The 72089-nt window shown below is 49.4% G+C and overlaps 1 protein-coding gene across 1 annotated transcript; it reads left to right on the top strand.

The window, feature by feature from the left end:
• The first annotated feature begins 9189 nt into the window (after nt 1-9189).
• Nucleotides 9190-40713, top strand: LOC147689551 (uncharacterized). Its single transcript, XM_086936562.1, has 3 exons — nt 9190-9267; nt 32494-32598; nt 40232-40713. Exons 1-3 carry the CDS (start codon nt 9192-9194, stop codon nt 40615-40617), a joined length of 567 nt encoding a protein of 188 aa, XP_086792688.1. The 5' UTR covers nt 9190-9191; the 3' UTR covers nt 40618-40713.
• Nucleotides 40714-72089: the final 31376 nt, after the last annotated feature.

Here is a 72089-nt window from a genome sequence, read left to right on the forward strand (position 1 = left end):
TCAAATTGCACGCTGTCTGAAACATGTCCTCATGTGCCTCACCCTCCCTTGCATCTGCTTCACACCTGCCACAACCCACTCTAACGTGCATACTTTTTAAAATCTCTATTTTTGTTTGTCTACAGATTGCCCCAAACCCATTTGCAAGATCAGAGCCGTTCCTCCTTCCTCTAAAGGTCTGACCCGTCCAAATGTATAATATTATCGGCCTGACTTAGACCTTGGCGGGTAGATTACTCCGTCACAACGGCGACGGATATCCTGTCCGTCGACATACAGGTCCACTAGGATATAATGGGATTTTTATTTCGGTGTTTGGGAGATCCATCACCTTTGTGACGGGCTAAGCCATCAACCAATTTCTAAATCCGGCCCTTAGTCACCTCTAGTTCACTTGGCAATCCCGCCAACCATGTGCACGATCTCACATAGCTCCCCGCTCCCACTGAGGATCCGCAATCACAGCAAATGATTTTGCCCATGACAAAGAAACTGAAGTGAGTGCAAGGGATGGTTTGCTGGGCACACAAGTCCAGCGGCCAACAATACCCAATAATACTGGACTAAGCACTAACCTTGGGTTCTAGAGCAGCGTGATGCCTGGCGTAAAGCACTTCAGCCCTAACTAGGGGTGTTAAGCGCTATTTAAATACAATTTCAATATGTATGTGCAGGAAGTGCACAGTACAAAAGACCTCTTGGCTTTCAATTAATGGACTAGAATGTTGCTCCAGCTGCAAGACTCTAGTTGACATATAGGTTACACATAAAAACTCACCAGTTCACAGCTAGATTTTTATCATGGTAGGGGGCGGGAATGTTTCTAAGTTCATTTGAAATTCTTCCACCTTTGATACACGCCCACGAATGCAGTCTGGCCTGGCTGTAAACTTCCTAGTGTACTGTTGATGCCAAGGTGGGTCTGGGGAGCTGGGAAGTGCGCTCTATAGGATTCCAACATTCCACGCCAAGACAGAGTGTTGGAGGTGGAAGACCAGGTCCATCGTGAATAAGAAAAGGCTCTAGAGATGTTTGTTGTAAACCTCAGATGGATATGAACGTCTCACTGTGAACATCTCCCTCCAGGATCACTGCGAAAGGACGTGGCTGCCCTGAATGGTGTAGGAGAGGCATCCAGGGCTCTAGAACATTCTTTCAGACTCTCTTACATCCCTAAAGATGCATTTACCTTTTAGAAAAGCTTAAAAAAACCTGGCTGTTCACTTTCCAGATAGGCACAGTATTATCTGTATTGTAACTGTTCATTGCATGGTGTTGTGGTACTCCAGCGCCTAGACGCCGACGGGCCTTTGTGCGCTTTATAACTCTTGGTCATTGGTAGGGCAGTGTCAAGAATGCTTCTGGGGTGTCCTCGACATGGCAATGGACATCTGTAAAGGGACAGAGGACCGGGTACCTGACACACGAGGTGCTGCATGTGCAGCGTGGGGTGTACATGGCGAGTACCCCATGGTCTACTGACGGCTCTTAACACCTGCAGCTCTTAATGTCTTCAGATTATTTGGGGTGATTTTTCAGTCTGTTTTGCATTTAAATGTGTTGATCTGGACTCAGTTGTTAATTTCCTTACTCCGTAGAGGTTCCAACAGTGTTCCCGCACATTGCTCCCTGTGATGTCTCTCTCATGCCTCTCCTCTTTGCTTCACACATTTCTACACACCAGAGAGAGATACTCCAGTTCCACTGAGTTGTCCTGCCTCCTCTGGGTTCTTATTCTCAGCAGTGTTTTGCTTGAATGCTTGTCTCTCATTTTGTTTTTCTCTGGTGTTGACCAAGACTTTTTAATTTTACTAAAATTAGACGTGTGATAGATAGATAGATAGACAGACAGACAGACAGATGGACGGATAACTTAAACAGTCTTTCAGACACTGGTGTGTTGTCATTCACATAATACTTCCACCCATTACATAATACAGCATGAAGCAGTGGACCAGCGAACTTCAACCACTGTCTAACTTCACCTTGAGTGACTCCATTTTCCATGTCATAAGGTGCACATCCATACACAAATCCGCGCACCCCCCACAGTGCCAAGGACTATGCTGGGCATTTGTGATTTTGGGACCCTAAAGACTTTGGCTGTTAGCCATTTTTGTTATATTGCTGATGGGCCACTGTCTCCCCCAGCAGTAAAGATTTAAAAAAAACCTTCAACAAACAAAACTAGCATTGTGAAAGCCAAAAGGCTGGTAGCTGACAGTGCAACCTCCTCCGTTATGTCCTTAAAACTATTGTTTTTCTTGAATGTTGTCCCTTTGTCCTGATGTTTTACACCCACTGCCCAGAATTTGCCTCCATTCCCGGTGGACACCCTACTTTTGGTGACCTCCAGGTCTATTCTTGAGGTCTATTCTTGAGTCTGTCCCTTGTTGTGTCGGCTGCACTGGGTTGTGCTGGACATGAATCCAGTGGCAAAGTGAGCAAGGGACTCACGTCTGAGCATACACTGCCAACTTATGGCGAACAAAGCGGTACAAAAGGGGGTGGTGATGGACGGAGTATCTGAACCAATCAAACACTCACACCCAGTCAACATATCTGTGTTTAATCCATCACCGTTCTTTAGTCCACTCTGCCACCCCAGTTCAGACATCGCCATATGCAAATCAGTCTGACCCTGTGCCTCATGGGAACAGTCCAGCCCAAACTACCAAGCCATGCCTTCCCTGGACCGGAAACAAGCTTCCTAGGACCGGTTTATGGCATTACAGCCGTCTTCAGCCATTCTTGCTTGAATCCAGTGGCAAAGTGAGCAAGGGACTCACGTCTGAGCATACCCTGCCAACTTATGGCGAACAACGCGGTACAAAAGGGGGTGGTGATGGACGGAGCATCTGAACCAATCACTCACACTCAGTCAACAGATCTGGGTTTAATCCATCACCGTTCTTTAGCCTACTCTGCCACCCCAGTTCAGACATGGCCATATGCAAATCAGTCTGACCCTGTGCCTCTGGGGAACAGATGTGAGCCCCTTGCTCTCCACACCACTGGAGTCAAGCTATCCTGGCTGAAGACGGCTGATAGCCAGAAACCAGTCCATGGATGCTTGATTCTGGTCCAGGAAAGACATGGCTTGGCAGTTCGGGCTGGACTGTTCCCATGAGGCAGAAGGTCAAGGCTGATTTGCATATGGCCATGTCTGAACTGGGGTGGTGTGGAGTGCAAAAAAATTATGGATTTGGGCCCAGATCTCTGTACTGGGGTGAATGTATGACATTGTTCTGCATTCTGTCCATCAACTGTGGTTTTTGCATCTAGCTCTTCATCAGCGGCTTCTCCCACCCACCGGAAGAGCAGCCTGGCTACACAAGATCCTTCTCCTGACTGACGGTGGCTCAGACCAATCGGGGCACTTAATATAGGTCATCCCTCACGGATGAGCGTCAGAGGCCTCGGCTATTTTTAATCTGTGTGTATTCTAGACTCTGTCTCCTACAGAAATTCACACTGGCTAATTCATTGCAAGAGGACATGAAATCTGCCCTTCTTTCCAGCCCCAGATGTCCTTTCTTTCAGCTGCGGGGGTGGGAGGTAAGAAACAGAAGACTTAGAAGTAGGCAACACCTCGGTGAACAAACGTGCAAAGCCAGCATCCTTTTCCAGTGCTTGGAACAAGGTAAAGTGTCTTTCTACACCTATAAGGAGTCAGGAAATTCATAAAATGTTAGACATTTCCAGCACTTCTTGCATAAGGTGCTGGACGGGCACCAGCAGCCATGGTTCACTGAAGGATCATTGCGCTCTAAGCCCCCCTCGGATCCCCCAAAGCAGGGGCACCGCGGACCAGGCCAGCCCTAGCAGCAGAGAGCAGCCCTTCAGGTCCATACGCTATACTCTGCTAGTGATTTTCCACCAATGCGCGGCTAAGGGTTGGCCGATGGCCACCGACCTACTACTGTTCCCTGTACAGTATGTATACAATAAAATTGCAACCCGCAGAGCTACACTCCTCCTTTCGGATAACTTACTTTTGGCTGGCTTTCTCTGCGAGAATGTACACGGATCACATCTGGCTCATAACAAAGCTCGCCAAACCCTGCCACCCGCTCATTTTCCATTTGCGCCAAATACCACGTTGGTCTTTTTAGTCCTTAAATAGTAATGAAGACTGGCCCTGATGCTCAGGTCACCTACTGAGCTCAATTTTCCCCTTTGCTCCCTGATCTCTTCTCTCTCCTTTTGCTGAAAACGTCCCTTTTACCACCAATAGAGTGTGCTTGAAGACAAACAAACGCAACATCCACAGCGCCTCCTATGAGAGACAAATATAAAAGCACACATTCTATCTCTGTTACAGGAGTTACGATCCACACAAACATTCATTTGATGTACAGCCACACAAACACCCTTTCATAGGGGTACAACCCCAGACACAAACTCTCTCAAGGATGTATCACCGTACAGGCAGCACTCTCTCTAGTAGCAGGTACAATTATATATACACACTCTGTATCTCTGGCTTAGAAGTCACAACCACACAAATTCTTATAGGAGGTACAACCACAACCACTCTCTCATAGATGGTACAGCCACACACACACTCATGGGTGGTATAACCACTAAACTTCTGAAGAAACTGTCTCAAGAAGGTACAAGGTAGACAAAAACACCACCCAAAAGCCTCTCTTATAGGAGTTACAGTCACAAACAAACACACACGCTGTTTCTCTTCTATTGAAGGTACAACCACACACACACAAATATACTCTCATACGAGATGCAAACACACCATCCAGACACACACACAACTCTTGCAGGATGTACAACTGTGTATTTGGGCTCAGGGTGCATAAGTGGCATCAAACCTTTTCAAACTGTAATTTCAGTGAGGTTGGATATTTTCATTTACCTGGAGTCACTTCAGGCCTCCTCAGGTCATTCATGAAATAAGGCATCCTGGCCAGTCACCTTGCATAGCAAGCATTTATCTCCGAATTGCCAAGATACTCGGCTCTCCTGCATTTTTCCATGCAGTAATGCAGCTTTATGGATGCTGGCTTCTGCAGAAAATAAGTGATCCAGCCTTATTGACAAAGGAGTTCCTAAATAGACGCTAAACCCCCTTGCGGGAACAGAGCTATCTCTGTACTCAGGCAGGACACCAGGCAAAGGGTGGGAGGGGACTTACCTTGGTGTAACTTTTCAGTGATGAAGAAAATGAATGGCATAAAATGGTGCCACCATTTTATCACGGCTGCTGCTTATTGGAACAATGGCATACTACTGCTAAAAGTTCAGAATTAACTTCTTAGCTAAAGGTTTGCAAAGCTACTTAGAGAGTTTACCGTAATGTTTGAGAACACTGCAAATACTTATGGGTGAGTATTCGCGCTTTATAAGATTACTGATTGATTGATTTACTACCTGTGATCCGCAAAGTGTTGAGAATGTTAAGTTAAAACCAGGACTTTCATTCCCTTTTTGATAGAATCTTTTTCAAAGTTTATAAATATGTGCATTAGAGAAAGAAACAAAATGGTACATCAGCATCTGGAGAAAAAAAATTATTTGCAGCCGCAGGAGTGTAGAGCCCCTCAAAAAGCCCTGGACCTGGGCAAGAATAACTCTTCTGTTCCACTGCCTGCAAAACATCCCCTTTCTGGTAGGCCTAGACCTTAGTGATCTTGGACAGAAAACTCGTGTATGTAGGGCTTTAGTTATATTTGTAATCGTAGAATGTTTGTAAAGTGCAAAACACATCTAAACAAGCATTTGCAATGCAATAGATCTTGCATTTGCGAGAGTTTAACCTATTGGCATTGTAATTGACAATGCCTTTTATTTAGGTTTATAAACCAACACATAAATAAAAGTCAGTGCCATTTACAATGCCAATAGCTCAAACTCTAACAACTGCGAGATATTGCATTGCAAGCTTGTTGATGGCAGGGTGCCGATTTTTATAAAATCGGCACCAGTAACAAATCTGGCCCCCTGTAAAGAAACTGGCCCCCACCGCTTCCGGCCTACCGGGGATTTGCCAGGTATCACCAGTCCGGCCGTGCAGACCTTACAATAAATAGATTATGCAAAGAAAATGAAACCGAATGACCTGACAAGTATCTTCCGGTGTTCAACACGAGGCACTGACTGGTGGGACACAGTGACACGTGATGACGCTGACCCAGCAGTATGGGTGAACAGCTGGGGCCAGGTTCTTTATTTCCATTCTGTACATGCAGATTGACGAGATAATAAACTTTAAACTGCCCTGATGCATGCTCGACAACCCTTTTAGTGATGAAACACGACTGCAGCTGCTAAATGTTGGAAGATGTCTGCTTGAGTATTGACCGCTGCCAAGAGTAGAGCATTGAAAAAAATACAAAAGCCCTTAGTATAAGGCTTCACAAGATCAGCTAATTGCCTCAGAGTCCCGGGGTGAGTCATAATTACTTGAGCCTCGAGATGCCTCCTGGATCTTGTCTGAGTAAAATTGTTGTAATATTTGTATTTCAGGTGGCTGATTTGCACCTTTTTAAAATCAGTGACTACTTCGTTTTCATCATAAAAAGGAGTGATGCTGGAGACATGTATGTGGGTGCTTGGGGCGTGGCAGCCTTGGCCCCGCCCTTGTTATTTAGGTCCGGGGCCGGGGGTGGGGCAAGGGCGGATTGGCAAGGCGGGCATTCGGGCATGGGCCGAAGGGCCGGTGCCTCAGTGCCCTCTGTGGGCCGTTTTTTTTCTCCCCTGTCCCAGTCCACAGAGAGTGGACTAGGAAAGGGGAGAAAAAAAAAACGGCCCACAGAGTGCACGGAGACAGAGACTGAGAAAATGAAAGCAGCTTTGCTGTGCGGCCAGACAGCGATTGTCAGCTGTGGGCTCTCCTTCACCCCTATCCTGCCAAGCAATCAAGCTGAGGCTGGGCTGGGGAGGGGTGATTGTTTGCAATAATCGGCCTCCCTGGGGGCCAGGTGTTTCTCAGGCCTTTGAGCCATTTGCACCTCGGCCCCCGGGCGCCCATGCAGCCCAGAAACGGTATTAGTCTTAGCACCTCGCCCACAGCCCTTCACATTCAGGGCATAGTGGGCGAGGAAGAATGGGTCTTGCTGTGGGGGCCTGGTGATGTTTGGAATTTTTTTGTTTTATTTATTTATTTATGCGATTTTATATAGCGTAGACTTTACCCGAAGGTGTCTGAGCGCTTCACACATGGAACAGCAATAATACATGAGGAGAAAAATTACAAGTGCACAAATTACAAAAGCAAACGTTAAGTTACATGAATCAAAAGTGACAATAGTGAGCAACCAAAATACAGGAGGAGCAAACGATACATTACAGGAGGAAAAAGAGATATGTGTGCAGGTTACAAAAGCGTACAAAGTACAAGTAGAGGTATAATACTGCAATTAATGGCAGACACTCCAGCACAAGAACAAACGTTACGTAGGCAATGGTGGCACTTGTGCAAGTATCTAAAGCAAACAAAAGTGAGAGGTAGCAAACAGTGTGTTACAAGAGAAAAGTGACGTGTGCAAGTTACAAAAGGGTACCATAGACAGGTACAAGGGTAATACTACAGTAAATGGTAAATACTCAAACTGCCAGAACACACTGGGAAGGCACTTCCCATGCACCAGCTTCACCTCAGCCTCCCCCTTGGCTACCTTGGATGACCCAGAAAGCTGTGTTTTGTGCTCCCCTGCCAGGACATTTCCCCAAGGCCTGGAGGGTTGATTAATTTACTAATTGCAGGGGCCTTACCTCTGTTCATGTGCTCCTGAGCTGAAGGTCTGGGGAGGGCTAAGTAGGTTAGTAATAGCAGGGGCTTTGCTGCTTTTCATGTGCTCCTGTGCTGAAGGTCTGGGGAGGACTGAGTAGGTTAGTAATAGCAGGGGCTTTGCTGCTCTTCAGGTGCTCCTGTGGCGGAGGGCTGGAATAATTTTGTGACAAAAAGGGGCCTTGCTATTTTTTTTAGTTGCTCAGCATGTAGGCCATCGTCACCTTGGCCCTGTGTCCTGTGCAAGAACAGTATCCTCCCACTTTCATTCCTTGTCTGTGCAAATGGTGTTTCATGAAAGGGCACGCCCCTTGAATGTGGGCCACGCCCCTTAAATATGGGCCACGCACCTTGAATGTGGGCCACTTTTTTCGTCAGTGCCCAGGCCGAATTGTGATCCCAATCCGACCCTGGGCTGGGGTGGGGCCCTTAAGGTCGGGAAGGTGGGGCCACAGAACGTGTATAATATGTGAATGTGACCCTTCGCTCAGCCATACGTTGTGCTTCAGTGAAAAGATACTCCAAGCAGACGTCGGTGGTCGCTTCTCAGCGCCATCACTCCATCTTTTGTCCTCGGCTGTGACTTGTCCGGAACTCTCAGAATCCAAGCCTTGAGGGGGCGGTTGTGCTTCCGCAGAAGGAGCCCCTCCCGGGAAAGCGTCCATTAAGACTCCGAGTTTATTTTCTTTTCTTGTTCCCGGTCCTGGGTCTTTCTTGCACCCTCATCAGTGTCTGCGCGACTAATCCCCCTTTACCAGAAGTTCCTGTTTGCGACCACTAGAGGGCGGCGCTGTGTTGTGGATCACAAATTGGAAAACGAGACTTTCAGATCGCCGCTCTGCTCTGCGCGCTGAGCCGGAAGAGCATTTCACGCTGGAAACCAGCGCGAACGACACCCGCGGCGCGCATGTGCGCCGCCATTTTATTTGACCATCTCTGCTTCTCCTCTTGCTGCTGGGCCTGTTTATCTATCTCTCTTAATCCTCCCCATCTGATAGTTGTCCCAACTATCAAACCATCATTTAAGCCTTTTTTAATCACTGGGTGTCTTTTTTTGTGGGTATTTTGTTTCTGCCTGTGCTTTTTAAACTTTTTTTGTGACTTTTTCTACGTTGTTTTTTTTCTTGTTTTTGCTTTCCTTGTGTGACTGTCCTCCTCCTCTTGTTCCACTTCCACATTTATAGTATCTCCCATGGCAGAAGCAGGCAGCATTCTGCCATGTGGGCGCCGGCGCCGTTCTGGGGTGCAGCCTCGCCCCATTTATACTGAGGCGGAGTTGGCTGCCCTCATTTTTTGGGTTCAGCGCCACCTCCCCTCCATGTTGGCAGCAGGTGGCAAACCTGGGAGAGGATATGCCCAGCAGGAGCGTAAGCTGCTTTGGGGGAGAGTGCGTCGATGCGTGCGTGGCAGTACAGGGGTGAAGCGCACAACGGACCAGCTGATGCGCCGCTGGACTGACATTATCACTAGGGAACAGGACCTGCTCGACTTTCTTGGTGTCGAGGTTGTGGGGCTTGGTAAGTAATCATTATTTTTTGTTTTCTAAAAGTTCGATTGTTTTTCTTTTTTTTTTCTTTTTTTTCTTTTTTTCACTTAGCATGATGGCCACACACTCAAAGGTAAGTTACAGTTATGTTACGTGATGTGGTTGACTTATAAATATATATATATTTGTGAGCCTATTTATGAGGCTGTTTCCATCGCTCTTGCAGCACTCAAACCGTAAGACAGATTTATAAACCCACGCAGAGCCACTTTGCATGCTCCAAATGGCTCCAAATATATGGAGTAACGAAAGGCAGCGCAAATCGCTGCATTGCGTTACTTTGCCCTGAGAAGTCGTTCTATGGGCACGACGTGGGCAGTCCCATGGTTTGTGACCTAGTTGCTAGGACACCCCCGCGCCGCACGGCCACCAGCTGCTGCGTGCGCCTCCCTGCCCGTGTGCCCCACTGCCTCGCTGCCGTCTCGTGACCACGCCCCCTGCCTCAGAGCAGCGTGGTCCGTGCTCGCTCGTCCTGCCTGTTGTTTTTGCCGTCCTGTTTGTAATTGTTGTATTTTTTGCCCATCTGTATTGCCTGTATTTTCTGTCCGGTTTGGTAATTTGTCATCTCCTTCCTGTGTAGCCTTTTGTTGTGACCCCCGTCCTCCCTCCCCGCTTCCAGCCACCGCCGATTACCCCGCCCCTTTTTCTTCTGTACCCTCCCCGCTCTCGCCTCTCAGCTGCTCCGCCCCCCCGCGCACTTCGCCATATATGGCGACTGTTAGAACTGGCTATTTCTGGTAGGCTAAGGCTGACGCCGAAGCCAGGCAGAAACCACCATTCTAGTCAGGGCAAGGAAGTCACACGCCAAGATAACCTCTGCTCACCCCCTTGGTAGCTTGGCACAAGCAGTAAGGCTAAACTCGGAGGCAATGTGTAAAGCATTTGCGCCAGCGCACAACAGCAACAACATACTAGGCACACCACAAAAGGAACTCCACACAAGGTTATTATAAAAATAACTTTTGTATTGTAAAAACACATCAGATAAAATCACACATATACATTGTGCCAACTGGCACAGGCAATATTCACAGGGATTATGTACACAAGACAGGGCCACAAGGGCCACTGTCATATTCAGATATAGCACTTCTAGATAAAATGTAGAATATAAAATCACTTCTAGAATGAAATAGTAAAACATAAAATGGTAATCACAAAGATAACAACCAGTAACCACTGGTAACAGGAACCAGGACCTTACTAGGACCACCTGTACTAAGAAAGAAGAACCACCTAAGTATCACACAGCATTAGGGGTCTAAGAAAGAATACATTACTCATGATGCAATAAACCTACATTCAGAGGAGTAGAAAAGACAACCACCTAAGAATAACCACATTTAGGGGCATAAACCAGAACACCTTACCCATGATGCATGAACACATTCAGAGGAGTAATAAGGAGAAACACATGATGACTAAACATTCAGAGGTGTTAAGAATAGAGCACATGATGCAATAAAATACATTCAGGGGTGCAGCGCAAGAAGACACATGATGACTAAACATTCAGAGGTGCAGCGCATGGAAAGGAAGACACATAATGCATAAACATTCAGAGGTGCCTAATATAAGTCAATAGCGCAAAAACACACAGTAGGCAATTACTATTTAAAAGCATAGAAATCGCATTGCGCCTACACCACATAAGCCACTACCTGTGGCAGTCCCTAGGCCAACTGGCCTTGTTGGGGCAAGGATGCCCTGGGTCCAAAGTCAGGGCGCGCTGCCATGCAGCGCCAGTCCAAAGTACAAAAAAAGCCTAAACGTGGCAGGTGCCCACAAAGTGCTGGGCACCTGGGCATCGCAATAAAATAAACTGCGACAGGGTCCTCACTGACCCTTGGGCGCAAACTGCGCCATGCTGGAGCCACACAGGCTCTGGGACACATACACTGTGCACGTTGGAGCCACACAGGCTCTGGCCAACACTGGTCAAACGTTGGAGCCACACAGGCTCTTAAAAACACATATGGCCCCTCTGAGCCACACAGGCTCTCTCAGCGTTGGGGCGACCCACTGCCATCCGGGGCCGCCCTGACTCTCCATTTACTTCACCAAAGGTCCCCCAGAGCCTCTCAGGGCTCTAAATACAATAAAATGGGGCGAGGGAGCCTCTCCGGGCTCTGTGCACGTTGGGGCGACCCACTGCCAACCGGGGCCGCCCATGAAGCCTTCATGGCTTCCTTCTCGCACTCTGTGTAACGTTGGGGCGGCCCACTGCCATCTGGGGCCGCCCTTGAAGCCTTCGTGGCTTCTCTCTCTTGAGCGCGAGCTCGCGCTACTGCGGGGGAGGGGCGGACACCGACAACGTGTCCCGGCGCCCCTCCCCTGCTCTGCCCCACTCCAGCCCGGCCCCAGCCCAGACTCACCGGGCCTCGGGGCGGCTCCTCCGGACGGCGGCTCTTCTTCTGGCCAGCGCGGGGCTTCTCTTCCACCACGGAGCCCCGCCGGCCCGCTCCGCCGTTCTCGGCCGCTTCTCCTCTCGCCGGCCTCCTCCTCAGATGCCGCCGGGCTCCCTCAGCTCACGGGAGCCCGGCCGACCCGCCGCAGTACGTCCTCTTCTCTCCCCCGGGCAGCTTCTCTCCTCTCGGGCTGCGGGGGCGGGACTTCCGGCCGGCCGCGCTGGGATTGGCCGGCCGGCCATCCACTTCCGGGTCGCTGCGGGCAGCGCAGCGGCCCTTCTCCTTTAGGCAGGCAGGCGGGGAGGCATTTTAAAATATCGGCAATACCGGCGTGGGCAGCCGAAGTTGGATAAAAAAGTAAGAATAAGCGAGGTGGGCACTCGCCAGGCTGGCAAAGCGCTCCTCAGCGCTAGAATCAAAAATAAAGCGCTCGAAAGCGCTATGGGCAATAAAGCGCTCCCAAAGCGCTAGAACAAAAAGTACAAAGGGTCCTTCCAGAAATGCAGCTCCACCATGCTGCACAAAGGTCCAGAGAGTCCCAGGGGGCAAAGCAAAGTCCCCCCATCAGCCCAGCAAGGCAGAGGGGTCCCCCAGGAGTCCAGGAAAGTCCATCAGGTGCCCAGGGCTGGGCAGAGCCAGGGATTCCCCTGAGCTCAAGCAGCAGCAGCCCCTGGCAGATTCAAGTTGAAAACAAGAACATTTTGGAAGGGGATACAACCCCTTTTTATACAGTGCAAAACCTTTGAAGTTCTTTGAAGTCCTTTGAAGCAGGCAGTGTGAGAACCAGCTGGACTGGTTTAGAGGGAAGTCCCCTTCAGTATCAGGGACAGAGGTGTCAGTCGCCCAGCGGGAGGTGGAGCCAGCTTTGTAGTTACACAGGAACAGCCCTTCACTATCAGGTGCCATCTCCTCCCACTTCCCTGGCAGCAGATGCTGCCTTTCATCCATGGGCTGACTTCAGACAACCTCCTGGGCTCTCCAGCCCCTGTCATCCTCAAACCAGACAGTCAATCCACAAGCAGGCCCATGCACTCTGGGCCAGGCTCACCAGCCAATCACACGCTAGCAACAACCTACACAAATATGCCAACTTCCAAAAGTAGGACTTCTAGACTAGACACAGCCATGCTGCATACATCATTTTGCAGCATTCATTCTCACGAGTTCTCTCATACCAAACTCGCCCCTGCACTCCCCACGCATCAGGAACTACCATGGGCATACATATTCCCCATTCATTCCTATGAGAGGGCAGGTCACTCACCATTCATCCACAGAGAGCTCAAGCACTTTACACTGTACCACAGTGAAAAAGTGCGCAGAGGCCTAAAATCACAAATACCAGGTTCCATAAATAGGCTAGGAAAACGCAAAAAGTCTAGGGGTGAACCTGCCTAATGGGCCGGGTCCAACACAACCCCCTTCCAGCCAAAACGCAGGGTAGACCAATCACACCACTGATGGGCTTCACTGCTTTGGGCGACAAAACCACGGACACGGCCTTGCACAGCAGGGACACCGTCCAGTTTTGCGCCACTCTGAACCTACATGGTTTCCTCCAAATAATAACTCTCTGACTCAACTAGGGTACCCCACTGGTACACACTAGTCATCCACAGCCAAGACCAGGCCATAGGCCATCCAAATCACAGGTCCTAACTAATCCACAGAGTGGGGGGTAGTAACCCCTGGCACACAATAGCCATGCTCCACTCTCTCTCTCAGTGTAGCTATAACCACCACTGATCCAACAACCTAGGGACCATACCCTCAGGCTGACCAGAGGTCACGGGCAAGAATGCCCTACCCTACCTCTACTTCTGGGTTTCCGCACCCTCACAGAAAAGCACTTCACCAGAACACAATTCTCCTACCAGATCAGGACCTCACTCCATCACTGGTCTACCACCTGGAAACTATTTCACTTCTGAGGTACAAAGCACACAGCACAGTTCCTCTTCAAGCAGGTGGGGGGACACAGCACACAGCAAAGCCCCCTTTCCTCTACCTTAGTGAAAACAACAAACTGCAGGTGAGCCCCAGAACACACAGCAAGGGCAGCCCCCTCAGTCTCTTCAGCTGATCCACTTTGGTAGAGATTCCTCTTGACCTAGAAGTTTCCTAATCTCCCAACCTAAGATCTAAACCCTCAGGTTACACCGGGGTCAGAAGTAAGGACACCGTCCCTCTGCACCCCCTTCCAGTATCAGTATGTCTCAGGCTAGACAGAGCACACGCCAGCGGCGTATCAGCGACACATTTTCCTCCAGTACTCCTTCCAGGTCAGGCCACACCCCAACCTGGCTTTCCCCCCTCCTCGGGGAACGACCTCCAGAGGCCCCACAAATGGTCAAGCACTCTAGACAGTCAAATGCTCAGCGAGCCAGGACTTCTGCAACCTCCACTTAGGAGCGGTACTGCCCAACACTAGGACCGCCGGAGTTCTGGTTACAGACACTCCCCGTCCTCTAGACACAGGAAGATCCTCCTCAAATGACCTATGTACAGCTTAGGCCCCTGACCTGGCGCTCCCTTAAGGAACCCTCCAGGCCCTGAGATAGGGTTTCAGGCCAACGTGGGACACACCGTCCCACACTCACTCCGCCTCCACTGAGACAGGGCGTGAGCCCCTACACCCCTACCATACTACTGGGACCAAGCTGGGTTACACATGAACCTCTTCCCCTTTACAGGATCATCAGATACACAAGCCACTCCTTTTGGAACCACTCCCTAATGCCTCTGCAAGACATCTAGCACACCGCCAGACATCCACCTTCTTATCCAGTGCCTCTGCAGAACCTCCTGCACACCACCAGAGGTACACCTCTCATGCAAGCTCTTTAACAAAAAGAAAACTCACACCAACTCCTCCAGTTCAGCACATCACTCATTCGCACACTCCCCCCCCTCGGACTGGTAAGGCAGTTTCCACCACCCCTGATCACTCAACCTGACCACACGTGACACAGGTACCAAACTCTGGGAGCGGGGAATGGGAATTAACACACTGGACACATTAAAGCTGCCACCACTGGATCCTACCACACTGGGGAATCCAGACACACACACTACACTCAAGGAACAACCACCCTCCTGAGCTAGTCATTTCTCCTCACATTCCCTCTCTTCCATCTACCCACACAGGGACAGGATTTTGGGATTGGACACTGGACCCAGCAAGGGATTCCTAATCTATGGGAACCTCCCCCTCTACTGGCGTCCCGCCCTGTCACTTTCTCTCATCTGCCACTAAACATAAAGCGCGGAAACACATTTGAAAATGACACTCTTGAGGAAAAAAATCAAAAACAATAATCCCAAACATGTGACTATCTGAAAAAAAACAATTGCAGAGTTTTGTAATGTAGCCAGTTGTCGCTATGGCACTGCGCAAACACAAGTCCAAAATCCCACCGCTGCCACCAATGTTAGAACTGGCTATTTCTGGTAGGCTAAGGCTGACGCCGAAGCCAGGCAGAAACCACCATTCTAGTCAGGGCAAGGAAGTCACACGCCAAGATAACCTCTGCTCACCCCCTTGGTAGCTTGGCACAAGCAGTAAGGCTAAACTCGGAGGCAATGTGTAAAGCATTTGCGCCAGCGCACAACAGCAACAACATACTAGGCACACCACAGATGAGACTCCACACAAGGTTATTATAAAAATAACTTTTGTATTGTAAAAACACATCAGATAAAATCACACATATACATTGTGCCAACTGGCACAGGCAATATTCACAGGGATTATGTACACAAGACAGGGCCACAAGGGCCACTGTCATATTCAGATATAGCACTTCTAGATAAAATGTAGAATATAAAATCACTTCTAGAATGAAATAGTAAAACATAAAATGGTAATCACAAAGATAACAACCAGTAACCACTGGTAACAGGAACCAGGACCTTACTAGGACCACCTGTACTAAGAAAGAAGAACCACCTAAGTATCACACAGCATTAGGGGTCTAAGAAAGAATACATTACTCATGATGCAATAAACCTACATTCAGAGGAGTAGAAAAGACAACCACCTAAGAATAACCACATTTAGGGGCATAAACCAGAACACCTTACCCATGATGCATGAACACATTCAGAGGAGTAATAAGGAGAAACACATGATGACTAAACATTCAGAGGTGTTAAGAATAGAGCACATGATGCAATAAAATACATTCAGGGGTGCAGCGCAAGAAGACACATGATGACTAACCATTCAGAGGTGCAGCGCATGGAAAGGGAGACACATGATGCAGTAACACATTCAGAGGTGTTAAGAATAGGGCACATGATGCAATAAAATACATTCAGGGGTGCAGCGCAAGAAGACACATGATGACTAAACATTCAGAGGTGCAGCGCATGGAAAGGAAGACACATAATGCATAAACATTCAGAGGTGCCTAATATAAGTCAATAGCGCAAAAACACACAGTAGGCAATTACTATTTAAAAGCATAGAAATCGCATTGCGCCTACACCACATAAGCCACTACCTGTGGCAGTCCCTAGGCCAACTGGCCTTGTTGGGGCAAGGATGCCCTGGGTCCAAAGTCAGGGCGCGCTGCCATGCAGCGCCAGTCCAAAGTACAAAAAAAGCCTAAACGTGGCAGGTGCCCACAAAGTGCTGGGCACCTGGGCATCGCAATAAAATAAACTGCGACAGGGTCCTCACTGACCCTTGGGCGCAAACTGCGCCATGCTGGAGCCACACAGGCTCTGGGACACATACACTGTGCACGTTGGAGCCACACAGGCTCTGGCCAACACTGGTCAAACGTTGGAGCCACACAGGCTCTTAAAAACACATATGGCCCCTCTGAGCCACACAGGCTCTCTCAGCGTTGGGGCGACCCACTGCCATCCGGGGCCGCCCTGACTCTCCATTTACTTCACCAAATGTCCCCCAGAGCCTCTCAGGGCTCTAAATACAATAAAATGGTGCGAGGGAGCCTCTCCGGGCTCTGTGCACGTTGGGGCGACCCACTGCCAACCGGGGCCGCCCATGAAGCCTTCATGGCTTCCTTCTCGCACTCTGTGTAACGTTGGGGCGGCCCACTGCCATCTGGGGCCGCCCTTGAAGCCTTCGTGGCTTCTCTCTCTTGAGCGCGAGCTCGCGCTACTGCGGGGGAGGGGCGGACACCGACAACGTGTCCCGGCGCCCCTCCCCTGCTCTGCCCCACTCCAGCCCGGCCCCAGCCCAGACTCACCGGGCCTCGGGGCGGCTCCTCCGGACGGCGGCTCTTCTTCTGGCCAGCGCGGGGCTTCTCTTCCACCACGGAGCCCCGCCGGCCCGCTCCGCCGTTCTCGGCCGCTTCTCCTCTCGCCGGCCTCCTCCTCAGATGCCGCCGGGCTCCCTCAGCTCACGGGAGCCCGGCCGACCCGCCGCAGTACGTCCTCTTCTCTCCCCCGGGCAGCTTCTCTCCTCTCGGGCTGCGGGGGCGGGACTTCCGGCCGGCCGCGCTGGGATTGGCCGGCCGGCCATCCACTTCCGGGTCGCTGCGGGCAGCGCAGCGGCCCTTCTCCTTTAGGCAGGCAGGCGGGGAGGCATTTTAAAATATCGGCAATACCGGCGTGGGCAGCCGAAGTTGGATAAAAAAGTAAGAATAAGCGAGGTGGGCACTCGCCAGGCTGGCAAAGCGCTCCTCAGCGCTAGAATCAAAAATAAAGCGCTCGAAAGCGCTATGGGCAATAAAGCGCTCCCAAAGCGCTAGAACAAAAAGTACAAAGGGTCCTTCCAGAAATGCAGCTCCACCATGCTGCACAAAGGTCCAGAGAGTCCCAGGGGGCAAAGCAAAGTCCCCCCATCAGCCCAGCAAGGCAGAGGGGTCCCCCAGGAGTCCAGGAAAGTCCATCAGGTGCCCAGGGCTGGGCAGAGCCAGGGATTCCCCTGAGCTCAAGCAGCAGCAGCCCCTGGCAGATTCAAGTTGAAAACAAGAACATTTTGGAAGGGGATACAACCCCTTTTTATACAGTGCAAAACCTTTGAAGTTCTTTGAAGTCCTTTGAAGCAGGCAGTGTGAGAACCAGCTGGACTGGTTTAGAGGGAAGTCCCCTTCAGTATCAGGGACAGAGGTGTCAGTCGCCCAGCGGGAGGTGGAGCCAGCTTTGTAGTTACACAGGAACAGCCCTTCACTATCAGGTGCCATCTCCTCCCACTTCCCTGGCAGCAGATGCTGCCTTTCATCCATGGGCTGACTTCAGACAACCTCCTGGGCTCTCCAGCCCCTGTCATCCTCAAACCAGACAGTCAATCCACAAGCAGGCCCATGCACTCTGGGCCAGGCTCACCAGCCAATCACACGCTAGCAACAACCTACACAAATATGCCAACTTCCAAAAGTAGGACTTCTAGACTAGACACAGCCATGCTGCATACATCATTTTGCAGCATTCATTCTCACGAGTTCTCTCATACCAAACTCGCCCCTGCACTCCCCACGCATCAGGAACTACCATGGGCATACATATTCCCCATTCATTCCTATGAGAGGGCAGGTCACTCACCATTCATCCACAGAGAGCTCAAGCACTTTACACTGTACCACAGTGAAAAAGTGCGCAGAGGCCTAAAATCACAAATACCAGGTTCCATAAATAGGCTAGGAAAACGCAAAAAGTCTAGGGGTGAACCTGCCTAATGGGCCGGGTCCAACAGCGACCGTGCGAACGCGCAGCGGTCACGCGCAGCGGGCGCGCCGATTGTGCGCCGAAGGCGCGCCAAAGGTAAGCCCGTCTACGCCCGTCCGCGCCTGGACCGCGCCCAGTGCCAGGACCCCTGGCCCACGAGGACCCCGACCGACCCGCCTGACGTACACCGCCGCCACCCTCATCGCACTCAACACCGGCCGAATCCCTGGATGCTACCGAGCCACCCCACGACGCACCCACGGACCCTTCAGCTGCCACGCCTGCAAGTTCACCTGCATCTGGACCTGCCTCGCACCAGCACCCACCAAGACGAACACCAGCAGCACCCACCTCAAGTGCATCCTGCTCAACACCCGCTCCGTCCACAGACACGCCATCGAACTCTGGAACCTCCTCGACACCACAGCTCCAGACGTTGCCTTCCTCACGGAGACCTGGATGAACGCCTCTTCAGCTCCCGACATCGCCATCGCCATCCCAGAGGGCTACAAGATCACCCGGAGGGATCGCACCGCCAACCAGATGGGAGGAGGCATCGCCATCATCCACAGGAACACCATCCGTCTCACGACCAGCACCGACAACACCCTGACCACCGCCGAACACCTGCATTTCCAGATCCACACCGACCCGAAGACCACCCTCAGAGGCACCCTGATCTACCGACCTCCGGGACCACGCACCCAATTCAGCGAGGACATCGCCGACTTCGTCAGCCCGCATGCCCTCCCCTCCGCCGACTACATCCTCCTGGGGGACCTCAACTTCCACCTGGAGAACAACAACGACCGCAACACCAGCACCCTGCTCGACAACCTCGCCAATCTTGGACTCAAGCAGCTGGTGTCCACCCCCACCCACCTCGCCGGACACACACTCGACGCAGTCTTCTCATCCAGCACAGACATCGACTTCAGCCACGCCACAGAGCTTCAATGGACGGACCACAGCTGCGTCCACTTCACCTTCAAAAGAACGACGACCCACCACCACCAACAACAGACCGCCCGCAGAAGCTGGAACAAGATCACAGCCGACCAACTCGCCACCTCCCTGAGCCAGCACCCTCCGGCCAGCTCAGCGAACCCCAGCCAAGCCGCCGAAAACCTCACGAAGTGGATCAGCAACTTCGCGGACGAGCTCGCCCCGCTGAGGACCCCGCCCAGCAGACCCGGCAGCAAGAAAGCCCCATGGTTCACCGACGAACTCAAGAGCTCCAAGAAGAACTGCCGAGCCCTCGAGAAAGTCTTGAGAATGGAACCAACACCAGACAACATGACCACCTTCAAGCTCGCCACCCGGAAGCACCACCAGCTGATCCGCGCTGCCAAGAAAACTGCTTTCAAGGACCGGCTGGACAACAACGCCCACAACTGCAAGGAACTCTTCAACATCGTGAAAGAGCTATCCAACCCCAGCGCAGGTAACAACGACATCACCCCATCGCAAGACCTCTGCAACTCCCTCGCCTCCTACTTCCACAACAAGATCGCGGACATACACAACAGCTTCAACAACCAACCAACGCACACCACGACCGAACAACCACCCCCCACCACCACCCTCCACGCCTGGACTCCGATCAGCACCGAAGACACCATCCGCACGATGAACTCCATCCACTCCGGATCTCCGACCGACCCCTGCCCTCACCACGTCTTCAACAAGGCCGACGCTGTCATCGCACCCCACCTGCGAGTCATCATCAACACATCCTTCGACACCGCCACCTTCCCTGAGAGCTGGAAGCACGCCAAACTCAGCGCTCTACTCAAGAAACCCACAGCGGACCCCACCGAACTCAAGAATTACCGCCCCATCTCGCTCCTCCCGTTCCCAGCCAAAGTCATCGAGAAGACCGTCAACAAGCAGCTGGACGCCTTCCTGGAGACAAATGGATCCCTCGACCCCTCACAGTCTGGCTTCCGTGCCAACCACAGCACCGAGACCGCCCTCATCGCCGCCACCAATGACATCCGAGCCCTGATGGACAACGGAGAAACAGCGGCCCTCATCCTCCTAGACCTCTCCGCGGCATTCGACACCGTCTGCCACCGCACCCTAGTACAGCGCCTCAGCAACGTCGGTATCCAGGAGAAGGCTCTGGAATGGATCATCTCCTTCCTCGACGGAAGAACACAGAGAGTCCGCCTACCACCGTACAAGTCAGAGGCCACCGAAGTCATCTGCGGCGTCCCTCAAGGATCCTCGCTGAGCCCCACCCTCTTCAACGTCTACATGAGCCCCCTCGCGGCCATCGCACGCCAACACAACCTCAGCATAATCTCCTACGCCGACGACACCCAGCTGATCCTCTCCCTGACCAACGACCCCGCCGCCGCCAGAGCCAACCTGCACGAAGGGATGAAAGAGGTAGCCGAGTGGATGACGACCAGCCGCCTGAAACTGAACTCAGACAAGACGGAGGTCCTCATCCTGGGCTCTTCACCCTCCGCCTGGGACAACTCCTGGTGGCCTCCCGCCCTGGGCACCGCACCCAAACCGACAGACCACGCACAAAACCTGGGCTTCATCCTGGACTCCTCCCTCTCCATGACCAGGCAAGTCAACAACGTCTCCTCGGCGTGCTTCAACATCCTACGCATGCTACGGAAGATCTTCTGGTGGATCCCCACCGAGACCAGGAAGACCGTCACCCAGGCCCTCGTCACTAGTCGACTGGACTATGGCAACGCCCTCTACGCCGGCACCACCGCCAAGCTTCAGAAGAGACTCCAGCGGATCCAGAATGCCTCAGCCAGACTCATCCTCGACATCCCACGAACCAGCCACATCTCCGGACATCTGAGAGACCTGCACTGGCTCCCCGTCAACAAAAGAATCACCTTCCGCCTCCTCACCCATGCACACAAAGCCCTACACGACCAAGGCCCGAGCTACCTCAACAACCGAATCAACTTCTACGCTCCCAAACGCCACCTCCGATCGGCCAACCACGCCCTCGCCGCCGTCCCCCGCATCCGAAGAGCGACTTCAGGAGGAAGATCCTTCTCCTACCTGGCCGCCAAGATCTGGAACGCCCTCCCGACCGACCTGCGCCTGACCCAAGACCACCTCTCCTTCAGGAAGAAGCTGAAGACCTGGCTGTTCGAGCAGTAGCGGCACCCCCTCCCCCCAGCGCCTTGAGACCCTACGGGTAAGTAGTGCGCTCTATAAATGCCATTGATTGATTGATTGATTGACCCCGTCCCGGGTTTACAAAGACTTGTAACCCTGGGAGTGCACCAAAATCTTACACCTTCCCAGAGAAAGAGGAAAAAGCCGCCCCTTCCTGCACAAAAACAACTCTGCTTGATACTCAGGTACTCTTACACCATGGTGCAGGGGTGCCAGCGCAGGGAAAAGGACAGGAATTAAGTTATTGCCTTAAATATGATGCATTCCTGACCTTTCCCTGCCACGCTGTGCAGCCCAGCAAGGTGACTTGCCGGGCTGCACTGTGTAACTTCCCCATAAATAGGCCCAATAATGTTTGTTTCTTCTAATTGTGAAAATAAATATATTTCGCACTGGTTGAGTGTGCGTGCATGATGTGAGTAAGTGTATATAAAGATATATAATTGTTAATTTGAAATTAGAAATGTAAACGTGTGTGTTGCGTGTGTAAAATTATTTTATCTTGCTATTCATCTAATATATATATATGTGGTCAATCTATATACCTGTATAGATCATGAAAAAGGCCTGAAAGCAATCGAATGGTTTCTAGATAAACAAGCATTTACAATGCAACGTTCTCGCCTTTGCAAAAGTTAGAGCTATTGGCATTGTAAATGACAAACCGCCCGATTCATCAAACAAAATTGCGCTCGCAAAGGGCCAGATTCTGAGAATCTGGCCCTTTGCGAGTGCGATTTTTGCATTTGGGATTCAGCATCCCAAATGCAAAAATCGCTAATTGCAATCTCGCAATTTTGCGAGGAATTACATTTAAGGAATCTCTATTTGAGATTCCTTAAATGCAATTCATCATCCAAATTTTCTTTGCGAATTCGCAATTTCTGGCCGCAATTTACCGCGAGGTCAGACCTCGTGGTAAATTGCGAAAACTCAGAAAAATGCATTTAAATGCATTTTTCTGAGTTGCATGTTACACACACACATGTCCTTTGGACATGTGTGTGTGCAACACCTGTGTAAAATTTTATTTGAGGGGTGCTACAGGGTGTCCTTTGGGCACCCCTGGCACCCTTCAATTCGCTATCTTATTTGCGATTAGCAAATTGCTAATCGCAAATAAGGAATACTCCCCATTCATTCCTATGGGCCTTTTGGCCCATAGGAATGAATGGCGAGTTATTCCTTATTTGCGATTAGCAATTTGCTAATCGCAAATAAGGAATATGTAGGAATCGCATTTCTTTATGCAATTTCTACATGAATCCCGTTTTGCGAGTCCTTAATAGCGATTCGCTATGAATCGCTATTAGGGGCTCGCAAAACAGGAGAATGATAAATCAGGCTGTAATTTTGTATTTATGTGTTGGTTTTGAAAACAGATAAATAAATGGCATTGTCATTTACAATGCCAATAGCTTAATCTCTCGCAAATGTGCGACCCATTTGCAGCCCCCCCACACACACACACACAGAGCCACACACACACAGCCACACACATGGATGTGGTGGTAGTGGATCTGGTGGTGGTGGATGTGGTGGTGGAGGATGATGTGGTGGTGGAGGATGTGGTGGTGGAGGATGTGGTGGTGGATGTGGGGGTGGATGTGGTGGTGGTGAATGTGGTGGTGGTGATGGATGTGGTGGTGGATGTGGTGGGTGTGGTGCTGGTGGATGAGGTGATGGTGGATGAGGAGGTGGATGTGGTGGGTGTAGTGCATGTGGTGGTGGTGTATGTGGTGTTGGTGGTGGATGTGGTGTTGGATGTGGTGGTGGTGGATGTGGTGGTGGATGGGGTGGATGTGGTGGTGATGGATGTGGTGGTGGGTGTGGTGCATGTGGATGAGGTGGTGGTGGATGAGGAGGTGGTGGTGGATGAGGTGGTGGTGGATGGCTACAGTGTGGTTGGTAGAAACAAGTTGTGTGTTTTTGTGGGAGGCCACCAGACAGAACAAACGCAATTGTAAACCCTTTAACCATAGTTAGGAAAGAGGACAACTACCAGATCCCCGTGCTACCGAATATTCCAGAATCCCCTTTTGCACAACTACATGAAAGAAAAGATATAGCTCCTTTGAGGAAGTGCTTGCCTCACAGCTCTCTTCAACTCTGTCTTCCGGCCCCTGCTGGGGAATGACATACGTGACTCACTCACAGCTCCCCTGCACTGTTTGGGGGGAGGGGGTGCTTGTCTCACTCCCCTCTTACACTAGTTTGCTTAAAAGCACTTTTCGGTTGAAAGGCATGACTTTGATGTGCATGCCTTCGGGATACTGTTGCGCACATGAAACGCTCCTCCCATACCTCTCTTACAATCATCTTCCTTAACAGCACTATAGGGGGTTGAAATGCATGACTTGAATCTATAATCTTCCACTCATCTGCCTTCGGGATACTGTCGCGCACATGTAACGCTTTTCTCATACCTGTCTTACACTCATCTTCCTTAACAGCACCATTGGGGGATGAAATGCTTGACTCATACCTGTATTCCATTCAGCTGCCTTTACAGCGCTTATTGAGGGTTGAAATGCTTGACTCGCATCTCTCCCTTCCACTAATCTATTCTAACAACACTATTGGGGGAAAAAATGCAAGGCCCATATATGCCTTCCATTTATGTGCGTTAACAACACTGTTTAAGGATGAAATGCTTGACTCATATAGGTTTCCTACTGACGTATCTTAACAGTACTTTTCCGGGGGGTTGAAATGCTTGGTTCACGCTTCTCGTCCACGCTATTTGTTCCTGGACACCTAGCGGCGAGGAGGGAACAGCGGTGGAGGTGGTATTAGCACCAAGGTGGAGAATACTAAAATGACAAGGCTGTGGGTGGGGATGTGACATAAACACAGCAAGTTGCAGAGATAAGAAAAAAAGGAACTGCCGGAATGCCTAGTGCGCAGGGAACCGTAGAGCGCGTCTCACCGTTGGGTCTCATGTTGCAGCACAGGGCGGCCACCAGCATCAGCCTGGTCTCCATCTCGCCTCCTTGTGTTCTCCCAACACCAGTCTGCGCCTCTTGTTACTGACAGCCTCGTAAGTACGTCTCACACGGAGAACCGCCGCAGGCACGGGGGCCGCAGAAGGCTCCCGCCTTCAACCTCGAGCGCATTGGGATGATGCCGGCAGGGACAGCGCAAGTGGAGTCCCTCCTGAATGACAAACAGCACTTCTCCTCAGCCTTGCACAAAGCGCCGACCCGCTGACAACTCAGGCTGATGGGGCTGTCCAGGCGAGCGCGTGGTGGGTGGGAGCGCATGAAAGTTAAGAGGCACCTGCGCGTGCTCATCTGCTGTCCGGGGGCAAGCTCCAGGCGCGAGCTGAAAGACAAGCCGTGCGCATGCCCATGTGCTGTCGTCAACCAAGCTGATAGACACGCCGTGAAAAGCAGGCGCTGCCCGGGTGAGGAGCGAAGAAGCCCCTCCCGCCTGGCGTCGACGAGTCTTCCGTTTCAAGGCTTCTTGGTTGGTTGGCTATCAGTCAGAAACCAATCAGAAACCTATCAGAAACCAACCAATCAGAAACCTTGACTTCCTCCGGCACCAATCCCAGCGCGGCTCCTCGTCTGACGTCAGAGGAGCTGCGCTCGGGATTTCTGAGGCTCCCGAAGTTCCCGGGCTGCGGCGGTGTTTACGGTGAGGCAACTTACTTAGAATTTCCCTACAATGCCGCTGTGGGAGGCGGCGGTGATTTTAAACAGCGCTCCTTCTTGCACAGAGCTCCACAGTGCCTTCCCATGCGTAAGGGGAGAGGAGCCCGGTGAGTGGGGTTGAGGGTGGGGTTGTACGCGCGTGTGTCTGAGTGTGTATGTGCGTGCGTGTGTCTGCTTAAGGGGGGGTGCGTGTGTGTATGCAGCGTGTGTCTGTTTAAGGGGGGGTGCGTGTGTGTGTGTATGCAGTGTGTGTATGTGCGCATGCGTGAGTGTGGCTTTGTTTGAGAATGGGAAAATGAGGCACGGCGACGTGCGCGCTCACGAGGTAGAATCTCCGGCAGGAGACGCTCGTGACAGTCTGCTGTCTACATTCCCCCGAAAGTGATTACATTAGTTGTCTCCCTAGACAGCAAAAAGCTTCGCTTTTTGCTTTCGTCAAGGCGAGACCTATGCACCACAACATCTTCTTGTTCTCGAGTCAATTATACAAACAAATAAGAGGTACTTCTATGGGCTTGTGCTTCTCCCCCAGCTACGCGAACCTCTTCGTGGACTATTGGGAGAAGTACGAAACGTGGGCAGAACAAAATCGGACATGGACTGACAATATCTTAATGTGGACCAGGTATATTGATGACCTTTTTATTATTTGTCGAGGGGAGAGGACCTCGGCTGAGGATTATATCGCTAAGCTGAATAATAATACTAAAAACTTGAAGTTTACCAGCACAATCAGTGCCACTAATATCTGCTATTTGGACTTGGAAATATATATAAAAAACAACACGCTCCAAACGAAACTCTACAGAAAACCAACAGCGGGGAATGCAGTTTTGCATGCAGCTCGTTATCACCCGAAGAGTCTCGTTAGGAACGTTCCCTATGGTGAGCTGTTACGCTTAAAAAGAAACTGCTCAATGGAAAACGACTTTCAAGTAGCCAAATTTGAGGCTAAGCAAACATTCCATAACAGGGGCTATTCCAATAGCTTATTGGAACAAGCTTCATTGAAGGCATCTGCAGTCAACAGGAGGGATCTCCTGATGCCTAAAGATGTGCCAGAGGTGGGGGACGAAGTAAGAATGATCACCAAATTTAACACCAGATCTGGTGATCTTGTCCACATCCTAAGAAAAAACTGGCACATCCTAATGACTGACAATGTGCTTAAAAAACATCTAACACAGCAACCTTCAATAACTTATCAACGCTGTCAGTCATTGTCAGATCATCTGGCCCACAGTCATTATTCTAACAAAACAAAGTCAGTTACTGTGTTTAACCTAAAGGGGTTTTTCCCCTGCCTTCGCTGCAAAGCCTGCAAAGGGAGTAGAAAAATTTCAGAGTATCCTAATAGAACAGGGGAAGGCGGACCCAACAGAAAAATCATGAAATTGTTAAATTGTAACTCGGAATTCACCATCTACTGCCTTCAGTGCCCTTGTAAAAAAAGATACATAAGGAGTACCATCAACCCCACGAAGCTTAGGATCCTGGAACACATGCGGGCTATCACGAATAAAGATAGATCTTACCCAGTAGCCCGCCACTTTGCCGAATGCCATCAGAGCAATAGAGATCTGTTAAGCTTCTACTGTATAGATCACGTAAACAAACAAAAACGAGGGGGGGACAGAGAGAAGGCACTGAGAATCCTGGAGTCTAGGTACATAATCGATCTAAAAACCATGACTCCATGGGGCCTGAATAATGACGAGGAACTATGGGTCCATCTCTAGCGTAAGTGCATGGGATCATGCACTTTATACTGTAAATACGGATACTCTGGAAGTTAATCAGAAATAAAATTCATCGCTCCCTTTGAAACCCAGAAATGTCTTCTGCCCGCCATCAGTTGTAAATAGATCAATTAAAGTAAGAATGCCCATTCAGGGCTGCAAAACAGGAAAAACTAGAGGCAACCATATGAGGGTTTATTAGATCTTGTCAAGTCAAGTCAAGTAAAAGATTTATATAGCGCGCTACATACCCAGAGGGTCTCAAGGCGCTTGAAGAAGGGTAGGGAATTACTTGTCGAATATCCAAGTTTTAAGTTGCTTTCTGAATGCTAGGTGGTTCTGAGTGAGACGAAGGTGAGTGGGGAGTGAGTTCCAGGTTTTAGCTGCCAGGTAGGAGAAGGATATACCTCCCATGGTGGTTTTGTTGATGCGAGGTACGGTAGCAAGGGCTTGGTTGGAGGATCGCAGCTGGCGGGAGGGGGTGTAGAAGGGAAGTCGTGTGTTGAGGCATTCGGGTCCAAGTTCGTAAAGTGCTTTGTGTGCGTGGGTTAGGAGGCGGAAAGTAATCCTCTGAATTGACGGGGAGCCAGTGGAGGTTTTTCAGGTGACTAGAGATGTGGTCTTTACGCGGGATGTCTAGTATGAGTCTGGCTGATGCGTTCTGGATGCGTTGGAGTTTTTTCTGGAGTTTTGCAGTGGTACCGGCGTATAGGGTGTTTCCGTAGTCCAGGTGGCTTGTAACCAGTGCATGGGTGACCGTTTTTCTGGTTTCGGTGGGGATCCAGCGAAATGTTTTTTTGAGCATGCGAAGAATGTTGAAGCAAGATGATGAAACGGCGTTGACTTGTCTGTTCATAGAGAGTGAGGAGTCCAGGATGACGCCCAGGTTCCGTGCGTGGTCCGTCGAGATGGGTGCTTTTCCAAGGGCCTCTGGCCATCAAGAGTCATCCCAGGCGGAGGGGGAGGTACCTAAGATAAGGACTTCTGTTTTGTCTGAGTTCAGTTTCAGACGGCTATGCTTCATCCACTCGGCTACTTCTTTCATTCCTTCATGTAGGTTGGTTTTGGCGGTGTTAGGGTCTTTGGTGAGTGAGAGGATCAGTGGAGTGTCGTCAACGTAGGAGATGATGTTGAGCTTGTGTTGGCGTGCGATGGCCGCGAGGGGGCTCATGTATACGTTGAAGAGGGTGGGGCTGAGTGAGGATCCTTGTGGTACGCCGCAGATGACTTCAGTGGCCTCTGACTTGAATGGTGGGAGGCGGACTCTCTGGGTTCTTCCGGTGAGGAACGAGGTGATCCATTCCAGTGCTTTTCCTTGGATTCCGATGTTTCTGAGGCGTTGTAATAGGGTGCTATGACAGACTGTGTCGAAGGCTGCGGAGAGGTCGAGGAGGATGAGGGCGACTGTGTCTCCATTGTCCAGTAGAGTTCGAATGTCGTCTGTTGCTGCGATGAGGGCGGTTTCCGTGCTGTGTTTGGCTCGGAAGCCGGACTGTGAGGAGTCGAGGGATTTGTTGGTTTCGAGGAAGGCGGCGAGCTGGTTGTTGACAGCTTTCTCGATGACTTTGGCCGGGAATGGAAGGAGCGAGATGGGGCGGAAGTTTTTGAGTTCGGTGGGGTCAGCTGTGGGTTTTTTCAGAAGGGCGCTAAGTTCTGCGTGTTTCCAGCTCTCCGGGAAGGTGGCGGAGTTGAGGGAGCAGTTGATGACGTCTCGGAGGTGTGGTGCTATGATGGAGTCTGCTTTGTTGAAGATGTGGTGAGGGCATGGGTCTGTGGGGGATCCTGAGTGGATGGAGTTCATCAGGTGGATGGTGTCCTCAGTGGAGATTGGGTTCCAGTTATTAAGGATGTTCAAGGGGGGTGAAGGTCCTGCAGAAGGTTGGGTGGGTTGGTCTCCGGGTCGGTTGTCGAAGCTGTTGTGGATGTCTGCGATTTTGTTGTGGAAGAATGAAGCTAGGGAGTCGCAAAGGGTTTGAGAGGGAGTGATGTCGTTGGAGTTGGCTGAGGGGTTGGTAAATTCTTTGACGATGTTGAATAATTCCTTGCTGTTGTGGGCGTTGTTATCTAGTCGGTCTTTGAATGCGGCTTTCTTGGCAGATCGGATTAGTTGGTGGTGTATGCGGGTGGCGTTTTTGAAGGCGTCCCTGGTGCTGGTGTTTGGGTCTTTTTTTCAGGCCTTCTCAAGGGAGCGACAGAGTTTCTTCGATTTCTTAAGATCATCGTTGAACCAGGAGGCGTTTTTGCTGCCTAGTTTGATTTGATGTTTTTTCAACGGTGCTAGGATGTCGGCGCTGTTGGATAGCCATTGGGTGAGGTTAATGGCTGCTTGCTCGGGGTTTGAGGAGTGGGCAGGGGGGTTTTGAAGAAGCGATGAGGAGATCTGGTTGATAGTGATTTTGTTCCAGTTTCTTCGCAGAGTAGGTTGAGGATGGTTGTGAGTTGTGGTCTTATTGTAGATAAAGTGAACGCAGCTGTGGTCCGTCCAATGGAGAGTTGTGGTGTGACTGAAAGAGACATGTTTGCTGGAGGTGAAGATAGGGTTGAGTGTGTGACCTGCAGTGTGGGTGGGGGTAGTGACAAGTTGTTTGAGTCCGAGGTTGGCGAGATTGTCCAGAAGGGAGGTGGCGTTGCTGTCATTGCTCTTTTCCAGGTGAAAGTTGAGGTCTCCCAATAGAATGTATTCCTCGGAGGGGAGGGCGTGTGGGGTGATAAAGTCAGTGATGTTGTCGCTGAATTGTGCACGGGGTCCTGAAGGTCGGTAGAGGAGGGAGCCTCTGAGTGTGGTCTTGGGGTCGGTGTGGATCTGGAAGTGAAGGTGTTCGGCGCTGGCAAGGTTGACGTCTGAGCTGGTTGAGATGCGGATGGAGTTCTTATGGACGATAGCGATGCCTCCTCCTGTTTGGTCGGTGCGGTCCTTATGGATGATCTTGTATCCTTCCGGGATGGCAATGGTGATGTCTGGGGCTGATGAGGCGTTCATCCATTTTTCTGTTAGGAAGGCGACGTCGGGAGAAATGGTGCCTAGTAGGTTCCAGAGGTCGATGGCGTGTCTGTGGACCGAGCGGGTGTTGAGCAGGATGCATTTTAGGTGGTTGGAGTCAGATATCTGTTGTGTGTTCGTGGATGAGGAGTTGTTCTTGGTCCCGTCGAACTTGCAGGAGTTGCAAGAGAAGGGTCCATGGGTGTGTCCAGGAGCGGCTTGGACGCAGTTGGGGAGACGGCTGGGGTTTTGGGCTAAGAGGGTGGTGGCGTCGTATGTAATGCGGGTGGGGTGGGTGGTACGAGGGCCAGGGGGTCTGGCGCTGGGCGCGGTCCAGGAGCGGACGGGCGTAGACGGGCTTACCTTTGGCGCACCTTCGACGCGGCCGCAGCGCGTGGACGCTGCGCGTTGGGACATTTGTCTAACATGGAAAGTGGGGGGGCGGAGCGTGGGAGGGGCAGCAGCTGGGAGGCGGTAGCGGGGAGGAGGGGCGGGCCAGGGAACTGCAACACAAACAAAATGGAGGGTCAAAGGGAAAGTGAGGCAGGGGCAGCAAATGGATCAAAGCGCCTACTGTACAATCAAAGCTCCAGCAAGCACAGAGAGCCACAGCAAATGTCGCGCTGCAATGCAGAGCGGAGCGAGCGGCGCCGAAGGCAAATCCAGGTCAGCTTAAAGCTCTCAAAAACGAGCTACGGTGCAAGGCAAGCACAGCGCAAATACAGGAAACACACAGCGCTAATAACAATACCCAAATGCGACCAGCAGCACCCACAGTGCGTGAGACCAGGGAGTGAGGGAGGGAGCGACCGTTCAGGAGCAAGTCTGGGCGGTCTTGCTCCTGAATATAAACAATTGGGAATACATCCCCCAATCGCTAAAATTATAAGCTATACAGTTGTTAACATATACTCTGCCCTCATAATTGTCTGATTCTTTTCCTTATTATTATCATTTCAACTGGTATGTAAATAATATGATGAAATGTTTGTTGTATTCTATGTTTTTAATGAGCACTGAGCATTTTATATTTAATTGCGCTAAGTTTTTTATACCATGTGTTAAAAAGAGAATACACGCTATAAGATGGCCGCCACATTTGTGATTTTAAAAGACATTATCTATGTCAATGATGTGGGTAGTGGCCAATTGGTTTTAATACAGCACATTTTTTTCACAAACAAACTGACACTGACGAAGCTAGAGTAGCGAAACGCGTCTGTCGGGGGTGAAGGGGGGTTTGCAAATAAAAATTTCTTAACCGGATTCCAGTGTGCTCGCCTTTTTCTACTTGGATAAGTGGAAAGTGTCGTGAAGATATATATTTATGTGTATATATATATATATGTGTGTATATATATATATATATATGTGTGTATATATATATGTGTGTATATATATATGTGTGTATATATATATATATGTGTGTGTATATATGTGTGTATATATATGTGTGTGTACATATATATATATTTATATATATATATATGTATAAATAATATATACAGTAGATGTATAGATAATGATGTATCCTTGTAACAATTAAGTACATGTGCCCGCTTGTGCAAGAAGGACATTTTTTAATACCTCCACCATGCAGGGGCAACTAGTTCCAAGTGGTTATGTTAGTTTGTGACACACACCTAAATAAATTCACTTCGCTGTGGCATCAGAGAATGCGTGCAGTGGGGAGTGTCCACTGTCCACTGTCTTTCTTCTGAAAGAAGTGGGCATGCGATGTAGTAACACACCAAGGTTTATCTGTCATCTATACTATCACTTTGCTGAGTGCATCGGAGCTCAGACTTATTAACATTCATTTCATGCGGCTCTGGGCAGCAAGACAGCGTGATGTGCTGTGTCGAAGGCAGAGAGCAGGAATGCAACATTTATTCATTTATCAAGATATGTCGCGTTCCTGCTGGTGCTGCCACAGTGCCAATGCAGGCACCCTTGCGCCATGGTGCAAAGGTGCGACATACGTATCACATCACCTTGGATTGTTTGTGCAGGAAGGGGATGCCCCCTTGCACAACCGCAATCCTTACAGGCAAAGCCAACACACACAACAAACGCTTGATAAATCGAGGCCTGGGCTGGCAGGGAGTAGTGGTGCGTGGTGTCAGACTCCGCCTGACAGGCGTGTGTTTCACCGAAGAAGTGAATTCAACATCGAATGAATGATTCTGTCTGGATTCTGAATCTGATCCAGCATGAGCTAGCCAGCTGCTCGGCGCTCGCTTGGGCTGATTATTTGAGTAGTGATGCCGACTCCTCTGTACAGGCCTATGAAGCGATTAAGATAGCAGCATATCAGTGAGTTACCGTTCTTCTCTGTGCCTTAATGTAGCTCATACAGTTCCAATATCCGTGATGTGCAGTGCTGTGCAAAGAGAGACTGAGTTGGCGCATCAAAGGGGACGGAGAAGCACAGATCATTCGTTGCAATGCGTTAGTATTTCAAATTGTAGTTTAAGTTTAGGAAATTAGGAATAGTGCAATAGGCTGTGGGATTTCAAAACTGCAATGCTACTGCATGTGCCTGTTAAAATATTTTTTTAAGAGAGTAACTGTACCACTAATATATTTTTCAATCTTCTTTATTTCTTACACCAGCACCCAAGGGCAAGAGGGCATCAGAGCAGTGCGAAGAAGGGGCTGCCACCTCGAGTGCTGTGGTGGGTGTAACCAGCGCCGCAGCAGACAGTTCTGTTGGCCCCAGTAAGTCCTGTTTTTATTATCTCCCTAACTTTTACCTTTCCACATGGAAAATAATTTGACCTCATAAATTTTATTTTATACTGTCTACTTTTTTTTCAACTCCTCTATCTAATGTTTGTTAAATTATTATCCCTGCATTATCCTTTTTAGGTTTTGCCTGAGCCAGTGCATGCGTTGCTCGGCGAGACATTTGGTGTGTGGGTCTACAAAGTGCTATCACACATTTTTGGCAGGCATTGAGCGTGCGGTTACGCGCACAATGACCAGCAGAGGCGCCATATGGCTTTCCTCTCTCGTCATGGTGCGCGCACACCGCTCGCCAGCCTGCTTTTGCCTTTGTGTGAATTCCTCGCGGCACCCTTTCCTTTCGCTCTGCCCCTCACCCACCACAGTGCGCAATAACTTTCGCGGCCGCGTTACTTTCACAGCCGCGCAGCCAATGCTTGTTTATTTTGTGGGTTAGCACTGGCGCAAACATGGGGAGTACACATACAAATCTTTACTTAAAGCACAGTAGAGTGTGTCTTTAAAGATGTTGCTGCGCATGCCTACACGTGAACAAGCTACTATTAATTCTCTGGGGGTTGTGGGGCTCCTCCTTTCACCCAGTGACCTGCTCTGGATTTCAGCAGTGCCTGTGAAGATGCTATTATTTAATCCCCGGGGGCTGTGGGGCTCCTCCTTTCACCCAGTGACCTGCTCCTAATTAGCAACAATGCCGGGCGCATTTGTTTTTTAGCAAACTAAATAATGTTGCCGCGCGTGCCTACATGTTACATAATGTGTGCAATAATGATATTACCTTGAGAGAGATTTTGGTATCGCGCATCTTTGATAGCATAGTAAATAATGTTGCCGCGCGTGCCTACATGTTACATAATGTGTACAGAAATGTTGAAGTGCACTATATTATCCTGAGAGCGATTTTTGGTATCTCGTATCTCTGAGTAATTCCATATGGAGCAACCGTCCTTGCAAGACTTACATCTTAGAGACCAGCGAACCAGGCTCAGCTGTGTAACAGCATCTTCCACTGTGCCTTATTCTGCTTCACTTAGCCTCACTGTGCCTTGGCTCTTCCTTTCATCCATTTGGACCTCAGTCCAGTCAAGGGAGACAGCTGGACCGTTCCTGCGGAGGTGAGGCACCCAGTGCAGTTCTGCCCTACTTATTATGAATTCCCCGGGGGCTGTGGGGCTCCTCCTTTCACCCAGTGATCTGAAATGGCTTTCAGCAAGGCCCGTAGAGAAGCTGACCTCAGCTCCGGCTCAGTGCTAACACTGGGTTGTTTATGGCGCTTCCTGCTCCGGGTTTCCTGTTTTATAACAACCGCTTGAACAGCTTCTTTGCACTACAGACACTCGTGTCTATACATAGTGCGCATTGACCAGCTCCATATGGAGGAATCGACCTCACAAGACTAACATGCGTGGATCAGGGTCCCGGGAACAGTTGAGTAACAGCATCCCGACTATGCATTATTCCGCCTCACTCAGCCTCACAGTGTCTTTGCTCTTCCTTTCATCCATTTGAACCTCAGCCCAGGTAATGGACACAACTAGACCGTCATGGCTGGAAAGGATCCTGTGTAGGTAACCCACCCAGTGCAGTTCTACCCTGGTTACTATTCATTCCCCGGTTACGGTGGGGCTCCTCCTTTCACCCACTGACCCACTCTGGCTTTTAGCAAGTCCTGCAGAGGGGCTGACATCCACTGGGTTGTTTACAGCGCTTCCCACTCTGGGTTTACTGTTTCATAACAATATTGAATTGTAAACATCACTGGTACCGTTTCTTGGCGCTTTACACTACGTTTAATTAAACGGGAGTGTGAACAGCTTTATTACTTCCTTATCTATCCTCTGCGTCTCCTCTCCTTAGCCAGCCCTTGTAGTACACTCCTTTCAAGAGGGCTTAATTTAAGCCGGAGTCTGGCAGAACGCCCATTACATTGGGCTCCTGGCACAATATGCAGCAGAAGGAAAAAGAAGGGATACACTGGCATTCTGCTCGCGTTGTTTTGTTTCATTCATTAGTCCATATTGCTAATCTTAATTCGGTTCAGGAGCACATGTTTCACAACTATAATTTATATAGTCTTTTCAGATGATCTATGGTTGTTTTATTTGTTCACAATTTCATGGACATAGTTTGCCAAGGGATTCGTTACCATTGAAAAATTATGAATTCATTATATTATATAATATTTATGCTTTTGCGATTCAATGCCAAAAGATCCGGATGTGTTGTAATAAAATGCATAGGCAAATTTGCTTTACATTTGAATATTTGAGTTTCAAAGGAGCTTAATTTCAGCCTGAGTTTGACTGAACGCACGCCAAAATTCTAATAAAATATTATAGTTTACTCAAAAAACACACATATAAACATTAATAAACCGACACTAGACATCATGGCATTTGATTTAAAATCAACATCGCTTTAAAATATATTTATAATGTTCACGCACGCTCAACAGTGATGCTTTATCTATAACCACTGCATTGGCATAGCCAATAGGACTCGCCTTTGGAACCTTATAAGTATTTAGTTATCCAGCACAATATCCTTGGTGCAACAGCAGCAACTGTTGCATGGCTAAACACTTATAAGACCCCAAAGGCGAAACCTATTGGCTATGCTAATGCTTGTTTTCTATATTTCCAGTTTCTGTAGCTGATTTTCTCTTGTCTGTAGCTTTCTATTGCTCTTTTAGTACGCTTTCCCTCCCCCCTCTCTTATATGTCTTCTGGTACTGTAAGAGAACAGATTTTTAGTACCCTGAAGAGGATTGCAGGCCCAAGTAAGCAAATCTATTCACCACACGTTTGTTAAAAAGACTTTCTTGCTCAAAAAGTAAAAAATAGAGGGAGTGGCCGTGGCCATGCACCCCCGATGGCGCCTTATCATTTATACATTATACCTGCAGTTTCCATGACCGTGCCGGATGGCAGGAAAAGAATGAGATGCAATTCCATTTGCCAACCAAGACCATATGTTCTTCACTGGCCATTCCACCGTGCTTCACTCTCGTCATATCTCCATGATCTACAACACCCCCAAACATCCACCAAGGTATAAGAGCTAAGGATCTGCCTCAGTGCACCTCTGAGGTGCTTCTTACCCCCTTCTTACCCCCTTCACCGATCATTGCATTACCAGACCCTCCCTTCCCCCCACGCATAAAATCTACCCCTGAGGAAAGTGCAACATGAAAGCCCCCGCATAGTACTAGTGGCTCAGGCCATTGATACAGCTCCGCCAATGAATAAGGAAACACGGAAGGGTGGTCCTCACATGGACCATAGACTACACAGATAGTGAGTTGCAAGTCCCCTCTCGGAATTACTGCAATCAACCCTCGACCTCCTACATCAGCCTTAGTTTTAACCACCGCCCAGTAGGAATCATGAACTAGGACAGCCACCCCCCTACTGGTCGGGTTAAAACAAGACACAGCCAGAACCCTATATCCAAGCTTGCTTAGCAGTGTGGTTTGATTACCAGACAGATGTGTTTCCTGAATAAAAACTATATGCGGCTTAGGAGTGTGCAGCAACTCTTTTATCAGCTTACGCTTATTAATGGCTTTCATGCTTTTAATATTCTAAACAAGAATATGCAATTGTTGGCCATGACCAGTCTCTCTTGAACTAGTCATTGTTGTCTGACCCATATTTTGACGCACACACCCTCCCCTCCTCCCCCTCCCCCATGATCAGTAGGATATGCACCTTTTTGTCTAAAACATCTATATATTCTGTTGATGCCCATTTTCCCTTTCTTCTTGCCCTTAATGCTTCCACACCTTCGCTAGTGAACCCTCCCCCCCCTTACCTTGGCCTGCCACCCCCAATCACTCCCCATCCCAACATGCCCACCCCCCAACCATCCTTTGCCCAGACCCTGAGCCCAAACCACCAAACGCCCCTGATAGACCAGCACTGACCACCAGATTGGACGGCAAAACCTCACCACCTGAAATGTCACAAAACCAATTTCAATCAAAATAACAATTGTGATGCCGCAACAAATGCAAAGTATTGAATGAGACTATAGGAGGCCCAGAAGAAGACGGAGACAAACAACAGATCAAACAGAACACATAATTACTCTAAGAAGAAAGAGATACAATGAGTCGTAACTCCAGCAACTCCTATGTCCGGAAGTCATCACTTAGTGGAAGACCACAAATGTAACAGTTTGTTCCTTTGCTTTGGCATTGTCCTGACAGAAATATGTTCGTCCCTCAAATCCAATCAGATGATAGGGCAGATTCAGCAATGAGACTGTAGCTCTGCTTTCGGGAAAGCCTGAGTGAGCTCACGAAGCTGCCAGCGACGTACTGTAGTTCCATGGCAAAAATCAAACCACACAAAGAATTCTATCCTGCATGTTTTGACAGGGGAATGTGGCGAGCCACCTGGCAGATCTCCTGCTGTAAAATAAAATTCTCGATGTAAATGAGGATGGCCCGAGGGTAGCGGGCAGCCCTCCTTTTCCTGGGTTGCCGAAAAGGAAAATGATGTGTCCTTTGAAACATAGAATCCATATCACAGTTGCTTAGGGCAAGAAAAGCTTCTCTGTAGAGACGCACAATGTAGCTTTTCGGATCGTCCCCCTCGCTATCCTCTGGGATGCCCAAAACTCTGAGGTTTTTCCTCTGTGATTGATTTCCCAAATCTTCCAATTTATTAGTGAGACCATTCAACTGAAGCTCATGTTTCCGGATGGCGGTTGCACTCTCTTTCATTTTTCCTGAAGGGTAGCCAGGACCACTTACAAAACTGTTAAAGACTGTTGAGAAGGAAGGAATGAGGGAGTCTTCTGTAATGGAGGGATAGAATTTGAACTCGTAATTTCCAGTCGCTCCAGGTCCCATAACAATTCTTTCTCTCCTAGTGTCAGTGCAGGGTCAAGTTATTTTTGGGCAAATACTTTACCAACCAGATCTTCTATCTGGTGAGTTGTTAATGCCTTAAACATACCGACCACTACACTCCCAACAATTGCAGCTTCACCGGAATTCTTTCTTGGATCTGGAACCAATGGCCTCCTAGGTGCCATTAACTCCATATCTCCTGTGCCGTCATCCTCTTACTCTGCCATCTCCAAATCTGATGCACTTCAGAATAGGATAAAGGAAAAAAGGCTTAAGCTGACTCTTGCTGATTTGTATCAAGGCTTTGGGTGACCGTAGCGGCTGAATCATCAGACCAGCCCAGCTATAGTACTGGGACCCCCTGGGGGTTGCACGGTTTTGGCCCTATCACTTTAAGTACATTGTCCGGCCCAGTCAACCCATTCTGGTTTGATTGAATGGCAAGTTCTGTTTTATCCGAAAAGGATCCACAAATCACAGGAGAACTCACAAGAAAGTTAGAGGAAGTGGAGAGAGAGAGGCACCTGCAGAGTCCAATGGAGAAGCCATATTGTTGTTTAGTCCAATGGAGAAGCTATATTGTTGTTTGACCCCTGAAGGCCATTACTGATTACATCATTAGGCTTTTTGGGTGGTCTATCAATCTCAAGTGGCCTCCCGGGACTGCCAGAACCACCAATTGTACAGGTTGTATATACTGGCCTATGGTCTTCTGGGCGGTGGCTGGCTGAGAACCAACAGCAGAGTCTGGGGAGGATAGAATAATTTAGCATCATTTGTTACTCTGTCCTTCCCGCTTCCTCTAAATGTGTATTCTCTGGAGGCGGCTCCAGCAATATCAAACCAGGTGCACTAGCTTTCCCTGTATTAAAGATCTTCTCCATACTCTACACTTTCTCAGCCCTCTCCCCCATCATTGTCTTGGATGAGGAGGAAATAATTTCCCACAGTGTCAGGCGCTTTCCTGATGCAGTGTAGACTATAGGAGCGACCAATATGCCTAACAATGCTGATGGACCAACTAGGCCAAACCAGTCACTACAACTGCAATTTGAAAACTCTGTCATGGTTGAAGATGGTAATATTCACACCGCCAAACCAGAAGGGGCTGGGACCTGAGCTGACCACACTCTGTGAACCAGTCGAGCACCCCTTTGAGGACCTCCCTTGCAAGAAGACCAGAGTGGGATGAAACTTCACACCTAAATCGGCGAAGAAACTGTGCTGGTGCTACCCCCGCTGTGTGCGTCTACATCTGGCCACTCCCCTCAACATCACTGCCCATCTGATCAGGGGAAAGGGAAGAGCCACTGTGGTTACCGCTGCCTTCCTTCGACGTGGCTTTCTGTTCACTTCATTTTGGCCTTGGTGTGGCTAAAAATTACGTTAATCCTGCCTTGTGCCTGCCAGCACTGCAACATCACCACAAACAATTGAGGTACATCTCAGTGGAAGCTCGAGGAGGCTTCAATGTCTTCTCACATCGAGGCGCGGGCCGCCATCTCGCCACATTGCTTGCTTATTGACAAATTAAGCAAGACCAATTAAGGGAGGCAGATATCCCACCCATCATCATCACCTCCCTGCCCATGCTATTTTGCCACCTGTGACCTAACTGCAGCATGGTTCAATTCGGCACTGCGGTGTTGGCTGCACAATGTGTTCCTTTTTCAGTTAATGCAGAATTATGAAGGTTGCAATTCATTACAAACCGAAAACAAGGTGTTTCCCAGTGCCCACTCAGCCAACTCCTAGTAGTACTTCACTCAATCATTCTTTTCTTTTGTCTCAGCCTGCCAAAAAATTGAAAATTCCATTCTTGGTACGTGCCATATTTTTCCGCCAAAGTGATTTATATTTTATGACTTCCATGACTGATATCAAATGTTTCCCTTTAGTCATTCGTCAACCACAGTGACTAATTGAAAGTGTAGTAGGTGATGAACAGTGACACTCCACTATTCTATAGCTAAACTCCAACCTAGCTAATCCCTCTAACTTACCTTGCGGTAGTGTAACTTTTCCTACTTCCAAGCGTATGTATTTATTGAAAATAATTTGTGGTGGAGGCCAGGGTGTAATGTGGGACTAAGTGGCTGATTTAAAGATTGGCGGATGGGATACTCTGTGACAAACGTGACAAATAAAATCTATCCTGTTCCCTTCCCTGTATGGTAGTGCATTATTTTTTCCACTGTCTGCTTATGGCAGACAGGATATCCGTTGTACGTTACATGTGTGACATAGTATTTATCCATCTGCCTCTTCTAAGTTTGCAGTCCTAGTAGAATTCAAAAGGCAGTCGGAGAAAAGCAGGGCCATTGGAATTAAAAGTTGAATAACTTATCCATTAGAGCATCCCCTAAAACATGCTGCAGACTGCAGAGAGTAGCAGACCCGGCGCTAGCATGCCTCCATTACAGTTGCACATCAAGAATACTATTAATTGTGCTGCATATACGACTTACTCATTAATGAGAGGTAATTTTTGTACACAAAGTGTCTGTTTAGTTTCACTATGAAATCCTTTAAACGAAATAAATAACTGTTATTCTGGTTGTAGTCTGGCTTTATTTCTTGCATTAAGTGCTACTGTGTGATGAAATCTTGGCCCTGTGAGTGATCACATCAAAAATTCCAATGGCCTTTGGGGACCAGCAATGTTCAGCTAGTGTGCTACTATATAAACGCGTTTTTTGCATAGAGCATTACAGTTTGTGATTTTTTAATTTTTTTCCTTTCTTGATATAGCTACTCCTGCTGGTGGAGCTCGACCGTCCCGGCAGCAGTTAGCCGCCCGACAGCGGAGCCACAGGATGGAGGCCATTGCAGCAGAATATCGCCAGCTGGTGGTTTTGGAGGAGGAGAAGGAGGAGGAGGAGGAAGCCCGTGCCTACTGTCTCTCCAGCCAGCCTAGCCCACCGCCTCCGGCGCAGCCATACCAACGCCAGCACCGCCGCCACCGCCCCCAGCAGCCAGGAACCACCACTGCTGCTACCCAGAAGAACCGACCCCCCACTTCATCAACAGACCGCCTCCTCCGCTGCGCCCTACATGAGCTACAGCTGATTCATCTTGGCCAGAAGCACCTGGCACAAGAGGTGGCATACCTTCACGCCCGCCTAGATGCCCTCTAGGAAGTCCTTTTTTTGATAGACATTTTTGGTTAGCAGGACTTTTGTTTTGGGTGCAGAGGTTGGGATTTGGGAAGGGAAGTTGGGGCTAGGTTAAGACTTTGGACATTGGTGCAACATTGGGATATCAGTTTGAGGAGAGGAAAGGTTCTGTTGTAGGTGGAGAGGCTGTGTCTCCTGTTTTTAAACAATAAATGGGTTGTTTGTTTCTTGCATATCACTGACAATCGGTCTTTTGTCTGTGCACTTAGAGCTGCCGTCTGAACAGTCACAAACTGTGTGCATTAACTTTTCCTCCTATCAATCAATCAATCAGGATTTATATAGCGCAGCTATTCACCCGCGAGAGTATCCAGGTGCTGAGAGCCATCTGCTTGGGTGGAATAAGTTGAACCACCAGGTCTTGAGTCCCTTTCAAAATTTCTGAAGAGAGGTTGCGGTCCGGAGGGGAAGCCTGCTCCAGAACTTCATGGTGAGGTAAGAGGAGGAGCGTCCTCCACTATTGCTTTGGTGGATGTGGGGATGGTGAGCAAGAGTGGGGGAGGTGGATTGCAGGGGTATCTGGAGGGTTGGTGGAAGCTCAGGCGGTGTTTAATGTATGCTGGTCCTTGATATGGGCAGGGTTTTTTAGGCTTGGGTCAGCATCTTGAATGGACATCTTATGTGGACGGGGAGCCAGTCAAATATATTGAGGTGAGGGGTGATGGGGGTCCGTTTTGGTAGGTCGGGATGAGTCTTGCTTCTGAGTCCTGTATGGTCTGCGGTCTCTATAGGAGGTGCATGGTAATTCCTGCATAGAGTGCGTTGTTGTAGTCTGGTGGCTAGTGGCGAGGGCTTGAGTGACAGCATGTCTGGTGCTGCCTGGGAACCATTTGAAGAGCTTTTGGGTCATACAAAGAGTGAATAAGCAGGCAGAGGAGACGGCGTTGGTCTGGTTTATCCTGGTGAGTTTGCTGTCCAGGATAATGCAGAGGTTCCGCCATGGTCTGTTGGAGTGGGTGAGGGTCCGAGTTCAGCAGACTGCCAGGAATAGTTCCATGGGGACTAGACCTTTCCGATCTGATTATAAAGACTCTTCATATATTTATTTGCTAGGTTACTTACTTTACTTATACATAAACAATACCCGCGACCAGAGTGGGAAGAACACACACTAATCTGTCTTATTGCTTGATGAGGCTAACTTTTGCCACTTTTGCAGCACCCCTCCACTTATTAATACCAGTTAGTTATACCCTTGTCCCACTACCCTCTGTAACTATATTGACTGCTAGGGGGTATACCTATTCTTATTGCATACAACATACATTAAAAAATCTTAATCTTCAGTAGAAAGTACTAACTAAACAAGTTCACTTCACTTCTTAGTTCTCTTACCTGAATAGATGAAGCGATGGCTGCTACCTCTCTCAATCCTCCAAACCCTTATTGCTCGGTTTCCCAGGGTCTCTTCTTAATTGTGGTGGTAGTAGTGGGGTAATGCTAACATGGAAGACACCACAAGCGAGGTCACACTCACACCTAGGTGAACTTAAACTAAAGGATTATTCAGAAGGATTATCCATCACAGGCAACTAGCCTGAAAGAAAACAAGGAGTTAGTATTTTTTTTTATTATCATACCTTATCCAAGACTGAGACCAGACTACCACCATGACACAAAGACCAGATAATGCAATAACTAGCAGCAGTTACTTATGAGCCCTGGGGAGCTAGTATTTCATTTATTAACAATCAAAACTAAGCTCACAAAATCCTGGAGTCAGGAGTGCACTCAGGAGGTTAAGCATTTTGTTGCTCGAATGTGGATTTACCTTAAAAAATGAAAGACAAGAGACTTTTGGCAATCAGGAACAGTTGGTTTAATTAAATGCAGTGGCTGGGAGCATAGGCAACAGAGTTGGGGGTCTGAATGCTGTCTGAACGCACATGGGTTTCGGCTGTCAATTTATACATTACATGAAGCATCATCAATTCATTTGGGCATTCCCGTGGAGATGGAAATTTGGGACTAGTCATGGAGTTATAAATCTGGCCATTTGTTAAGCTTCGCAGGTGGGTCTCAACCTTGTGTGGGCACAATACTGGGCCAGTAGGTACGTGTCCAAATGTCTGGCATGGGAAGCACATGATTGCTGCATGTAATGTCCATGTTGTCTACTGATTGCCTGAGTGTTACTAATTTAGTGTGACATCTGAAATTTTGGTGTTTTCAGGATGTGTGCCTTTCTGGCCAAACGTTTTATTAGGGCCAGCCTCCTGAGACCATTGTGGTGTTGCTGCCTATCTGTGAGATCGATCTGGGTTTTCCTAGTCATGCCTTTGTTTAAGGGTTATGTGTCCCCCCCCCCCCCCCCCACCTGTGATCTGTCAATCATTTGCCTCAGGCCTAGGCCCTAGTGTTGTATAGTTCCTAAAAATACATAGGATCTGCAATTTTGTTGGACAGTATAAACTAAGGGCTTGGTGTCTAGACTGATTCCGGACTCCCCCATAAGATACGTTAGCCCATAGACCAGCTCGCTCACAGTGCCACCATAAGCCCCTACCCCTACCAAGGAGCGAATAGTTTCTGTCAACCATCGAACATGACAACCTTTGACCCTACAGGGATCATGGAAACAGTTTAGTCAATCATGCTCACTTAGGGCCTGATTAGGATAGTGGGCAGTCTTACGTCTCCCCGCCACTGTATCGGGATCGCTCGACAGGCTATCGGCAGTCCCGCAGTAGGCATTACAATGCAACCGCCACCACGGCGTTCGCAATGCCTATATTTTGCATAGCAGTGGGTGGTGCTGGCTGCAGCACCCACCGCTATGCAAAAAAGGGACTCTGTACATATCCCTGCACTACGTGGCAGGTACTATGTGGTGCCTGCCACATGGTGCAGGGATATGTATGGGGGCACCATAGGCATCCATCATTGTAATTATGCAAAGTAGCCCTCTAGTCCTAAGATGAAGAGTTTTGTACAGAGTATGTTAATTTTGTTATGCACGTCATGTGCAGGGGATTTCACTAAGAATCCTCATGCATACTAAGTTAGGCTGGTTTCAAGGACACCAATGGACATTTTTTCTGTACATAACTGGGTAACGGGTCAGTGCTAGAACTGTTATGAAGAACAAGGTAGGATAAATGTAGGTAAAAGGTCCCTCTGCTACTTAGGCCTAGGTTGGAGAACATAACACCCACTTCTCATCTGAAGGTCGACATGGTCAACGAATGCTAAAATAAGTCTGCTAAAAAGCATAAAAACATTGCTGTAAAATCAGTGTCTAAAAACATATTGTATGTAAAGAGGATGCTACTAATATTCAAAAGCCCTATAAGTCCACTAAAGAGTCAATATATGATTAGACGATCTAAGCACATCGAAAACCATGGTGCTCATGAGAGCAGAAGAAAAATAAAACAAATAGATGTTTCTCATTCTTCACCACTCTGTACGGAGGAGGCTGACGCTCACTGCAACAATCTGGCGAATTTCTTTGCTGAAAAAATTCAAAAGATCCTCCTGTCCCTCCCTCCTCTATCTTTAGAAGAACCTATCCTTCCTTTGTCAGATGATACAGATATTATTCTGCCTTGCCTCTCTTTCTTTTCCCCCCTCAGTACTGAACTCTTACCCTCGCTTTTCAACTCTGTAAAAAGCGGGTCTCCGCTAGACCCTGCCCCTATGAATATTCTAAAGTTAGCCTTGCCCAACATCAGTACATACATCATCCATCTAGTTAACACCTCACTTGAATCAGGAAGGGTACCCCAAGACTGGAAACTGGCAATGGTTAAGGCCCTGTTAAAAAAGCCTCATCTCGACCCCCAGGACTTTTCCAATTATCGTCCCATTTCCCTGCTCCCTGGCATTAGTAAACTTGCCGAGAAATGGGTAAATAAACAATTAGCATCCTTTCTGGAGACCCATAACCTGCTCCATCCAACCCAAACCGGGTTTCGGAAAGGACAGGGTACGGAGACGGCACTGTTGAGGGTGGTAGAGGATTCCAGGAGGATTCTGGACGCAGGTGGCAGCGCGGCCATTATCCTCCTGGACCTCAGTGCCGCCTTCGACACGGTGAACCACCGTGTCCTCCTGTCTCGTCTCAGAAAGCTGGGCGTCAAAGGCAGGGCACTCATGTGGCTGGAGTCCTTTCTTGGCGATAGATTCTTTAAGGTCTTTTCAGAAAATAGCTGCTCCCCATCAATGCCATTACAGTGTGGGGTGCCACAGGGCTCCTCCCTTAGCCCCACACTGTTTAATGTTTATATGGCGCCCCTGGCAGAAGTAGTAGCCCCCTTTGGGATCCAACTGGTAAGCTATGCTGACGACACCCAGCTAGTTGTCTCTCTCAATCAGGTGGAATCCCCCCCCTCCAGGCTTTGCCGTTGCCTGGAGGCAGTAGCAAACTGGATGGACTTGTCCCACCTGAAATTGAATGGAGGAAAAACGGAGCTGATGCTTCTAGGAAAACGAGCCACATTTAACAACTTGATACATTGGCCCTCCTGTATGGGCCCAGGACCCACTCCAAAGACCGAGATAAGGAGTCTCGGGTTCTGGTTGGATGCAGAGTTGTCATTTAAGACCCAGGCAAGGAAGACAGTGGCCACCTGCTTCGGACTGCTGAAAACAATCCGGAAAATCCTTCCTCAGTTACCCGAAGCAGCAAAGAAAACCATTGTCCAGTCCCTTGTTTTATCCAGGTTGGATTATGGAAATGCGCTCTATCTTGGAGCCCCCGTGTCGGTTATCCGGCAACTTCAGGTTGTCCAGAATTCCGCAGCACGGCTACTCACGGGCACTAGCCATCGTACATCAGCCAGACCCGCACTCTGTACCTTGCATTGGCTCCCCATAATGGAGCGAATCCATTTTAAGACACTTTGCACGGTCCATAAAACACTCTATGGGAGTGGCCCCCCATTCTAGATGACATGATCAGACCTTACAACCCTACCAGGAATCTTCGCTCGAACCAACAAAACCTGCTGATAGTTCCTAGGATCAGCAGAGCCCGCACAGGAGGCCGCCTGTTCTCGCACAATGCGGCTGGGTTGTGGAACGCTCTTCCTCCACCTCTTCGCCAAGAGCCTAACCTCCTTGTCTTCCGGAAAAAGTTAAAAACTCTTCTGTTCCCAAAAAACTAGATAATACAGATCTCCATTTTTAATCCATCTCTGTCTGGTCAGTCTTAAGCGCTGGGATGCTCCCGAGTAGCCATGCGCTATAGAAGAGCCTTTTAATAATAATCATTCCAATTTGGTGTTGTTTTGGGAAAAAGGGTGAATTGTTTCGATCGCAAGAAGAGCAAATTTTTGTGTCCTGTGTTGGAGATGCAATATCACTGTTGCTAGCCTTCGCAGACGATGGTCCCTGTAACATCTTTTGCATTAGGTCAATAGAGCAAAGGTGATCTCCGTTTCCCACAGCAGCCTCTGAGGAATCATTCGATACCTGTGAGCCTGTTGTAGAGCCGTTGTCCGTTCCACCAGGAGCTGAAGCATCCTGTGAAGGCTCTAAGAATTCCATCATCAACATGGGAATACGCTGATGACATTGACTCACGTGGGCCTTTAAGGCGTCCAGTAGTCCGACTATGTCTGGTGGCAGAACAGATGGAAGGGTCAGACAAATTTCAACATGCATTCGCAAAACAGGCAGCGGAACACAGCAAGATGCAGTCAAACCCGGCGGTTCTGAATGATAGGACCCAATGATCGCTTAGACCCTGAATCCGAGGTGGGCCCAGATGAAGCACCATGTGTTCATGACAACGCCGCACCAGCAGTGATTTTTTCCGTCTCTCAATGAACTGGGATGTCCATTGTGTAGCAGGATTATTAAAACCAGGATACCCACTACAAGTAATAGGACCAGCGTAAGCCCTCCAAAAACTCTTCCCAATAAGGAGTGTATGAATACTGGAATGACTTCGAAGATTGCTTAAAAGGTGTTCAATAGCCCAGAACCTACACGTTTAAATAGGTGCAAGGTCCCCTTCATATCAGACATGTTGAAGATACGATGAACCGTTTCCCTGAAACGGAGTGGGGAGTTCGTACTGACTAGTGCCTGTATCTCAGATGAAGACCTTGCACCTGGAGATCAAACGTCTCTCTGACTGAGGTTAAGGCCACGTCTTTCTGAAGATGCATGGCTTTCAATCTGCTCAGAGAATTAAACCAAATAAAAGAAACATCCAATGAAGGCCGTTGTGTCGCCTCCCTAACTGTGTGGGTCGGTGGAAACACGATTTTGGAAAAGGGGGTGATGATGGACAGAGTTTCTGAATGATGCAGAAAACTCTTACCCAGTCAAGAGATCAGGGCTTGATCCATCACCGTTTTTAGCTCACTGCACCATCCCAGCTCAGAACCTGGCTACATGCAAATTAGTCTGTTCCTGTCCCAGTGCATGATGGGAACAGGGCAAACCAAACTACCAAGCCAATTCTTATACTGGGAAGGAAACAAGCTTCCGGGGACCGGTTTCTGGCATTTCAGCCATCGTCGGCCCGGCTTGCTTGAATCCTGATGGTGCAATGAGCAAGGGACTCACATCTGAGTATACCCTCCCACACTTAGTGTGGACAAAATCGATTTGGGAAAAGGGGGTGGTGATGGACAGAGTTTCTGAATGATGCAGAAAACTCTTACCCAGTCAAGAGATCGGGGCTTGATCCATCACCGTTTTTTAGCTCACTGCACCATCCCAGCTCAGAACCTGGCTACATGCAAATTAATCTGTTCCTGTCCCAGTGCATGATGGGAACAGGGCAAACCAAAATACCAAGCCAATTCTTATACTGGGAAGGAAACAAGCTTCCGGGGACCGGTTTCTGGCATTTCTGCCGTCGTCGGCCCGGCTTGCTTGAATCCTGATGGTGCAATGAGCAAGGGACTCACGTCTGAGTATACCCTCCCACACTTAGTGTGGACAAAATCGATTTTGGAAAAGGGGGTGGTGATGGACAGAGTTTCTGAATGATGCAGAAAACTCTTACCCAGTCAAGAGATCAGGGCTTGATCCATCACCGTTTTTTAGCTCACTGCACCATCCCAGCTCAGAACCTGGCTACATGCAAATTAGTCTGTTCCTGTCCCAGTGCATGATGGGAACAGGGCAAACCAAACTACCAAGCCAATTCTTATACTGGGAAGGAAGCAAGCTTCCGGGGACCGTTTTCTGGCATTTCAGCCGTCGTCGGCCCGGCTTGCTTGAATCCTGATGGTGCAATGAGCAAGGGACTCACGTCTGAGTATACCCTCCCACACTTAGTGTGGACAAAATCGATTTTGGAAAAGGGGGTGGTGATGGACAGAGTTTCTGAATGATGCAGAAAACTCTTACCCAGTCAAGAGATCAGGGCTTGATCCATCACCGTTTTTTAGCTCACTGCACCATCCCAGCTCAGAACCTGGCTACATGCAAATTAGTCTGTTCCTGTCCCAGTGCAGGATGGGAACAGGGCAAACCAAACTACCAAGCCAATTCTTATACTGGGAATCACCTTTTCCAAAATCGATTTTGTCCACACTAAGTGTGGGAGGGTATACTCAGACGTGAGTCCCTTGCTCATTGCACCATCAGGATTCAAGCAAGCCGGGCCGACGACGGCTGAAATGCCAGAAACCGGTCCCCGGAAGCTTGTTTCCTTCCCAGTATAAGAATTGGCTTGGTAGTTTGGTTTGCCCTGTTCCCATCATGCACTGGGACAGGAACAGACTAATTTGCATGTAGCCAGGTTCTGAGCTGGGATGGTGCAGTGAGCTAAACAACGGTGATGGATCAAGCCCTGATCTCTTGACTGGGTAGGAGTATTCTGCATCATTCAGAAACTCTGTCCATCACCTTTTCCAAAATCGGTGGAAACACTACTTGCAAGTAACCTTGAAACTTACTGTGACAAGATATGCAATGCCTTGTACCATCCCACAGCAACCTTAATTATTCAGCATCAAATAGCTTCCATTAGAAAACCGCTTTAACACTGGATGGAATACTGCTGCTGGGTAACCCTTCAAGTGACAGGACAAGTTAGCAACCAAAGCATTACAGGCCCTGTGGAGCAAAATGCCCTTGCAAACTATGGACCCACTTAAAGCACTTTCACAGCTTTAACCGCTGAGAAAAACTTAAGTGTTCATATTCCTGCATCTAAATCTGTACGGGATGTCCCAGTACTCATGTATGTATCCTTCTCTTAGCACTTCATGTCTGCCTACCTGGTGATACTGGAGACAGTATTGAAATTGGAAAGTCGTGACTGGCAGTGTAATATAGCCATGGATTAACCATTCTGTGGAAGGTGAATCAGCCACAGTGAAAGGTAATTGGTCCAATTTTTCAATGTGCAACATGGTATACTTTGCATCTCTTTGTGCCATTATCATCTGTTTTTCTGTTAGGCGGTATGCTGAAAACAGAGTTGTGCTTTTGATGTAATGCCAGGGCACGTGCTCAGATGCAATGATTGCAGCGTTCAGCTTAGCAATAAAATGGACCGCAATTGTGATTGTCCATGTTGTATAATAGATAAATTCTGTTCTATTATATCTATTGCAGAAGACACAAGTTAGCTCAGTAAATACACCCTGGATGATAATATGGTCATACCATTGTCAGCCAATGCCTTTTCAAGGTTAAACTTATCTATTTCACGTAGTCTCTCAGCAGCCTCCTGTTGAGAGCTTTTCCATAGCGTGTTGTAAATAGTATACAAGAAATGCTTCTGACATGGCTTCTGGAGACCTAACAAAAAATCCCTAAGATCCATGTCATCTGAGAGAAGGGATAAGTGTGGTTTCACTTGGAACAGTGTCGAGGTCTTTAGACTCTAGGTACAACTCCCCAACACTGTAAGATGTCCCCACCCGAGTGTTCTGATTGTACATAGCGTTGATCAGGCCTAGGGATACTGAACCCGCCGGTGGTACCCCTGAATCTTGTCTGACACTTATCCTTCAATTGGGGGTCAGATGAATTGTAAGAACCATTGTGTAGTATGGCATGACTGTGTCCTCACTGTGTAGTGTATAGATTTTTTTGCTACTAGCAAAACTCGCCCTCACTGAGAAATTCTTCAAGTTTGAGGAGCTGACTTACTTACAGTGCCAAGGCACATCGAGGTGCAGTACATATGCCCCTAGTCTGGTGTGTTTGTATCTCAGCTGGTTTGAAGATCACAACATCTGGAACAACAATTCATACACAAATTAAATCCGCCTGTGGCAAAGGTATATTGATGATATCTTTGTGATCTGGCATGGTAAGGCACAAACATCACTGATTTTCTCAGCTTGCTAAATGGGAGGAATCCATTCCTTACACTCACTCTAACCACAGACAGGAAAACAATATCCTTTCTGGATATTACCATTATTTCCAATAATGGGAAACTCACTACGAATCTATACAGAAAACCCACAGACCCCAATAGTCGCCTACACTTCAATAGAGCCCATCCCAGAGCACTATGAGAAAACCTACCTATATGCCAATTCCTGAGAAATCGTAGCGAACTGCAGTGACCTACAAGACTACAAAAAGGAAGCAGAATCCCTTTCCAACAAGCCGAGGGAAAAAGCTTATCCGGAGCGTGCTATAAAAATGTCCCAAAACGAGCCCGTAATATTCCAAGAGAATCACTGATTGAAAATAACCCAAAGGGAGCGACAGATTCACTGATCTACGGGAGTACTTACAATTCAATGTCAGACAAGATCAAAAAGATCTTAAATAGACACTGGTGTATCCTGTTCAAGTAAATTGCAACTATCCATACCTATGTTCTCCTTTAAAAGAAACAGTAACCTACGTGACAGACTAGTCCATAGTAAATTACAGCACGGAGAAACCTAACTACAAAATACTCTATGGTGTTTACCTCAAGTGAAAGGCCATTTCCCTTGCGGTAACTGTACATCCTGTGCCCTCACTACTCATACACGTACCCTCGATTTGGGCCCGGGAAAAGCCTGGGAACAGCGATCACATACCAATTGTAACAGCAGCAATGTGGTGTGTATAATCACATGCCCTTGTGGCTTACGCTACATTGGCATGACAACCCGAAAAATACAAACATGTATATGTGAGCATAGGAGTACAATACGTTTTAAGAAACAGTCAACCAGACGGACTGCACATTCATTGAGAGCAACCATTCCGATGAAGACCTACCATGGGATCAGCTAAGCCTTTAAAAATTCTTTATGGGAGCATAGGAGTCTAGTATGATGTGAATTACACTCCATTTAATGTTGCGGAATGGATCAAGGGAATCCCATAGCATCAACTACACCCTTGTATTTATGCATGGCACTTTCACTGACCAATTAGATATTTGTACAGGTCATTCCTTCTAACAAATCGTGCACCTAACCCGTACGTTCTACACGATTGGGGTAAAAGGTGAAGGGCTTTTTCAACACTAGATTTTACTCTTTTTCATTTTAGCAAAAATAGTTGTGCCTCCCATCAATAATTGAATTAAGTGTGAGCACCCTTGCCTCACATAATCAACATATTTTTGCATTTTTACATTACCATCTCTAGCGCTGTGTACATTACATTACATATCCCATAAGGCAATGCTATCACCTCCGTGATAACCAAAGTACCCTGAACGCCAATTTGCCTTTGAAACTACACTGAGACCCATGATGCTGCGCCCCCAAATTCCTATAGGGATATGACCACAGAAATATAGCTCGCAAACAAACTAGAAATATATTTTTAGCCTAACCTCACGGAATCACGATTCACAACACTGCATTCGATTACCATGGTCACCGGGGTCACGTAGGCATAATGAAGTCACTGAGGTCACGCAACTGGAACCTCTGCACGTTGACACCGAAGCAGGTGTTATAAACAAACTCAGCTCAAAGCAAATATTACCATTGGAGGGAGTGGAAAGGACGAATTGGTTTGCCTGCAGGTTGGGACCCTTGGAGTAGTGAGGATTATCCCCAGGGTTAACATAGGATGGCTTGACAATCGCTTCTTTAACTATGCAGAAAGTGCTAATTTTCAAATCCTGGCAGTGCTCCCCGGGGCAATCTCCTTCGAACCTTTCACTTTGTTCCTGTTGCGTAACTGTAACTTTTACTTTTACATCAGAGTGTGACTACAGGGCCTTCCTACCACCCCCCTGATGAGTAATTCTTATTTACAGCTGGGGTAAGTCACACAGAAGCATTATCTTACAATTATCACAATATAACCCAGATGTAAACCTTATCTGTAAATATTTAAGCATGCAAGTCACAATGTCACTATGTTACTACACATGGTTTATGGCTCTCTACATTTTATTTTTGGGTACCGTGTAAGCAGAATCGAGCAATTAATGAGACTCTACATTAACCCGAAATACAGAAGAGTAAATCTGTGCAAATCATGCAACACGAATCTGGCACGCAGGCTGTGTACAAATGTCATATGTTATTAGAAATATACATGAGCCTGCTCCCATGGTAGTTATTATGATTAAGAGATAATGAGTGAAATGTGTAACTAATTTGGTTATTATCTTCTTTGTACTTCTGTCCACAGGGCAATGCCCCAAACAACAGCAAGTACAGCTTTTTAACTTTCAGTTTTTTTGTTTGTTGTACGCATAAACAATTCTTTGGCAATATACACTCACGATTGTAAAAACTGCAAAGCGACGCTACTGGGGGATCTCTTCTCTGGTATCATCCAGACGAATGCCTCAGACCCACAAGGACCAATAGAGTAGGGCAGAAACATGTTGGCGTATTTATATTAGGGACATAGGACCACAACATCCACATTGCCCCTTTCTTTAATTTTTATTATACCCACTCATCCTGCTAATAAACGGATACCTGGGGTGAGTTAGGGATTTTTACCTTAATGTAATAAACCCCCTAAACATTAAAAACAACTTATCTTCTAAGTGCTCCCTGGAATATAGTCGAGCCCATCCTGACCTTCAGTAGTCAGGGTAAACCCGATGATGAAGCATGCAACTACTAGAGTCGGTGAAGGTTATAAATAAAAAGTAGGTTATTCCTCTTCCTACTTCTGAGTACAGTGGAGGTACGTATACACTTTTTCCCTCTTCTTCCCTTGACCATTCACTTTCGTTGAGAGGATACCAGTTTCTGTATTAATAGTGTATAGTTTTGCCACCCTCAAAGTGTGTAAGCGAGGGAACTCGAGGTGTGTTCAAGTCCTTGATCTTGGCTAGCCCAAGACAGGAAGTCTGTTGCACTGTGTCGTTCAAATCATTTGATGTGGTATGGGGCCTGCCTAAAATAGGGCCTCAATTCCCTGAACCTGCCAATCTTTAGTCTCCCAGATAGATTTTGTTTCTATAGTGTTCCTCCAAAAGTCGAAGCCCTGTAAAGACAGTTGGGAAATGAAGGAAGCAGAGATATCAGCTAAGTGTTAGTGAGCATATTTTTCTTTGCAGGTGTAGGTGCAAGCCTATAATAATAAGAGGTCGGCTCCGAAGTGTTGAACCCAGAAATATAAGCAAACTTCTGTGCAAATGTTGTTGAAGTACCTTTCGGCGGTGTTGGGGAATGTTCTTATTGATGGTAAGTGAAAACCTTACGTGGGATACCTGCTTTATGCAAAAAATGGTGATCATGGTGTTGGTGTTAGTCGGAATTGAGATCTCTGTTTACCTCAAGTGAAAAATCAGGTCTGATTAGGTTTAACCTTTTCAGCGTAATCCAAAATGTATGTTCTGCCAAAATTTAGGAATCCTAAATTAGACTGTGAACTTTTCAGAGTCTTTGGAGGTTGGAACAGTGCACGTTTTTCTAAACAATTAGCTGGCAGGCTTTTTACTTCACTTGATAGCTAATATTCCAAAAATAGAAAATTGAGGTGTTCATTTTAGATTTCTTAAAAGTTAGATTTGTAACCAAAATTCGTGAACCCCAGAATGTTATTGTTCACCCTGTTCAAGTGTTCCAATAACTCATTGTCTGTCAGATAATTATCATCTATGTAGGACAATGCCTCCTCATCACAAATTTGAAGTAACTCTGTTACTCTTGCTGAGAACAACCCAGAGCTATTCTTATACCCTTGCGGCAGTCTACAGAATTGGCGTTTAGAGCTGAGAGCCGAGAATGCTGTCAAATATCTGCTATATTTTGACAGAAAAAAACAATCAAAATGTCTAGTGTTGTTTTGTATTTTTTCTGCAAAATGTTATTAATGTGGCACTGTGTGCATTTTGTATTGCAAATGTTTGTGTGCATGTGTTGAACGGCCTGTAGTCTAAGACTAGACGGTATTAATTGTAGGGTTTCATTATGGGAAACAAAAGAATATTGATGGAAAAGGGGCAATTTTCAATCACACCTTGGTACTCAAGTTGATCTAAGAACTCCCTGACTTGCTTCTTTGTGTCATGTTTTATTGGCTACTGCCTCTGTGGAGTAGGAGTAGATTTTAATGGGATTTCATGGTGTGGGAGCTAGCACTAACGATAAAACCTACATGTAGTGTGCACTGTTCCTAATGAACGTTATTTTCACACTTTTTTTCACAAATAATTACTCAGAGTTCATTCATAAATTTGTATATTATTATATCTTTTGCATGGTATCAATAAATCATAAAACAACAATTGACCTCATTGTCGATACATTACATCATATCGGTACTTACATATCCATCTCCATTGCTCCAATCTTTCCTGATACAAAAATTCATTCATAGATATCTAAATTCAAATGTAATAGCGTACAATAATAAATCATAATGTATGACATTTACAAATAGGTCCCGACGTAATGATCTGTAATGTACCGAAGTCCTGTTGGACTAAAATTCCTCGATAAGCCACTGTGGTTAGCAGGAGAGACAAAGACGTCAATAACTTCAGGTTATTAGTTCTAAGTGTTCAATTCAGAATCCGTGGTGGATTACTCTTACAATGTCTGACCCAGAAGTCATACCGAGGTGTACGCTTTGATGGTTTCCAACTTTAAACATAGGTGGACGTTATCTTGATAATTATGCCCTGGTACACTTAGAATCTCGGCTACTCAAAAACTGTTCCCGATGGAACACCAGGTGTATTTGCCGCATTGTAGTCCCGCGGAAGAATACCAAAAAACCCGATGATAACGCCAGACCTTAAACTTCCAATTTGTTACCTACAGACTGTGTAGCCAACACATGACTGTAGTGTAGCACCCCAAAAAATATTGGTTTATTTAGTTGAGTTTTGATTCAAGAAAACAGTTAATCGAGTGTGCCTCTTTTCGTTCTCTTTAAAGCTAGCACTAACGCCCACTACTGCGCATATGAATGTTTAAGTAACTCTGGAACAAGGTCAGAGAAAGCTGGTAAATAAAATTACATCTCCCCTTTTAGGGCACTCTATAATGAACTCAAGTGGCCAATCTCTTTCAGCCAAAACGGATGTCATAGCCATATGCCCAGATCTCCCATAAGAGACCTTTCACTTTCTTGGGTATGTCCCTCTCCACGTGGAGCATACTTTTGTATAAATGATGTGAGCACTTACCCTTGTTTCTGGTGTTTCCATAGTGACATGTTCATTCAACGCTGCTGTCACCAGAAATTCCATCAGGTTCTGGTGAGCTATTGTTACTTCAACTACACTGTCTAGGATCGTCATCGCCCATTCCCTGTTCAGAAGCAGAGTTCTCAGTAGCCTGGGCAGTTCTTATTTTAAGTTCAGCTACCTTCTTCTTTTTTTAATTGCTGATACCTGGGCAAAATTGCCCATCAGTTTCATCCCCAAGTTGAGTGCAGGTTCTGCCCCTTACTCATTCTGTATTTGTTTCAATACATCTGGTATCAATCAATCATCATTTGTAGAGCGCACTACTCACCCGCGAGGGTCTCAAGGCGCTAAGGTGGGGGGGGGGGGGGAGCTGCTGCTGCTCAAACAGCCAGGGCATGAGAAGTCTCCTAAAGGTCAGCAGGTCCTGGGTCTGTCACAGGTGGATGGGGAGGGTGTTCTATGTCTTGACGGCGAGGTGGGAGAAAGATCTGCCGCCGGTGGTTGTTCGCTGGATGCGTGGAACAGTGGCGAGGGCGCGGTCAGCAGAGCGAAGCTGGTGGTTGGGAGTGTCGGAGGTGAGTCGTTTGTTGAGGTATGTTGGTCCGGCGTCTTGAAGTGCTTCGTGAGGAGCTTGAAGGTGATCCTCTTGTTGACGGGGAGCCAGTGCAGGTCTCTCAGGTGGGCAGTGATGTGGCTGTGGCGGGGAATGTTGAGGACAAGGCATGCGGAGGCATTCTGTATGCGTTGAAGTCTTTTCAGGAGTTTGGCCGTGGTTCCTGCGTAGAGGGCGTTGCCATAGTCCAGCCTGCTGGTGACGAGGTCCTGGGTGACCATCCTTCTGGTTCCAGTGTGAATACATCTGTAGATCTTGTGAAGCATGCGGAGGGTGTTGAAGCAGGAGGAGGAGACGGCATTGAGTTGCTGAGTCATTGACAGTGATGAGTCCAGGATAAACCCCAGGATGCGTGCGTGTCGGCGCAGCTCCCAGCAGGGCTGGCCACCAGGAGTCGTCCCAGGCGGAGGGGGTGGATCCCAGGAGGAGGACCTCTGTCTTGTCCGAGTTCAGTTTTAGGCGACTGTTCTTCATCCATTCGGCAACGGCCTTCATTCCTTTGTGGAAGTTGGTTTGGGCAGTGGCGGGGTCCTTGGTGAGGGAGAGGATCAGCTGGGTGTCGTAGAGTATGAGATGATGTTGAGGTCGTGAGATTGGACGATGTTGGCGAGTGGTATCATGTAGACGTGGAAGAGGGTCGGGCTGAGGGATGATACTTGGGGTACGCTGCAGGTGTTCTTGGTGGCTTCCGATCAGAATGGAGGGAAGAGGACTATCTGGGTTCTGTCGGTGAGGAAGGAGGTGATCCAGTCCAGGGCTTTGTCTCGGATCCCTGTGTTGTGGAGGCGAGTGTGTAGGGTGGGGTGGCAAACAGTGTTGAAGGCAGCCGAGAGGTCTAGGAGGATGAGGGCCGTGGTTTTGCCGCTGTCCAGCATGGTCCTGATGTCGTAGGTGATGGCGATGAGGGCGGTTTCGGTGCTGTGGTTGTTGTGGAATCCGGATTGGGATAAGTCCAGAGTGTTGTTTTCTTCGAGGAAGCAGGTCAGTTGTTTGTTGATGATCTTCTCGATGACTTCCTCCGGGAACGGGAGCAGGGAGATGGTTTGGAAGTTCTTGAGGTCCTTTGGGTCTGCCTTGGGTTTCTTGAGTAGGTCATTGATCTCAGCGTGTTTCCAACTCTCCGGGAAGATGGCAGTCTCAAAGGAGCTGTTGAAGATCTTCCGGAGTTGGGGTGCGATGATGGAGCTCACTTTGTTGAAGATGTGGTGAGGGCAGGGGTCTGACGGTGAGCCGGAGTGGATGGTGTTCATGGTTTTGATGGTGTCTTCGTCATTGACGATGTATCTGGAGAGCAGGAGGCCGGTGTGGCTGGGGGCGGTGAGTCTGGGGTCTCGGTGGCGGTCGGGGGGGTCTGAGTGTTGAAGCTGTCTTGGATGTCTGTGATCTTGTGGTGGAAGAAGGTGGCTAGGGAGTCGCAGAGGTCTTATGACGGCGGGATGTTGTTAGAGCTGGAGCTGGGGTTGGTTAGTTCCTTCACGATGTTGAAGAGCTCTTTGCTGTTGTGTGCGTTCTTGTCAATGCGTTCCTTGAAGGAGGTCCTTTTTGCGATATGAATGAGCTGGTGGTGCCTGCGGCTGCCGTTCTTGAGGTCTGCGTGGTTGTCTGGTGTTTGTTCGTGGCGCCACTTCTTCTCGAGCCTTTGGCAGGTGTGCTTGGATGCCTGGAGGCCGGTGTTGAACCAGACGGCCCTTCTGTCGGTGTGCCTCTTTGAGGGTTTCTTGATCGGGGTGAGGGTGTTGGCGCAGTCATCGATCCATTGCCTAAGGATACGGGCAGCTGTGTCAGTGTCGGAGTGGTCGGCTGGTGGGTCTTGGACGAGGGTGGTGATTAGCTGGTCTTCGGTGACCTTGTTCCAGCTACGGTGGGGGATTCTTTGCAGGTGGTTGTTTGCAGTGTTTTTCCCGAAGGAGAAGTGGATGCAGCTGTGGTCGGTTCAGTGGAATTCGGTTGTGTGGCTGAACGTGATGTGATTGCTGGTGGAAAAGATGGGGTTGAGCGTGTGTCTGGCGGAGTGGGTGGGTGTCATGATGAGCTGTTTGAGTCCAAGGTTGGGGAGGTTGTTGAGCAGGGCGGTGGAGTTGCTGTCGTTGGCATTCTCGAGGTGGAATTTCAGGTCTCCGAGGAGGATGTAGTCTGTGGAGGCCAGGGCGAGCGAGCTGACGATGTCGGTGATTGAGTCGCTGAACTGTAGCCGAGGTCCAGAGGGTGTGTAGACGAGGGTTCCTCTGAGGGTGGTGTTGGGATCGGTGTGGATCTTGAAGTGCAGGTGTTCGACGGTGCTGAGGGTGTCTTTGGCGCTGGTCGAGATTCTGAGGGTATTGTTGTGAACGATGGCGATTCCTCCTCCCGGTCTGTTGGTGCAGTCCCTGCAGGTGATCTTGTAGCCATCCGGGATGGCTATGGCAAGGTCAGGTGCCGATGAGGGTTGCAGCCAGGTCTCCATAAGGAATGCGACGTCCGGGGAGGATGAGTCGAGAAGGTCCCAGAGTTCAACGGCTTGTTTGTGGACTGAGCGGGTGTTGAGTAGTCTGCCTCTGAAGTGGTTGTGGTCTGCCCTGGTGGGAGGGGCAAAACGTGCAGGTCTTCGCTGACCGGTGAAGCTGCAGTTTCAGCAGGTGAAAGGTCCGTGGGTGAGCTTGGGGGTCGCCTGGAAGCAGTTGTTTGTTTGGCCGGGGTTGACTGCATGGAGGAGGTTGGCGTCGGGTGTTGTGGCTCTCGCAGGGGCCAGAGGGTCTGGCAAGGGGCAAGGTCCAGGCGCAGACGGGCTTGCCTTGGGCACGACTTTGGCACGCACCAGCATGCGCAGCGGCAGTCATAAGAAGGGGAAGTGGGAGAAAGGAGCAGCTCGGAAGTGGGAGCGGGGATCGAATGGGTGAGCGAGGGGGGCGGGGCCACAGCTGCGGGAAGGGGAAGTGGCAAGATGCCAAAATTGAATCAGGGAGAGTCCCAGAGGGAGCAGTGAGAAGGTTGAGAGAATACAGTGAAAGTAGGATAATGCTAGAGTAATAGGGTTGAAAAAGCTAAGAAGTGCAGCAGGTGAAAAAGGTGAGAAAGCGGCAGAAGCGGCGGATCAGAGGCAGAGGGCTGGAGTGAACTCGCAGGGGCAAAAAATGGGCGCACTCAAGTGGAGCTGTCCGGCGATGGGAGCGACCTGCCTGTAACCAGGGTCAAGGGTCGCTCTCTTCACCGTGCAGCGGGCACCATAAAAAGGGGAGGTGGGAGGGAGGAGCAGCTGGGAGGCGGGAGCATGGATCGAATGGGCGAGCGAGGGGTCGGAGACGCAGGGGTCGCAGCAGCAGGAAGGGGCAGTGGAAAGATGCCAAAATCGAATCAGGGAGAGTCCCAGAGGGAGCAGTTAGAAAGTAGAGAGAATACAGTGAAAGTATGATAGTGATAGAGTAATAATGTTAAAAAAGCAAAGAAGTGCAGCAGGTGAAAAAAGTGAGAAAGCGGCAGAAGGGGCAGATCGGAGGCAGAGGGCTGGCGTGAACTCTCGGTAGCAGCGGGGGTGAAAAACGGGTGCACTCAGGTGGAGCTGTGTGGCGAGGGGAGCGCCCTGCCTGTAGGGGTACCATGAGTTCTGAGGTACCATGAGTTCTGGTGTAGACAGCAGTGAAAACTGTACCCCAAGTGGTACAATCCTCTATCGTGGGAGCTAATCCTATTGGCAAGCAAGTTGTTAGTTTTCTGTGTTTTTCCTGAGGCCCATATGGGGAAATACTGCTTGAAGCTGTGCTATCCAGAATGGCATGTGCTCACTTTTGGTGGGCAGTCTTCCCGTAATCGCGTTCAGCGTATGTGGGCTGATATTTGTCGTAGTCATTTGAGGTTGACCAGCTTGAGTAATCCGCGCAGGTTACATTTAAGTGTTTGCATTAAAATCTGTGTAAGGTCTCTGTATAGCTTTACTACGTATCTGTAAAGTGTACGTAATTTTGTTGCTGGAAATGTATCAATCTCTGGATGCAATGTGTAAGCTACTAGGACCAGCCAGGTCGCTCCTTCTCTTCTGAGCGGACTGAGTCTCACATTTGTTGTTGGGTGGGGGATGGCGACTTTATACCAATTAATATGTTCTTGCTATGTTAGTAGGACATCTATGTCCACGTTTGGAAAGTATTCTTCAGGTGTTTCATCTTCAATTTAAGTGTGAAACAACTGTGTGTATACATCTGCGGACGGGAATTTGACCCAAGAATAGAATACCTCTGTCCTGAATAGATTCTGTGCCTCCATCCTGAAGGTATTTCAAAGAACAAGAGCTACCCATACGTTCTTGTGAGCTGGGTTTTGCATTAAAAAAAAAATTACAATGTTCACAAGGAACTCCTTTCTAAAGAATACAGTAAGGATGTGCAAGCTGAAATAACTTGTTCAAATTAATTAACGGCATATAATTCTATTTCCTACCTTCAGTAAAGATACCTGAGAGAAGTATAACATTTACACAATATCATAGATATATTCTTCAAAAAGCCCAAACCAACAAATTATTCAAAGTGGTTCTGGCTTCAGCCGAAGTGAGAAGATTTAATTCACTAGTCACAATTTCCACAGATGTACTTCCTTACACAAAAAGGAAATTGGAAAATATACATTTACTGCACATTGTGGAGATTTGTGAGCCCCAGTGATGTGACCATAACCTAACATGGTGAGTGCTAAGCAACAAGTGAACAGGCTATTGGTTGCCGGGAGGTTGTATTGTAATAATTTAATAGTAACTCCATTTCTGAAATTTTCTTTAATGTTAAGAGCAACTTCCTGCTCTTCTTTCCCTGTATTTGCAATGCTGTCTCCACCGACAGACATTGTGGGAGGAGGTAGTAAGAAAAAGAGATAAGGTTTTGCACAGTGTGGGAAATGTGAATCCTTCAAGCTTGTATAACCTGCAGCCAATACATAGGTTTTACCTACTCAGCTGTGGCGGATTTCCCTCCTCACTACAGACGTCTCTGGTTAAATGTGAGAAGGGGTCTCTGAGAAAGCACGGCTGTACTACTCAGATTTGACCGTTAAATAAGAACCCAGCCAACGTTGGTGGCGCCATGTCGTGTATTTCCTAAAAATACACAGGATCTGCTCATTTGTTGGACAACATAAGCTACGGGCTTAGTGTGTAGACTGATTCCGGACACCCCCACAGGATATGTTCTCCTTTAGACCAGCTAGCTCACAGTGCCACCATAAGACCCACAACCTTACCAAGGAGCGACTCGTTTCTGGCAACCACAGAACATGACAACCCTTGGCCCTTCAGGGACCGTGGAAACAGTACAGTACTTTTCGCTCAGTCAACTGTGCTCACTTAGGGGGTCATTATGATGGCGGCCGGATTGGGACAGCCCGCCATCCCAAATGTATTTACCCCCAGCCATATTATGGCGGTGGGTACCGCAGCGGACGGAAAGTCCGTCCGACGCTTTTTGTCAGTCGGCTATCGTTACGATTGCCGGCCTGGCAGACTTGGCCACTAATATGCTGGCAGTGCCTACCATGCACCGCCATCCATATGAGGATGGGTGCGGTACCTGGTCTTTCCATGGTGGCGTTGCCGCCATGGAAAGGCTGGCAGGGATTGGCTATGGGGGCCTGTTGTGGGCCCCCTGGGGGCGGGGTGGTGGGTGCACTTGCATAGTACCCATGGTACCCCCTGCAATTCCCTGCACCAAGTGGCAGGCACCGTGTGGTGCCTGCCACGTGGTGCAAGAAAAAGCCAGGCATGTCCTTTTGCCATTGCAGACGGTGCTGCAGCCAGCAGCACCGTCCGCAATGGTAAAAGGGCAGGATGTGCCCGCCAGTATCGCAGGCGTATCATAATTGGGCAGGTGGGACCGCCACACGTCTGGTGGTTGGTCCCATCACCGTTATGGTGGCTGTGTGTGAGACACCGCCAAGATAGAATAACATAAACTAAAAAAGACCCCTCTCGAGGGGGCCGCATTGGCTCTGAACGTGCAGATGGCACCAGTTTTGAGGGGAGCTCTGACCTCGGAGAGTGCAACTACTGTCGCCAAAGGGCCACATGGCTGACTGATGCCACCTGAAAATTAATCAAGAGTAAAGATCAATATGCCTGGGCCAGTCCCCGCAAAATCCCCAACTTTGAACCAAGCCCAGATCAACCCAAGCACACAGCACATTCAGCCGCAGGGAAATGAGTCCGCAAATACACTACCGCAGCAGGGTCCAGGTGGCTGGCCAAACAGATAGCAACAGGAGCAGGCAGAGAACCCGACCCAGCAAGGACTGAGGCACAGCAGGGAGGGGTGACGGTCTGAGAAGGCAACACCTTTACCCAAACTCCCAATCAAAAGGTGCAGCAAGCTTAAAAGTTGCCGATACGACACATCCACCTCACACCCGCTCCAGAAAACTCATCACAAGAATGAAGACTAGTGACACAGCATTAGGAAACTCCAAGTCTTTACTCGCTATCAGGAAAAACATAGGGCTGCGGTATGTCCTGCCGATCGGGAATCCACACTAAAATCCGCCATTTTGGGTGCCTTGTGGGTCCTAAGCCTTGCTCTGCTGCTGGACCCCCAGTGCGTGGTTGGTTGGTTACACCCACAGGGAGGGCAGTCTAATGAAGGTGCAGTACAACCCCGCCCATTGCATAAAAGCAGGCACGCAGGTCCCTTCGATCAAGTCACTACAGCACGCCCCAGGTCGAAAGAAGCCCATTCTCTAACCTTTTTAGGCCCACTTTCAGTTCCAAAACGAGGTGACGCTCCAGTGCCAGAAGCAAGGATGTTGAGATGTCCCATCATAAATCAACAATAAATTCACACAAAGTCAGTAGGGCAGTTCACCTGGGCAATCAGCCATCTTAATTCTGTACCTGCAGCACGACAAGTCCAAGCCACGCACCTAACTTCAGTCACAGGCAAGACATGCAACCTCATCTCCACACATTCTTCCAAAAAGTCCAGAGTCTGCTCAATTGATCATGTCCCTCCAAACGGCGATAATAGCATGTCACTGGGTAAGAAGTCTCCGATTCCTGCTGGGGGCGGCAGACCCAAAGCATCCTGGATCCATGGGAGAGAGGGGCGCAGGAGGGAAATGGGTTCTGTAAATGGCCATCGCAGCCCCTGCTCAAGGTGCATGGACACGTTCACCACCACACCTAGCTTGTTGGTTCAAATAATGACGGGCCTAATGAATATCGTTCTAGGAAACAGTGGACCAGATCCCAGTCATTGTCGCATCCGAATCACACGGGGCAATAGAGCAGCTTCTCAAACCCTCTGGTAGGCCCCGATAGAAACAACACTACATGAGACTTTAGGCAAAAATGCCCAATGACCTACAGGCAAAGCCCAAAAAGCCCAAAGGTTCAAGAAAAAAAGCACAGTCTTCTAAACACCCAACTCCATTAGGAAAGAAATGCTGTTACGCGCCACGTGCATGGACCAGAGGCACATATGTGTCGTCAGGATGCTGCAAATACCCACAACCAGCAAAACTCTGACACTCCCCCTTCCTTTCACAGTGCATTGTGCATGTGTAGGTCAAAAGGTACCATCCACATCAATACAACTACACATGTGCATGTTAGGGAAGGCAGGGTATTAGAGGGCCGACAATGCCAATAAAATGATAGCTTAGAGGAGTAATACACACTCCCACAAAGATCACCCTATTAAAACACTCACCTTTGTCATAGCGAGGGTTGCTCAAATGACCCACAAAAATTAAAACTTAGGTGTTCCGTGACTAAACGTCTGCCGTCTCCTAAAATGATTCCCCAACTGGGGCCACCTTCCAGTTCCCCAACAAACAGGTTGCACAAAATGGATGTACAGAATACGCCCAAAAAGGACAGGCACAGGAATTTCCAAGACAGAATAATAATGCATGTTTGCCTAAAAAGCTAACCTACAACCCACAACTCTTATCCAACAGGTCTGAGGTCAAGACCTACATGCACGACCTATATGGCAGCGTGCCACTTGTTCAGTAGCAACCTCCGAAGTCCCAACGAGGTCCAAGGGTTCAAGCAAACGACCACAAACTATTTTTAAGGACTTTTTTTATAACCGAATCTTTACACTGTGCCAACCAAAAACAGCCCTCAGACATCAGAAAGCCACAGACGACCCCTGCAGACATCACCCTAAGACCTTTAATGTTCCAAAAGTTATGTATTATTGTATCTTTGTATACCATTTGCTTAGCATGAGTGTATCTGCATCAATCCATAGTGACAAAACTGCCTATTCATATGGAGCCTACCCCGACATTTTCACAGCATTTGTGCAGGGACCTCTCACATCTCACTAACACTTACACAGAGTCAAACGCTAGTATTCCACATGTAATTCATAGCGCACTCCTGCAAAACACCTGGTACCAGCACATGACCGCTGGGGACTCCCAAGCGTCCGCTAGGTCATGCTATGTCTGGTCGCTGATACCCCATGCTGTAGATTCAGACAGACTTTACTTAGCACAGGAAATAGCCCCAGAAAAAGCAAATTGCCTCATCCACCTGTACCTATGTAGGATAGGCACCTAGGTACAACCCCACAGCACTACTACTTTTTTTTCTGAGCCTACCGACATTCAAACTGAGCTAGACTGGATGCGCAGGCGGGGCACCATAGGGGAGGACACTGTTTGCCAAGACATTTTCTAATGAAGAGGTTCTTGGAGGTAGCAAGGCCCCTGCACCAGTGCACAAACATGTCTGCTCTCATCTCTGTCTGTGATCCTAGGGTGGCCCTTAGTGGATCTTGGTCAGTATTCTTCAATAACAAATGGACCCCAGAAATGTAGTTCCAATGCAGTGCCATTCACCTTGATGATACAAGGGGAAATCAATCTAGAAGAGAAGGATTTAATGCCACCATAGATATCCCATGTCAATAATTCTGGGGCAATGAGATAGATAGATACATGTTGTTGGAAGGAAAGGGGCAACCCTCAATTGTATGGAAACTTACACAGTATTCCTTGTGTTTCACAGGCAAAGGAGAAATACCTCTTGGCACAAACGGAATTGTGAAGCAATACTCTACGTACCAGATATGCAAGAGGACACCTCTGTGTTGATGGATACCTCCTGGCAGTAAGGCAAGTTTGCCCACACCCAGCTCGTCCCCAGATGGCGGGGCATCTGCACCCTCGTAACAATACACACCCCGACCATCCCTGTCGAAGATCTGTCCGAGTTGTTCCAACATCTCCTACAGAAAAAAACAACTCTGTTGCATCAGGCTTCACAGGAAAGAATTGCTTATTGCTTTCCCTGGGCTTCAGGACCAGGGCATTCTGGAAGAATTCAGACTGTTTTCTGACACTCAAGCAAATGCAGGAGGGTCCATATCCTTCTTCTCCTTGCAAACAAAGGTGAATGCCCACTGTTTGCACATAATCATGTGGGAGATGTTGAAAATGACCAATGATACTGAGCACGGCCTAAACGCTATCAAGGAAGAACTAAGAGGCATCCACCTCATGGTGTTGCAACATCCGTATGTGTTGGACTTGACCCCGATGGAGGGTGTGGTGTGTGCCAAGATCAGTGCATCCTGCTGTAATTTTATCCCTGGAAATGATATGGACAATGGTACATAAGCTCTCACCATCCAAACACTGCATTGTCCTCAAGCGGACATGAAGAAGGAGGGTGAACTGGTTTATGGATTTGTTTTTCTGGTTCCCCCAATGGATGACCAGACTGTGCTAGTCGTCTCTTACCATTTTTCATCTAGTGCTATTTTTGTGTTTCCTACAAATGGGGGTTACCTGCTGTAAAAGCATAGTCTTCAAATTAGGCAGAATACAAGTTACTCGGGAATTAATAACAAACACAATAAAAATACAACAAATCTTGAATAATGTAACTGTCTTGAAGTATGGGGTCAATGAAGTAGTTAAACATTCAACTAGAGGGGTGTTAGACGGGGACCTGGAGGGTCGGCCGAGGACAAGGGGGGAGGCCTCCGGAGAGGGCCGTCTCCAGCGATCGTACAGACAAGTAACTTCCCCTCCACAGATGGACACCACACAAGGATGAGGTCAACACTCTTTATATACGATTCTTGAAGCAAGGATATCAGCGGTACAGTGAGATCGGGACGCGAGGGTCCTCTCAATTCTAGTCTCTGGAAGGGAAAGGGGTAGCGGGACAGTCTTGGTACCGGTCTGGTACTGAGGTGGTACGATGGATAGCTTACAATCCTCGAGCTCGGAGTTCTGGAAGGTCGGGCTGCGGCAGCGCCAGCAGGCTCGGATGACAAGTCTCACTTGAGAAGGGCCGCGGCAGCGCCAGCCGGCAAGGGCGATCGTTCACACAAGGATGGGCCGCGGCAGCGCCAGCAGGTCCCGACGAAGATGCAGGTTGCAGAGGGCCGCGGCAGCGCCAGCAGGTCCCGATGAGGATGGAGGTTGCAGAGGGCCGCGGCAGCGCCAGCAGGTCCCGATGAGGATGTAGGTTGCAGAAAGCCGCAGCAGCGCCAGCAGGCAGGACGATGATTCACAAGGCAGGGCTGCGGCAGCGCCAGCAGTCCGTCAAGGATGAGTTCTTCTAGGTGTCTCTCGACTCCAGGATACAACTGCCTTCCTGCTCTGGAGCTGCCCCAGTTATAGGTCTGGCCCCCTTTGATGTCCGGACCCTCGCACTTGGAGGTCGGAAGGTCCGGGATGAGAGAGTCCAGACACCCAGCAGGGGGGTGGAGCCAGCGCCCGGGGAGGCTGGGGGTGATCGGCACCTGGCGGGGGAGAGCCATCGACACTCTCTTCTCCCATTGACCTGCCAAGTGGTCTCTTCACCCCCTGGGTGGATGGTGGTGCCTCGATGGCGGGGCCTGGCCAGGCCCAGGGCTGGGGTCGAGCTGAGGCCACGCGGCCTCGTGGTGCAGTGTCCAAGATGGCGGCTGGCCGGGGCAATGCTGCTGATGACGGCCCGGGCCGGCTGATGTCGGGGGGTTCGGGGGCAGGCGCCCCGTTGGAGCGGGCTGTGGGTTGCTTCTGTGGATTGCCGGGGTGGTTTCTTCTGGGGGCACCGGGAGAGCCGGTGCTCGGATCTTATCGGATCTTATCAGCTGAAGGCGGGGAGAGTCACCCATCTTCTTGGGTATTCTCCTCGTCGAGGCGGAAAAAGCGTGACAGGCCGTCTGCGTTGGCGTGGTCTTGGCCAGGGCGATGCTCCACAGTGAAGTCCATCCCCTGCAGGGAGATGGACCAACGCAATAGTTTTGGATTTTCCCCCGCATCTGCATCAACCATTGCAGGGGTCTATGATCTGTTTGTACCCTGAAATGGGTGCTGAAGAGGTAGGGCCTGAGTTTCTTGAGGGCCCATACTACTGCGAAGGCCTCCCGCTCGATGGTGCTCCAGCGCTGCTCTCGGGCCAGCAGGCGTCGGCTGATGAAGGCCACTGGTTGATCGACTCCCTCGGTGTTGAGTTGAGAGAGTACTGCCCCAATGCCATGATCTGAGGCGTCCGTCTGGACGATGAATTCCCGGCTGTAGTCGGGGGCCTGGAGCACGGGGGCGGTGCACATGGCGGCCTTCAACTTCTCGAAGGCCGCTTGACAGTCCGGAGTCCAGTTGACGGTTTTGGGGTTTTTCTTGGAGGTGAGTTCTGTGAGGGGCCCCACAATGCTGCCATAGTCCTTCACAAACCGTCCGTAGTATCTGGTGAGCCCCAGGAAGGCTCGGACCTCAGTTTGGGTGACGGGGGGCTGCCAGGACTGGATGGCAGCGATCTTGAGCTGAAGGGGGGCCACCAGACCGCTCCCCACTTACTGTCCGAGGTAGGTCACGGACCCCTGGCCGATCTGGCATTTGCTGGCCTTGATGGTAAGGCCGGCCTGCTGGAGGGCGTGTAGGACTTCTCGGAGGTGGTGAAGGTGGTCGGCCCAGTGGCGACTGTACACAGCGATATCGTCCAAGTAAGCCGCACTGAATTCTTCAAGGCCCGCCAATACCTGGTTCACGAGTCGTTGGAACGTAGCTGGAGCGTTTTTCAGGCCGAATGGCATCACTTTGAAATGGTAGTGGCCATCCGGGGTAGAGAAGGCGGATCGTTCTTGGGCTCCGGGGGTGAGGCCGATCTGCCAGTAGCCCGCCGTCAGATCGAAGATGCTCAGGTAGCGGGCAGCCCCCATTCGGTCAACCAGTTCATCTGCCCAGGGGATGGGGTGAGCGTCGGTTCGGGTGACAGCGTTCAGGCCCCGATAGTCTACACAGAATCGGAGTTCAGGGATGGCGCCCGGGGCGGCAGCTTTGGGGACCAGTACGACTGGGCTGGCCCAGGGGCTGTCCGAGGGCTCGATCACTCCTAGTGCGAGCATTTTAGAGACTTCGTCCTGGATGCAGGTGCGCACCCGATCCGGCACTCGGTACGCCCGGTGTCGAATAGGGGGACTATCCCCCGTGTCCACGTCGTGGAGGCACCAGGGGGTGACCCCCGGGGTGAGTAAGAACAGGTTCGCAAACTGCAGCAGGAGGGCCCGACAGGCTTGGCGTTGTTCCGGGGACAAGGCATCGGAGAGCCAGACCCCTTCCACCGAGCCATCTTTTTCACGGGTTCTCAGTAAGTCGGGGAGGGGCTCGGAGTCTTCTTCTGTCCCACTATCTGTGGCCATCAGTAGGCTGAGCTCCGAGCGTACGAAGTGTGGTTTGAGTCTGTTGGCGTGGAGGACCCGGAGGGAGTTCCGGGGGGACTCCATGTCTATTAGGTAGGTGACAGGACCCTTGCGCTCAACCACCTTGAAGGGCCCTGTCCATTTGTCCTGCAGGGCACTAGGTTCGACTGGAGACATCACCCAGACTTGCTGGCCGGGTTCGAACTCAATGGAAGAGGCATGTTGATCGTACCATTTCTTCATGTCCTCCTGACTGGCCTCAAGATTGGCTTTGGCGAGTTCCCTGAATCGCCGGGTCTGGTTGCGGAGGGTCAGGAGGTACTTATACACGTCCGGAGGGGTCATCTGGGGGGCCATCTCCCATTCTTCTTTGACCAGGCTGAGGGGCCCCCGGACAGGGTGTCCGTACAGGAGCTCGAAGGGGCTAAAACCGAGGGATTTCTGGGGAACCTCTTGGTAGGCGAAGAGGAGGCACGGGAGCAGCACGTCCCATTGGCGACGCAGGGGCTCCTCCAGGCCCATGATCATTCCCTTGAGAGTGCGGTTAAACCGCTCGACTAGTCCATTTCCTTGCGGGTGATAGGGGGTCGTGAACCGGTAGGTAACCCCGCACTGCTGCCAGAGAGATTTCATGTATTTGGAGATAAAGTTCGTGCCCCTGTCGCTGACGACTTCCCGGGGGAAGCCCACTCGAGAGAAGATCCCCATTAAGGCTCGGCCTACCACTGGGGCTGTGACGGTCCGGAGAGGAATGGCCTCGGGATAGCGGGTGGCGTGGTCCACCAGGACCAGGATGAACCGGTGCCCCTGTGCTGTTCGAGGGTCCAGGGGCCCCAAAATGTCTATTCACACCCGTTCGAACGGGGTGGTGACGACGGGAAACGGTTGCAAGGGTGCTTTGATTTTTCGGCCGCTCTTCCCGCTGGCCTGGCAGGTGGGGCAGGCCCGGCAGTGGTTGGAGACATCATTTCGCATTTTGGGCCAGTAAAAGTGTGTTACCAGGCGGTTGTATGTTTTGTCTTGTCCCAAGTGTCCAGCAAGGGGGACATTGTGCGCTAAGTTCAAAAGGAAGTCTCTAAAGCGGAGGGGCACCACCAGCACCCGGCTGGCCCCCAACTCCGCAATTCTTTGCTCGCTGTAGAGTAGGTCATTGTCCCAATTGATCCAGTGTGCCCCTGCGGTGTCTCCCGCGCTCTGGGCGAGGGCTTGCTGCCGGAGTCCCTCGAGGGAGGGACAGGTCTTCTGTTCTTGCCGGAATTGTTCCTGGGTGGGTCCACCCTCTTGACGCCACTGGGCCAGTTCTGGGAGGTCCTGGAGCTGAGCGGGCCCTTCTTGGTTTTGCTCTGGGGGATCAGTACTGAGGGCGTCTCTCTCCGGGACGACCGGGGGAGGAGGTGCTGGCCATTCGGGTTCTTCAGGACGGGGGATGGCTCGGGCGGCCATGGACCGGGTTGTTACGCAGGCCCAGTCAGGGAGGCCCAACATCCCCAGGTGCTCTCTTCTCTCAACTGCTGCCCAGGGGGAACTTTCGAGGTCGTTTCCCAGGAGGCAGTCCACCGGGGCGTCATCGCGGACAGTCACCTTCAGCATACCGGACACTCCTCCCCATTCGAAGGGGACGCAGGCCATCCGACACAGGCTCTCTGAATTGTCAGCTGATCGGACGGGGCACAGAACGTTTGGCAAGATCTGTTCCGGGGTTACCAGGTGACAGCGGACTGCCGTCACACTGGCCCCGGTGTCACGCAGGGCTTCGGCCTTGCGTCCATTGATGTTCACCCACTGGCTGTATTTTCTCGTGTTGGCGGGTAGGGGAGCCCGCGGAATCATGTCTCTTTCCCCTAGGCAAACCAGGGACATGGCGGCGGGTTCCCACTCGGGCTGTTCCTGGTCGTACTCTTCATAATCTTCGGGTGCTTGCTCTTCTCCCAGGGCGGCGGCAGCGACCTGGCGGGGTATAGGACTCTGGTTCTTCGGGCAGTTAGGATCGTTGGCATAGTGGCCGGTCCGCTGGCACCGGTGGCAAGTAACGTTAGCTCGGAACCCTGGACGCATCGGGGGGTTTCCCCTACCGGCCGGGGGCGGGATGTTGCTGGCGGGAGCTGCCGGGACGACGTCTCTGCCCCGACCCTGGCCTCCTCCTCCTCGGGGGCGATGGGGACCTTGGTTGGTTCTGTTTGGCTCACTGGTCCCACCTCAGGCAACTCGAGTGCTTTCCCATCGGTCAGCTTCGGCGGCGAGCTGCCGAGGTTCAGTCAGTTTACTGTCGAGGAGGTGTTGCCTGAGCTCGACGAAGCAATTGTTGGAGAGGTGTTCCCACACAATGAGGTTAAAGAGTTGCTAGTAGGTGGTTACGTGGCTGCCCGTGATCCACCCCTCGAAGGCTCGGCTGAAATAGTTCACGTACTCCACCCAAGTTGTACCCGGGATCCGTTTGCAGTCGCGGAACCGCTGGCGGTACATCTCGGGCGTGAGTCCGTATCGAGTGAGGAGGGCGGCCTTCATGTGGTCATAGGATGTCATCTGAAGGTCCGGGAGCTGCAGTAGGGCGTCACGCCCCTCATTGACGAACCTCCCCCATAACCCGGCTCCCCAGTCACTTCGATCAATCCGGTGGGAGGTCATGGCTATTTTGTAGGCCTTGAACCACTGCTGGATATCGTCGTTCCGATAGTATTCTCTGACGACATCCTTGGGGATGTGGACTTTCGGTTCTGCAGTGCCCGGAGTGTTCGGGCGCTCGGGCACCCCGAGATCTTTATTCTGTTTCCGAATCTCTATTTCTGCTAGCTTGCGCTCATGTTCGTAGGCCAGTTTTTTCTCTTCGAGCTCCCTCTGCCTTTGTTTCTCTTCCCGCTCCTCTCGGAGCCGCAAGTGTTCTAACGTGATCTTTTGTTCCGCCAATTTCAGTTCTCCGTCCAACCGATGCCGTGCCAGCTCTAATTCATGGAGTCTGCTTTTCTCTCGTTCTCGGATCTCCTCCGGGGAGAGACCCGATCTCCTTCCTTCCGTCGGAGGGGTGTTTGTTTCTGGAGCCTCGAGGTTCTGGTTTTGGGGTACGGCTGTACCCGTTTCTGCCCAAGATTCTAGGGCGTGCTTGAAGTCCTCTTTCGTGCTCAGTCCAGTGGTAGCAATGCCTAGTTCTATGCAAAATTGCTTTAACTCTCGGTGGTTGTACTCCTCTAGTTTCTCCATCTGGAATTTCTCTGTGGATCCGCTCTCTTTGGTTGTCATTGTGGTTGAGTCGTGGGGTGAGTTACTCTCTGTACGATTATGCGTTGGTTTGGATCGCGCCGCTGGCCACCAATGTTAGACGGGGACCTGGAGGGTCGGCCGAGGACAAGGGGAGAGGCCTCCTGAGAGGGCCGTCTCCAGAGATCGTACAGACAAGTAACTCCCCCCCCACAGATGGACACCACACAAGGATGAGGTCAACACTCTTTATATACGATTCTTGAAGCAAGGATATCAGCGGTACAGTGAGATCGGGACGCGAGGGTCCTCTCAATTCTAGTCTCTGGAAGGGAAAGGGGTAGCAGGACAATCTTGGTACCGGTCTGGTACTGAGGTGGTACGATGGATAGCTCACAATCCTCGAGCTCGGAGTTCTGGAAGGTCGGGCTGCGGCAGCGCCAGCAGGCTCGGATGACAAGTCTCACTTGAGAAGGGCCGCGGCAGCACCAGCCGGCAAGGGCGATCGTTCACACAAGGATGGGCCGAGGCAGCGCCA

Source organism: Lissotriton vulgaris, chromosome 9 (genome assembly GCF_964263255.1).
Source record: "Lissotriton vulgaris chromosome 9, aLisVul1.2, whole genome shotgun sequence".
In the NCBI taxonomy this organism is placed as follows: Eukaryota; Metazoa; Chordata; class Amphibia; order Caudata; family Salamandridae; genus Lissotriton; species Lissotriton vulgaris.

Coding starts and splice junctions, on each gene's coding strand:
- LOC147689551 (XM_086936562.1), top strand. CDS start 9,192: ATGCGCCGCTGGACTGACATTATCACTAGGGAACAGGACCTGCTCGAC. Junction 9,268..32,493: donor TGTCGAGGTTGTGGGGCTTG/GTAAGTAATCAT, acceptor TTCTTACACCAG/CACCCAAGGGCAAGAGGGCA. Junction 32,599..40,231: donor AGACAGTTCTGTTGGCCCCA/GTAAGTCCTGTT, acceptor TTCTTGATATAG/CTACTCCTGCTGGTGGAGCT.